Raw genomic sequence first — 72,089 nt, 5'->3', positions numbered from 1 at the left:
TGACTCTCTAAACTGTAAAAATCTGATATGTTAATTGATACATTTCTGAACAGCAGCACCACCCCTACTAGCCTTTGTTTTTAAAATGCAAAACTGGGCTCCCTTTGACTCACTCTACTTTATTACAGTAACCCAGTGAGGCACCTGTTAAGGTGAGATGATAAAGCTAATTTTTGTTTTGCAGTCAACCCTCACATAGTTGTACATAACTGAAATCTTTGTTTTTCTGAACCAAGAAGCAACATACATTGTATCTGGTGTGTGGTATGTGAGAAATGAAATGGAACATTGTTTTCCTTTGCTGCAATAAGGTAGACACACAGTGCTTTGAATGCTTTGTGCATACTAATTTAGCAGAATTTTCTCTATTAAAAAAAGAAATAGTCTGTAAAATTCCTGCTCTTCTTCTGTGCCTTAAAATAACACATTTAACTGTACTTTCAGTATATGCTTATATGAGCACTAGTGTTTTTCATATATGTCATCAGTTCCAGCAGCTCTCCAATTTGATCATATGCTTCACAGGTAGCTCTTCCCATTATCAGTCTAGATAATTTACCAATCACCTTTGTACCCATAGTAAAACTAATGCTGTTACAGATCCAAACCTCCAAACCAAAGCCTTTTACTTAATGACACCATATTTCATTTATTTATATACAGTTTAAGTTAAAGATACTTGAGGGAACAAAAGTGGCAGGCCAAAACCCACAGAACATTGGTTGTAATGTAAAGCATCTCCTCACTGACACAATAAGCTAACTTCTAAATGCAAATTAATCAAGGACTATACTAAAAAAAAGTTGTTCTAGTGGTATATTAATTTTGACCACAAGGCAACCAAATAAATAACTCGAAGTAAGCCACATACCTAGATGTCTCAATTGCACTTATCATGGCCACATTTTTTTTATCTAAACAGAATGTGTCCCCATGACATTGTTCCCCCCATGGAGCACATTGTTTTAGTTTGGGTTGCCATCTGGCCTGGCTGGTAAAAATTGTGTTTGATGCCAATGTTATTAATACGGTACAAATTTTTTTTCCCCCACAAAAGGTGACAACTGTAGTGTCAGTACTTATTATAATTCACCGCTACCAGTTGTCCAATATGGTAGACTTTATTAAGTTCTCTACTATGATTCATAGTGCATTCCATTGACTTGTCCTTTAAATGGCCTTATTGTCTCTATTGGTGCTTATCTGCTTTGTTGTGTTTTCTATGTACATGTGTTTCTAAGCTTTTTCTTTATTTGACCTACTTACTTGTGGGCAAAACAATAGGTTTTTATTCTTATCTGGAAATAGAAACAGCTGCGATATTTTTAACTCTATGTAAAAAAGGTATTGTGTTCACTTTCCTTACGTAGGTGAAAACCAAGTAACATGGGCAAGATTCTCATGCTTTTCAACATTTTATTACAGTGTGCAAACTACCCAGAAAAGAAAAGGGTTTCCTCAGCATTGTTACACTGGAGCCTTGAGAAGAGGTCATGCGGCCTAGATAAACAGGGACAGTAGCATTGTAAAGCCAGGCACACAAAAAGTATTGTACGGTATTAGTTTGCCTGGTAACTGAAGACAATAGAGCCCTGGTGGTCTTGTGTGTCATTTGAAAACGTACAACCCGAAGGCTTGAATTACACTACAGCATACACGCATACACGTTTAATAATAAAGAGATTAGAGGCCCAAATGCAAATCTAGTATATTTGAAACAATTTCATAGGAAGGTACAGTGTATGTGTATAATAATAATAATATATTATAATATATTATATTATAATATAGATAGATAGATAGATAGATAGATAGATAGATAGATAGATAGATAGATAGATATACCATGGTTGTAGGATGGATGTAGGATTTATCTTGTGTTTTTCATTTTACATCAATCATGTTGTATTCTCATGTGTATCCCAGAACATTTTCTCTATGCAAATTTGCATGGATGAGAGGTAGCTTCAATGTAATGTAACACATATAATACTCTTGTGTTTATATACAATATACTTGGTGCAGCTGTTGGTGGTTGCATCTGACAGTAGCTTCTGGAGGCTACAAATTAGACAGCCCTCATATAGAGTGTTACTGATTTAATCCTGATTATATACACTTCCTATAGTTACAGTTCCTTTCCATGTAATAGATAAACCTGTCTGGTCCAGTGGAGTTTCTGTACGCTCTTTCCACAGGCCACTACAAAGAGTGTGGCCTATGGTGTGTGTGTGGCCCCCTGCCAACACAGCTCTGTTTAGAAAATATGGTTTTGCTGTTTGCTAGATTACCGTACCTTCAGTTCACAAAACTACAATGTGAACAATAATCATATGCAATAAAAAAGTACACACATATTTTACAAAATGCTACAATGCATTTTCAAAAGAATAATCAACTTACATACTTACAGAGCAGGGGATTTTTTCTATATTAGGGTTGTGTGGTCTGGAGCCATCCAAATGTGTTAAACTACAACTTTCAGAATTCTTCTGACACTGCTGCCCTTGACCCACTGCAAGTGGTCTATCCATTTCTGTTCAGTGTGTATTTCCATCTTTGCCTCTGTAGTATGCCAATGGAACAATGTAGTCTTTCTCACAAAGTGAGCTATGCACACACTTTATTTGCTGAGGGCCTAGGAGGGCTTGACCAATTTGCTATACCAAGCAGAACTGACCAACCGTCTCTGTTACCTGCTCCTTCCTGTGAGCAGAATGGCAATTCCCATGTTATGAGTATATCTGCTAATTAGAGCTGAGCCGCTGGTTTAAAACCAGAATATCAGCTCTTACAAGGTCTAGAGTTTAGATATATTTTGCTGGAGGAAGTTTATTGCCTCTTGGAATGTGCTACCTGTTATCAGTTACATCATTAACAGCAGCAATACTATAAATCTTGAGTAAGAATTGGCTGCCTTTATTTTCTTTACATTTTTACTATGATTAGTTAAAGGAGAAAAAGGTTCTTTTTTTTAACATTACTGTACATTCTCAGTACTTTTATCCTTGCTTTGAACAAATGACCTAGTCAAAATAAAAAGCACAGGGTCGGGCTAGAGGTTGTGTTGGAATGCAGGAAAGAAAACTACTATGCTAATAGGTATAAAAATGTCCAAAAGCAGGCCAGACAAGGCCCTAAAAATAGAGGGAGAGAAGATAAAGATCCACTAGCATTGGTCATAATCTATTCTTTCATATGCCCAAGGATCCACCGCACAATGTTACAATCAATGTACTATGATATAAGCACATGAGGTAGTATATAGAGCATTTTTTTTTAGGTTGTCCTGGGCAATTCAAATATATACACGTTGTTAAAAGGGATTTATGCTACTGGAATGAAATGTATAATATACAGCAATACTAAAATAAGAACTGTCTCATACCAAAGATTCAAGGGTGGATGTAGAAGAGGAAACCTACCGTGAAGGAGCAGTGCCACCTAATGTTGCAGCTCCCAAAGAACCAATTAAAAAGTAAGCAGAATAGGAAATTGTGATAAGTTTGGGTACTTGGTTTTTTTCTTTGACTTTTTTGAGGGTGGGGACTAGTCTTTTGTTCACAGTGCTGAATAAGAAGCACTTGTGGGGTTAATAATGAAACAAAATTCTTAAAATAATTGTTCTGTATAAAAATAAAAACTGAGTAAATACCGTAGATAGGGTGTGCAAACTAAAACATGTTTTCTGTACAGTTAGTTAGCTAAAAATGTAATGTATAAAGGCTGGAGTGACTGGATGTGTAAAATAACCTCCAGAATATTAGTTATTTGCAGCTCTCTTGGTTTGCACTGATTGGTTACCAGGCAGTAACCAATCAGTGACTTGAGGGGGGGGGCACATGGGTCATAACTGTTTGCTTTTGAATGTGAGCTGAATGCTGAGAATCAATTGCAAACTCACTGAACAGTTATGTACCATGTGGCCCCCCTTAAATTCGCTGACTAACTCAGAGTTATAGAGCTGAAAAGCACAAAGTTGTGTTCTGGCTATTATGTTAGACATCCAGTCACTCCAGCCTTTATACATTACATTTATGGCAAACTACCTATATTAGAAACATTTATTTTTTTGCACAGCCTATCTATTTGCACTGAACTGTTCCTAAGCACTTACCGTATGCTGATTTTGTAAAAAGACCACTATGCTTCGGGATGGGGGCTTATTTTTTGAGTGTCTAAGACAAATACTGATTTTAAAAGAACTTAAAGAGTGGCACTTTGTTTCTTTTTTTATACTTTGGTTTACATTCTTAATAACTGAGGCTAACAAGTGTTTTAAGAATTTTTGTACCCCTTTTGAGGTTCAGCGTTTGGTCATGGCCCTCTTTGACGCCTAATATAATGACAGACATAACAGTCTGATATTTTTTTCCCATAAATATCTGGGGGAGAAAATACTGTAAGGGAGTTATGTAATAAAAGGCACTAAGTTTGCCCAGGAGCAGTAACCTATAAGCAGCCAATCAGCAGGAAGCATTTACTGGTCACCTGTTTAAAAGCAAACATCTCATTGGCTGCTATGGGTTACTGCTACTGGGCAAACTTAGTGACTTTTATTACTTATAGGGGTAAGTGTTTACACCAACTGTTACCATAATTAATGTTTTATTAAGGCCTCCAGGAGTTAGTAGAAGAGAAGATTCCCCTCAGCTCTCACCCTAACTGGCTTTAATCTGGACCTCTACCCACTGCTCTGAGGCACAGTGTGGGAATCAAAGCTTTCGCAATAGAGTAAATCCAGTCCTTATAGCATTTATTATAACACACTTTTGAATACTAAATATTCTTTAAGCAATAAATAAACTAATAAACTATATCAAAAATACAGAATCCCCTATTTAGTTAACAAGAATCCCATTGAACATTTACTTTGTATATACTGCTTATTTAAATCAGCAAATAAAAAGTAGAAAATTATCATCAGTCGTGACTGATGTAGTGACTGGCTTTATTTATGAAGGGAGTACACCTTCCATTTTTCGACTGGGTGTAATTTCCTGTTCAAACAATATGAAGCCACATGTAACAGATTATGACATGTAAATAAAATATACCTGTAACAAACTAAATCATAATAAATGTTTATTCTAATACAAGCTTACTTTTAAAGGTTACTTTTAATAGTTTTTTGCTTTCTTGTTTTGACTCTTTTCAGCTTTTAAATGGGGGTTCACTGACCCCATTTAAAAAAAACAAATTCTTCGTAAAGCTACAAATGTATTGTTATTGCTACTTTGTATTACTCATCATTCTATTCTGGCCCTCTCCTATTCATATTCCAGTATCTTATTCAAATCAATGTAGGATTGCTAGGATAATTTGGACCAAAGCCACCAAATTGCTAAAAAAAAAGAATTAGCCATTCTATAACATAATAAAAGTTAACTTGAAGATTAGCCATCCCTTTAGGTATGGAAATCTAAATAACAGGTCCTATACCTGTACTATGTAGCCATAACAATACATTTGTATGGGCCCCTTAGCCCCTTAGCACTCTGCACTTTTGTCTGTGGAATTGGTTAAATGAGCCCACTTATCCTTTAAATTATGTTGCACTCATACATTAATGTTTTAAGGAATAAACTGTCCCCTTGACACGATATTATTAACTGTACTAAAATGGGCATTTATATAGGTAATACAATACAATGAGTTGACACCCAACAGGCAAACTAGTAAATTCTGCTGGTTGATTGGTTACTGAAGGTTACTAGAATTAGTGCAAACTTTGTGACTTCTATTACAATCCTCATTAGTGAGACTGTAAATGTAAACTATACGTCATCAATAAAAGTCTAAACACATGTTTTTTTCACTCAGCACTAGCGATGTTTAAATCTGTCCCGTTTTTTACATCACCGAAAATTGTCGAAACAGCAAAATATTTTTGAAAAGTTTGTGGGCGACAAAATTTATTTTTAGACAAATTTCATGACAAATTTTTTTAGTGTGACAACATTTTTCACCCATTAGGGTCAATGGCCCTCATTTTCAAGGCGAAAATTAGTGAAAAATGTTGCTCATCGCTACTTAGCACCTTTCTTCACCATAGTTATCTTAATCTTAAGAAAAATAAAGTGTACTTATATATTTTTCTAGCCTACAGCATGTTCTGTATGCCACATAGATGGTTAATGCTGTAGTGCAGTTTTGCAAGCAGAAGGTTCACATTCAGCAAACCGAAATAACCTAGCTGAAAAAACTGAATCATATACTTGCTTTATGATTGAGATTCTATCTAGCTTGGCCCTACGCTGAGTTTCTTTTACCCCACAACATAAAATAATAAAATGCAGTGAAATAATGGTACAAATTATAGGAAGTATTAATTACAACACAAACAGTACGGAAACACTTCACATTGGTTTGCATCCCACTCTGTCATCTGGTTTACAGCATTTAGCACTTTTCACCTATTATAACCCCACTAAAGGGTTATTTACTTAGCACACCACAGTGCACAAATAATACAGTGTTTTTGCAAGAATTCCATTATTGTGGTCACCAGGGGTAATTGTTCTGACAAGATGATGCTAAACAAGTTTGGTGTAAGCATTGTATGTGTACATTTGGCAAAATTGCACTGGGGCGAAACCCTGGAGCTATCTGGTTCCAAGTTGGTGATAAGTCCAGGTAGCTCCATGTGTACAAGTATTCAGAATACACTGTACAGGTATGGGATCTGTTATATGGAATCCCATTATCCAGAAAGCTCCAAATTATGGAAAGGCCATCTCCCATAGACTCCATTTTATCCAAATAATCCAAATGTTTCCATTTTTTTACTTTCTCTCTTTAAAAATAAAAAAAATACTTTGTACTTTATCCAAACTAAGATATGATTAATTCTTATTGGAAGCAAAACCAGCCTATTGGGTTTATTTAATGTTTAAATGATTTTCTAGTAGACTTAAGGTATGAAGATCCAAATTACAGAAAGATCCGTTATCCGGAAAGCACCAGGTCCCAAGCATTCTGAATAACCCATACCTGTATATCAGTTGCTCTATTTGTGTTTACAAAGGGAAATACATTAGTTAGCGCACACTGATCTGTTCTCAACGCTCTCAGTCCTCATAATTTAAAAATTTTACTGCTTTGGAATGTTTTTCCTACCCTCATTGATAACACTCCTACTTTAACTTGATATATTTTTCTATTCATGGGATCTCTAATGGGATCAATGACACAAATTTCAAATCCATTTTCATCTGAAAAACTGCACACATCTCTCACAAACGTTAGTATATGTGAAGCGATGATTAAAACCCCTACCCTACTCTTATCCATTAGTTAGTCAGGGTTAAAACATGGTTGTTACAAGAAATTTATCTAGTGAATTATTAATGACAGGATTGGTTTTTATAAAAGGTTGATGCCACATTAACTAGAGCATACATATATTTTATGGTTCCATGCAATAATGTTGTTCCCTTTCCTTTATCTTGTATATTCTTTCCCATAATATCTCCTTCCTTTTTTCTCTCCAGTTTACTTTTCTACATTTTAATTCACATTTATTAATAGAGTGCTTGATTCTTTAGTATTTTTGGGGTCATGTTCTGGAGTATGCTCCGGCACATTGTCTTGCACATCTGGTTAGCACCTGTTTCTAGTTTTAAAACAGAGCAACATAATATATGACCTGTTGAATAATATTATCAAATTGACTTGTACATATTAATACGCATTTCCCTCTTCCCTCTGTTTGCCTTGAGCCACCATTTAGTGTGGTCCACACACCAAATCTTTCCTTTTGATATGTGTTAGTGTAAAGGCTCTATTTTATGTTTGTCCAAATAACATAGTACCATTCTCATTGCCCCCTTATCAAGTAAAAAATATTTAGCTGTGTGGTTGTGTGGTGAGCACAACTTTCCACTTACTGGGCAGTAGTCGGATCCTTGTAGTTCCCATCATTTGCTTTAACATCAACTTTTGTCATGTGGTTAGAATAAAAATCATGTTGGTGTTTTAAGCAGTTAAACCGTATTCCCTATATAATTAAGTATGTACAGAATACAGGATTTTTGGCAGGATTCAGATTCAGGCAAATTCATTGAGTTCAGCTACAGGTGCTGTTACCTACAGCAACAAATAAGATGTTTGTGTTTATTCAGACGAGTCCATTCTGCCTGCTGATTGGTTGCTATAAGTGACTAAACTTCTACAGAATATTGCACATTTTATTGCATAGCACCTTGCAAGTCATGTGACTTTAAACAGCTGAAAGTATATTTAAATGTGAACACCACTTTCCTGTTTTTCTGTAGAAGAGCAGTTATAACAAGGAACTGGTGACTTCTAAAGCCTTATCTATTCCCTCTCTTTTCTCCTTTATGTTTACCTTTTTTTTGCATAAAGATTTGTACGTAAAACCTGTACACTAAGCAAAATAGCTATATGGGTATCACAACATAATGCAAATTTGCAAGCAAAAACAGAGTCTGAGAGCTAATTTTCTTCTTTCTTTTGAATCATATTGGTAAATTTGCTGGTGGAACACTGCCACCTACTGTACAGTCAGTGACATTAGGTATGCATTCTAATTTTAAAGGGGATGTTAAAATAACAAATAAAAAAACAAACAAATACAAAAAGTATTGTAGAAGTGATATCTATATTGGCTAACAATAAAAAAAATACATTGCAAGCTTTCGGAGCACCAAGGCCCCTTCAACAGGCAAAATACAAATGAAAGCTAGAAAGGCACAGCATATATACTGTAAGATCAGTGAAAGGTATTCATGGGCAAAAAATTAGGAAGTTACAGATAGATAGCGATCAATTGTAGAGATAATACAATGAATTAGGGTGGGTTGTAAATAGTCCAGAAGTCTGGATTCAGTCAGGTCACATAGTGTGACATGAAACCTGGCCCTGTCTTAATGTGTTTAATAACTCCATACATTTGAATTCATAAATCTTCCTTTCCCGTTCAGTTTTAAAGTTCCCTTTTAGAATTAATACCTGCATGTCCTGAAGACTGTGATTTTGATTGAAGAAATGTTGCCCCACTGGTGTATCACATGATTTGGTGTTAATTTTATGTCTGTGATGGTTCATCCTTGTGCGCAATTTTTGTCCTGTTTCACCAATGTATATGCCTCCTGTATAGCACCTAGTACATATAATCATGTATACCACATTGGATGAAGCACACCAATAGTGGTCCAGAATGGTGTAGACTTTTTGTGTATTTGGAATAGCAACTTGATCTTTGCACAGGATGTATTTGCAGATTTCACATCTGTTGCTGTTGCAGGGAAATGTAACTGCTTTATTTGTTTTAGGAAGAGCACTTCTGACAATCATTTTCCTCAGGTTAGATGGTTGTCTATAAAACAAGAGAGGTAGTTCCGGGAATATTTGTTTTAGTCGGGTATCTGTATGGAGCATGGATTGCAGGTCTCTGGCTATTTTTCTAATAATGTTCAGTTGTGGGTTGTAGGTAACTACAATAGGTACCCTGTTGTTTTCTGTCTTTTCTTTGTAATCCAAGAGTATTTGAGTTGCTCTGTGGATTTGATCATCAATAACCTGCGGATGGTATCCCTGATTAACAGTTTTCCGTAAGGAATGGAGATGGAAAAGGGGGATGTTCACCTTTGAGTTAAATTTTAGTATGATGTATAGTATAGAGTGATATTCTAAGACAATTTGTTTTTAATTTTTTGTGGTTTTTGAGTTATTTAGCTTTTTATTCAGCAGCTCTCCAGTTTGCAGTTTCACCAATCTGGTTGATAGAGTTCAAATTACCCTAGCAACCATGCATTGATTAGAACAAGAGACTGGAATGTGAATAGCAGAAGGCCTGAATAGAAAGATGAGTAATAAAAATAAAAAATCTCAATAACAATATTTGTGGGCTTACAGAGCATTTATTTTTCTAGATGGGGTCAATGACCCCCATTTGAAAGATGGCAAGAGTAAAAAGAAGAAGGCAAATAATTCAAAAATGATAAAAAATAAATAATGAAGAACAACTGAAATGTTGCTTAGAACTGGCCATTCTAAAACATACTAGAAGTTAACTTAAAGGTGAACCACCACTTTAACGATCACTAGCAGCCAACAGAAATATTATAGAATACATAAGTATCTAATAATTAGACTACAATAAATCCTAAAAGTATGTACCCCAGCCTAAATAAAATAGACAATATATGACACCGCTAAATTGTGCCTTGGGACTATGCTCACTCCTGTTTAGTGATATAATTAAATGCACAAAGGTCCCATTGGAATTTAATACAATGTTACTGGGTATGTACCCTTGTCATTAATATTAGCCACAGAGTTGTGTTTTCTTTCACGTATCGTATCTGCTTGGTTTGTGTGATTATTCCTTCAGTGATATTGTGCCTTTGTCAAAAAACATAAAATCGAATTGCTAACAGGTACAACTATTATACAGTATTGGGCAGTAACACATTGTGACTAAAAGCCCCAAAGTGATACAGTTTATGGTGGTGAGTGTAGAATAAGCAAAACCTACAGCTTTTAGACTTTCAAGTTTCAACTGAGTCACTGAGTGCTTGTAATCTACAGATAAAATATTTAGTGTTTGTTTCCAAGAAGCTCTGTCTTCCCTAGGTTTAAAACAACCACACATCTTTTCTCTCCCTCCTGTTTGTTCCATCTTAATCCCTGCAATCAAGTCATTTTCTCTCTGCTCCAAAGCCAAGCCCCCTTTGTACATTGCAGTCTCACCCCTGGCCTTCCCTCAAATCCAGGCCTCATTGCACTTCTGTTCCCTCCTGTCCTACCCTGGTATGGATTCCACCAATCTGCTGCACTTCTGTTTCCTCTCACTTTCGTGTTCCCCCTACAATTACCCCTACCCTTCTGTCAATTCCTTCTTTGCTGCCACTTACCCCTCATTTCCCTCCAACCTGTCTACCATCTTCTAATAAGTATTTTCTACATGCCTATTGCTTTGTCCCGCTGCTCAAATTGACTACAAAGTCTGCAGGCTAATGTAGCAGGATCTAAAAATCACAAAATTCAGGATCTGAAAATTGCGAAATTCACTGTTCCCAAGTCCTGCTTTTTGTAGACCCTTTGGCATTTTGCTTTTCCGTCATATTTTGCCTCCAATTCATTTTTACTACTTTCTAAGACAGAACCTTGTACTTGATGTTAACTAAGTTAAAATCCATTTTGACAGGAAAAAAAACAAACCAATTAATTTTTTTAACGTTTAAATGTTTTTAATAGCCTTAAGACAATAGTGCGTCCTTAAAACTTAAATTCCCAAGCATTGTGTATAATAATTCTCAAACCTGTGTTATCTGTAGCAATGTACAGAGAACTGCATCCAGACTGACACAAGAGGGCGCCAGCATGTCAATAGAAAAGTAAATGAGCTGCTCCACTGGCAAAATAACGATGAAAAAACTAGTGAGAGAATAAATAAAGCAATATCAATGTATGTATGATATAATCACTTTTCAATGCAACAGCAAAATTGACAGTTCGATAGGTACAATGATATTACAACTTCCAAATTATGCCCCTTAGAAATGGCTTGTTCTGGTCTGGTAATTCACTCGCTCCAGCCCCTGCATTCAAAGTCATACTTTCTCCCAACTGTCAGGCTGGTTGTAAGGACCAACCAGCAGATGGCCATAGTTGTTAAATTTCATTATATTGTATGTATGCATAACTTTACTTATAAAGAACATGTAGGAAACACAGCACTACTCAATTTTACGATATAGACAGAATTATAATAAATAATAGTAAATAAACAAGTATAAATATACAGTGATTAACTGCCATATCTGCCATATTGTAAAAGACACATTAGGAAGGAATCCTTGCCTTTGGTTGGGCTTTTTGGGGCAAACCCCCGAATTTTTCAAGATTTATTATCGCCCAATGTTGCAGAAAGTCCAAATCTGAAAATCCTCCATCTCCTGTTGAAGTCTGTATAAGTCAATGGGAGGTGTCCCTATCCCAATTTGCAGATTTGCAATGCGTTTAACCTGATAATCCGATAAATTTGTGGGTTTCGGGCAAAAACCCCAAAAAATTTAGCGATTCATGAAAAAAGTCCGGAAAAATTGCATGATTTGGGTTTTTGCTCAAATTGTATAGGATTTTTTCCTAATATGATTTATTCGAGTTATTATACTAATAAATAAGGCATAATTGGGCATGGGAGCTTGGTTGTGCTTTTTCTATTTTAATTTTGAGATACATTTGGATTATAGTAAATAACCCCCCTAAGTATTAGAAGTGAAAAACTGTAAAAAAAAAATTATAATTATAAAATTTTTTACATTACATGAATTTTATTCAAATCCAAATCTGGACAAAGAAGGCTGGCCTCTGAGATCAGTGGGCCGGTGGGTGATGTCAGGGTTGGTCCATGATGTTTGTGGACAGGTTGGTGACATTTGGGGGCGTGCAGAACCGTTCAGGAGGTTATGAACCAGATAACCCTTCAAGAAGTGGGCTGTGCTGTCTCAAAATCAGACAGGTGGCAACTCTATACAGATTACTAGACAGTTGTCTTATTATTAGTAATAATTAGGAGTGCTCTACCTTCATTAAAACCGATGTCGGTTCCAGGTGCTAAACTGGGAGACCCTCGTCTGCTTTTTGGGTCAGCTGCGATATCCAAGGAAAGAAATCCAGTAGCACACTGTAATTGTTGCAAAATCCATGGTGAATTTATTTAGTGCATATATGAACAGACAAGGGCAACGTTTCAGGTTTCACGTTTCACTGGACCCTTTATCAAGCCCGAAACGTGAGTCCTGAAACGTTGCCCTTGTCTGTTCATATATGGGCTAAATAAATTCACCACGGATTTTGCAACAATTACAGTTGTCTTATTATTGACATTAGCATGGAAAGACAGGGGCATAATTGGAGAGTGTCTGCAACAGATCAGGTCTATTGTCAGGTCTATTGTCATGCATGCAAGGGGCTTTGTTTTTTTTCCATTAGGTCCCCCTGTTACTTGATGGCAGGTTCGATCAACCATGTGGCCCAGGTGACCAGTGGACTAATAATTGGGGCCCCTTGGGGGGAAGGGCCATGCTAACATAGTATGGGGCCCTATAATTACTGATGTCACCCCCCTTTTTTTTGGAAAGAAATGGCAATAGACAGCTTCACATTCTAGGAGTTCACCAGGATCTCTACAGAAGGGGATCTTACTGGGCAATAGTCCAGATCTGGAGGAGCAACTTTAGTATCGGAGCAACAAACTGGGAGATTATTATGATGTACAACCATAATAACTCTGTCATCAGAAAAGGCTACAGACAAGCTAGAGAGAATAATGCACTGATGGAAAAAAAACAGGAATTTGACTACATACAGTTGTCAGTGGGAATTTATTTTAAGCATATTCATTTCCAAGCACAGTATCCTAATATGTGATGCATCCATTTGCCTGATTGATATCAGACGTAAGAACACAACAGACATATAACAGCCTAATAAACAACACCTTTTCTATGAATTTAACCCTTTCTGCATCCCAGAAGTGCATTTGTTATTACAGATAGTAACAATTCTGGTAACTTTAGGATTGTACAAATGTAGCATTGCATATGCTTTGCTGTTTCTGCCCACTGCTCTGTTCTCTAACACTGGGAATGGAAAAAGTTTGCAAAAGAAAAAAAAATCCAATGCATTATATTAGCATTATAACAGCAATACTGGGGGGGGGGTTATACATATGTTAGGCACCCCCCATTGATTATAGTCTCTGTTACCTGATATCCGAGGCTGGTGCTCCTGTTTGCTAAACACAACACTGGACCAGGTTCTTTCTATGGAAGTATATTAGTCAAGCCTAAAGAGTCACACTATATTAATCTTTGTTACATATGAATCTCTTAACAGTGTTTTTTCAACAAATATCTCAACAAATATTGAGGGCCCTTGATATCAGGTTCTCAGATGGGCCCTTGGTGTCCCAGTGCAACAGTTTTTACTTGAATAGGATACATTTTACATCTGGGACATGTTACGAACAAAAGGTTTTGCGCATCAATGTTATTAAAAAATAGAATTTAATATTATTATTATCTGAAGTTCCAATTTTCAACATTGGACAAGTGCCATTTTTGCTGCGACACAACACTGCCAAAATCCGTTTTAAGTGCTCGTCAACATATCAAGAGAGAAAATGGACTTTAAATATCTTGAAATGTATTAAAATCTCTCTAAAAACATTAAATTCAATATTAAAACAGTCAGTATTTGAAGAAAGCAAACATAAAAAAACAACAGAATTGTTAAGAGTTCCTCCAAAAGTTATACCAGACTTTCCAATAATATGATAGAAACAACTACCTGTAGTTTAAAAAACAAAAATTACAAATGGATGGGATAGAGAAAAGATTAGCCTATGGCCTTTGTCTCCTATCAAGATCTATTTCCCTATGGACAAAATAGACATGTGCAGCACCAACAAACCATTGGCAGCTTATTGTTTCTTAGGCTGTGTGAGTAAAAGAATATGCACATTTCAGTGTTTTTTTTTTACAGGCACTGAGCTTTATTTCTTGTTTTGACCTTGTCTAAGGTTAGCAAGAGAATGCAGCTTTAAGTGAGATTTTAGTGAGTATTAAGCATCCTATTTTTCAGTCTCTCTAAACTCTCTGTCTGTAAAACTAATATCCTTTGTCTCGTGTAGCATTTCTTATTTCATTCCCACTGGGCCCTATTTCCTGTTTTCTTGCAAGCTTTACAGAATCATACTTTTTCTCAGACAGTTCTTCTTTGTCCCTCTCACATTTTGACAGGTCCAAGATTGCTCTAAATGCAGAAAGAGGTTTTTAAAAATAAAAATCCACTTTTATTTCCATTTGGAAAGAATGTAAGTGTATTTTACTTAAGTATTTCTTTGTACATTTGGAAGGAAGTCACTCTCTGTGCTTTGTTAGAAGAGGCTCATTGCAAACACTTCATTATGCAATAACACAAGAATTTGGCTATGCACAGGGACCGCATTTAATTTTTCACTTCTTGATCAAATTCATTCCACATAAGTTCATAAAGCAGTGATCCAGCTGCCGTGTCTGTTTCTACATTTTCATATATTTCAGAGTGGCGGAATGTAAAGAGGGAGTGGATAAGGAGGTTTGTGGACAGACAACCAAGACAGTGGCAAGTTAAGACAGGTGAGTCAGTAACATTACAGAAAATAATTACAGCAGGAGATGCAAAAAAAGGGAATATTAAAAAATGTAGGCAGAAATCTCTGACATCTAGACCCCAGTGACCCACGTGTGACTGAAATTCTGGTGCCACAAATCTGGACCTGGTCAGACTACAGCTGGCCATACACTATAAATTCCACCTAAGGAGGGCAATATCAGGCCTAATCCCATTGTTGGCCCTCGGGCCAAACAATCAAATTACAAAAAATGGTGGGTATAGGGTCTGTAGAAAGGGGTACCACATTTTCTATTTATCATTATACAATGGCACATACTAATAAAAAAGTATATTATTATGAAAATGGTTTATTTACATGAAGCAGCGTTTTACACATGAGCTGTTTTATTCAATATATTTTTTATAGAGACCTATATTGTTTGAGGGGTATACAGGCCTGGATTTGTAGGGCGGCAAATTCCTATAGGGAGCACCGGGGAAGTACAGCTCCCCAGTGCTCTGGTGTACTAGAGCGCTGTGGGAGGCAGGCGATAGGAAAGTGGGGCCTGCCACTCAAATTTGGCCCTGGGGTATAATTTTCCTTTAAATATGCCCCTGTATGGCCACCTTATAAGATTATAAAGACAACAAATAAGGAAGCATGTGGGCAACATGTTGGCACAATAGTTAACATTGCTGCATTGCAGTGATGGGATCCTGGATAACATTCCAACCAGGGCACTAATTCCCTGTGTCATCTTCTCTAGGAAATCCAGTTTCCTCCTGCACTTTGAGAGAATTCTGCATCATTGTGCTGATACTCTCCTTGACCAATGGGTTTTGTAACATACCTATAGATATATGGCTAAGTTTCAGCTGGATATCAGACAAGCATTTCATCTGGAGGTATCAGTTCCTTAGTAAGTAAATTGTCTTGTTTGAGGGAGTCAGTAGAAACAAAGCCTCTCCTACGCCTCTCACAGGAAAACCCAACAAATTCTTGTAATGGAACATGGGACAGTTTTCCACAGTAAAAAAACAGCAAAATTAGTTGGGCAAAATATAAACAGTACCTCATAAAAAACATTCAGTTGTCAGATAATTCTAGGTGATTTGATCTTCCCAACAAATGTTTTGTGGGACTTTAACTAAAATTCAAGATCCTTACAAGAGAAGCTTTTTATTTTTTAAGCAAGCCAGTATATTTCCAGTGGTAGTACTGTAATAACATTTTCATTCATTTCATAAGTTTACAGAAACTGTCTGTATGGGCCAAATTTTATGTTTCACTGAAACCTGTGGTTTCAAACAAAAGCTCATCAAGACAGCAGTGATAGCAAGGGGTGGACAAGAGACAGGACACAACTTAGACAAAAACAATGAGCTGCAGTTATTATGAAAACATTTACTAATGGATCTACTAATCATGTTTCTCTTGGCTGGCAGAGAATCACTTCATTTTAGTTAACAGGCACTACTGCCCTGTCTACTGTCTTTCAACAGTTATTTGTGTGTGTGTGAGTGTGTGTGTGTGTGCAAGATAAATGTGAGGACACAAGGGCACAACAGGAATAATGAAATAATCTAGTCCATGCTGTTCACAACAGTTCAGAATTGCCCTCAGTTAGGACCTCTAAGAGTTGCTTAAGTAAATATGCTAAATTAAGGGATCCATACTGAGTTTATAAAAGAAGTATCAGTCTAGAGAACATGGTGTTGCACATGAAAGCATTATCTGAGCTTCTGAACTTAAAATGGAATATTATGTTTTTCTTAAAAAAAATATTTTTATTTGATGTTTTTTTGGGCCTCTTAGCCAGCCAGTCTTAGCCAGTTTTATTAATGGATACTTTGAAAGTAAATAAAAGTGTCACTTTATTTTTATGTATTGCGGAATAAATAATGTCATGTATCTTTTCTTACTTAAAAGATAACGTAAATGCTACTGGTGACAGAACAATAACCATGGCTTTATCCCCAGTCAGACTTGTATTATTTTCCCCTACGGTGGTAGGGTACTGTGCTATGGAAACCAGAAAGCTCTGAATTATGGGAATGCCAATAAGTATTTCATTTTCCTTTGTACTTAATCCTAACTAAGATCTAATTAATCAGTATTTATGTAAAAACATTCCTGAGGGGTTGTTCACCTTGAAGTTAACTTTTAGGGGCAGATTTATCAAGGGTCAAAGTGAAAATTAGAATTTTGAATTTGAATTTCAAATATAAAAATGTTAATTTTTGGGTTTATTTTAGTGTAATTTGACTAGGGAACAGTTTAAATTCTATTCGTGTTTTTAAAAAAAATTCTAATTCTAATTTTGAACTTTTTTACTTTTGTACTGACCCTTTAAGAATTTGAATTCGACTATTTGCCACCTTAAACCTGCCAAATTGCTATTGTAGCATATGGGGGACGTCCTGGAATAAATTTGGAGTTGTTTGGAGACATCCTGAAAATCAAGTTTTTTTGGTGAAATTTAAAAAATGTGTTTTTTTTGGTGAAAAATTTAGATTAGTCGTTTTTCATGGGAGTTTTTACAAGCTCCCATGAACTCAAATTTGACCCTTGATAAATCTGCCCCTAAGTATGATGTACAGATTGATATACTGAGACAATTTGCAACCGGTTTTCATGTCTTATTATTTGTGGTTTTTGAGCTATGTAGCTTTTTATTCAAAGTTTGCAATCTCAGCAATCTGGTTTCTAGGATCCAAATTACCCTAGCAACCATGCATTGATTTGCATAGGAGACTGGAATATGAATAGGAGAGGACCTGAATAGAAAGTTGAGCAATCAAAAATAACAGTATTTATCAAGGGTTGAATTTCAAAGCAATGGGAGTTTTTTTGAACTCCCATAACTTCGAAATTTGAATACAAAAAGACCAACCGAAATTTATTAAATAATTCAAAGTTTTTTTTCTGCGGGTAAATAAGCTGTATTCGAATAGTTTGAATCGATGTAACATCGTATTCGAATGAATTTGTTTCGAAACCAAATAGGTTCTATTTGAAATTCAAATTTTTTTACTTCGAATTTTCATTTCCACCCTTGATAGTAAATTAGTATGCATGTTATTAAGTCAGTGTGTGTGTATATAAATAGTCTCCAAGGTAAAAATTAAACACCGGATACAAGACTGAAGGCCTATAATGAAAACAATACACAATAGATAAAAAAAAAGAACAATATACAGGTATGGGATCCATTACCAAGAATCCCATTAGCCAGAAAGCTCTGAATTACAGAAAGGTTGTTTCCCATGGAATCCATTCTATCCAAATAAATAATTCATATTTTTAAAAAAAATTATTTCCTTTTTCCCTGTAATAATAAAACAGTACCTTGCACTTGATCCCAACTAAGATATAATTGATCCTTATTGGAAGCAAAACCAGCTTATTGGCTTTATTTAATGTTTACATGATCTTCTAGTAGATTTAAGGTATAAAGATCCAAATTACAGAAAGATCGAAAATCTAGAAACCCTCAGGCCCCAAGCATTCCGGATAACAGGTCCCATACCTGTATTATTTTATACTGTAGAACAAGAGCACAGCAGTAGATTAATATTAAGCCACAGAATAAGAACTGAAACTGTTAGAAACTAGCCAAAGCTAAGATAAACTTGACGAGTAGAAAATCATATCATATGTTCCACCCATGCTGCATAGGGTCATGTGTCATCCAGAGTTCATTATATTGCAAGCTACAGCTGTATTTAAATAGAAGCTCCTTTAAAATAAAAGCAAAATAAACAGCAATTAAAACCTCTCAGCACGGAGAATCAGATTTTGCCAGCTGAATTACTAGAGTAAAAAAAAATGGAAAAAAGTGGGCAAAAATTGAATCCTGGCTGTTTTGTATATTGTGCTTAGTCGTTACCTTTTATGTTTCCCAAATGTATTTATATCTGGAATGTTAGCATATGGAGCTTGTGAGCTGCATGGGAATAATTACTGGTGTGCAAGAACACATGGTTATATGAATTAGGGTTAACTATAGCTTAACAGCCAACATCAAATGATAATGACATGTACAGTAACCTATATCCCACAAAATGCTCTCCAGAAGAAGAATAAGGACAAGTAAAATCAATATCGTTTTATCAAAATACATTTACCTGATGACTGACAGTGCTTCTTATTAACAGATTCCTCCCTGTGGGAGCAAGCTCATTAGAAACAATTTACGGTGCTATAAGACATTATTATAGACCTTCTTCCACTCTACACAGCCACCTTGGACACTAGGCACATACTCTTCTCATTCACTATAGGAAGGCAAAACAAATAAACCTTCCTAATAATGCAATCAAACATCTAAATCCACAAGCTGTTCATGTCTGAGGATAATGCTGTAGAAACATCCGGTTCCTTTAGGATAATATATGATTGATAAACTGGGTTTGTTAGGGCAGCACAATGGTGTAGTATTTACTCTTGCTGCCTTGCAGAAAAAGGGTCCTAGGTTCGTCGGCAGCAGTCAGGGCCAGAAAAATACCGTCCTATAAAAAGACTTTCACAAAAGTTACCCATTGTTCCTAAATTATACTGACAGTAACATATGCAAAATATTGTTGCTTTTTAAAGTCCTATTTATTTTATGGAACTGGGAATTGTTCCTCTCTGTGAATATGACATAAACATCACTTAACACTACATGCATATATACTATATAAGTCCAGCACTTGTTGCCCAATTAAAGACAAATACTGCTAGTAAATGAGGTGAAACATCTGGGATGCATGTAGCATGTGTTGAGAAAGAGAGATCCTAGGATAGGCAAACCACATAGGACTACCAATGATTGTCCCTGGACAGTGTAATTGTCCTGAGATAGAGCACACACATCCTGTATTACATAGATGGAGATTGGGATTAAATATACCATAAAGGACATCTATGTAAAAATAACTATGTCTCTGTCTGATGGGAACATTTTGAGTAATTTACCAAGCGTTAAGTGCTCCAGGGCTCAAACAGATGGAAGTTTGTTCGACTTTGTACTCTTATGATTTAGACGCTCTAATTTCATCTACATGGTTCTCAATTTTCCCTTAATCTAGTGGCATCTGTCCCTGGGTGGGGTTTGGTCTTATTATTATTATTAATAAACCTAAATTCACTAAAAATAAGCTGTTTTAAAAATGTGAAAGCTAGTCCCGTTCAAGTGTCTTCTCATTGCTATGAAATGTTTGTTTCCAACTACTGAATGTAACAATTATGAAAAAAGATGACTGATGGCCTCCTGTCTATGCAGAATTACAAAATAAAAACTCTGTTAGTGGTATAATTAAATGAGTTTAGCCCACCACTTATATGAAGAAATGTTTTCATTGGTAATATTACACTTTCTATCTTTTGTTCATTGCAAACAAGAAAGAAATGATGAGATCATCCAGCCAGAAAATGAACATTGCCAGATGGAGAAAATAGTGATAATGGGATTATACATCTTTAATAAAAATAAACAGGCAAGTAATTTTATAGGTGTTATAGGTAGAGTTATGATCATGATGGTGGTCTGCAAAATGTTTAGAATCTTTGTACAAATGAGTGAGTGAACAGGCTTATCTTTATGGAATATGAAATGTTAACTTGACTAGATTTGAAAACACCAGGCATAAATACATATTTATTAAAGCTTTCTTTAACCCACACTATACAGAACATTGACTTGAAAGTAAAATTTACAAACTTATGGGTGCAGTAACCCAGAGCAACAAGGAATTAGCTTTGATGAAAAAGAATAAACCTTAACCATACAATCTAAATATATCCATATATATCTATATATCTATCAAATATATATACTGTATATATATATGTGTATATATATATATATATATATATATATATATATATGTATATATATATATATATATATATATATATATATATATATATATATATATATACACAGTATATAGTGAATAAAGTACCCCCTCTTGTAAAATATAAGGATATTATAAGTTACCGAGGAGTTTCATGACCATATAAAAACACGAGGCCGAAGGCCGAGTGTTTTTATACAGGTCATGGAACTCCGAGGTAACTTCTAATATCCTCATATTTTACAACTGGGGGTACTTTATTTATTATAATACACAAATTTTAGTATGTCATGTGACAGAAATGACATCACTACTCACCGTTTATAACTGATGACATCACTACTCACCGTTTATAAGGATATAATTTACAGGATATTCATGGCTTTTGTGTATTATATATACTGTATGTACACCTCTATATGCAGTTTGTACATTTTCTCTTCATGTGGGAGCGACTGTCCATTTAGAAACAAAATACATGTGGAGTTTTATTTTATCATTTTGTAATTGATTTTGATGTATATGTACACTGTGATATTGAAATAAAATTCATAGAAAATGAAGAACTGATTGCTCACAGGCAAAGACTAATCCCTGAACTTTTTTAATTATATGAGCAATAAAAAAAAATGTGGGTAATGATTGTGGCTCCATTACAATAATGGAAATAATTTGGTTATAAAAAAACTCATAATAACCAAATGTGCTTAAGCAATTCTTTTATTCAGTGTATACAATAAAGGAGTCAGAGGTGCAGATGGCTCAGCTCAAATGTAAGTAGGAAGTTTGACAGTTGGATTGCAGTGTATGTGATTTATTTGGATTTTGCAAAATGAACAAATTACCGCTTTCTAAACTAAGGTCTGTTGGTTGTTGTGTGCACATGGATAGGAACTGGCTAAAGGATTGTGTATAGATGGTGGTTGTTAATGTACATTCTCTGCTCGGAGTAGGGTCCTTAGTGTGGTGCCTCAGCGCTCTGTATTGGGTCCACTTTTATTTAAATTGTTCATTAATGACTTAGGGAAAGGTATTGTATAAGAGTTTGCATAGACACAAAAAGTTAAATCCATCCAGGATGTGACATCCTTGCAGCAGGATCTTGCAAACTGCCAATCCGGGCAGCTAAGTGGCAGTTGAGATTCAGTGTTGCTAAATGTAAGATTATGCACCTGGTATGTAAAAATATGCAAGCCACCTATACCCTAAATTGGACTATTTTAGGCTAATCCATGATTAAGACATGAGGGTTAGGTATGGATAATACACTTGGCTGTAGTAAAGAATGCAAAAAAGGGTCTGAGCTGTATTAAAAGGCACTGGTAATAACTGAAATGTGCAGTGTAGTTTTGCTTTCCAGTCTGTATATAGCTCTACTGTATATGCAGCACTGCATACTTTTTACATATTTTTTACATAACAGTAAAAGTATAAATGGGAGGGGGGGAACTGCAATAAATAAAAATAAACAAATAAAGATGAATGGTCAGAGACACAGGGGAAAGGAGTTTACAATCTAAGACATGGTTTAATTGTATTTTGTGTGTTTTCTAAATGAAGAATAAGGCCCTGCCACAACATAATAATACTAAGTTGTGTTATTGGACCTTTGAGGAGATAAAAAAAGATAAGGCATTTGGGGTGACAAAAAAACTGATGGAAGATTTAAGATTTGCTTGGATAGCTGAAACTGATAAGAACTAAGAGAAATAGAATGTTGGCCAGAGCTCTTGACTGTAATGTTTAGTATATATTATTCCAGCTTACATCTTCATTCATTTAATATTCTGTTTAATTATTGCATGATAAATGAAAAGTATAAACAAAAGATTGTGAATTTAGCAAATATTATGGTTTAGCCAGGATAGAACACATTTTCCCACCCATTTTAAGAATTTTGTTTAAAAATATGACTCTATAATTTCAATCTGAAAAGGTATTAGCATGAATAAACACAGCAGAAAGGTATTTGCTTGACTTTTACATGATGTCTTAAGTGCAATCCAGGCAGATAAGGATGATTCAGTGTTCTAGGTATGCATGTCTCATATTTCCCATAACATTCAAAAAGCTTGGAAATTAAAAAAAATACAAACATGCAATTAAAGTAAATGTGTTGTTGTCCTTGACACACATTATGGAAGCGCCCTACAGGCACAGACAAAAAAAAATGGGACTCTGACTACTGTAAGTGCAGGTGAGGTAATACAAAATACTGAATGTGGGTAAGTTGACAAAACACAACAAGCATAATAGATAAAAAAATTATCTAAACTGACAAACATTTTGATAAATTTGCCCTAAATTACAGTATTAGTAGCACACCATATCAACATTTAGGGGCTGATTTATCAAAATCCGTGTTTGTGAAAAAAAACCCCAACAAAACTTTTGCATGCCAGTGAGAATCTCATTGTTCAATTCATTTTCAATAAGGTTGAAAATCTCGAATGTTATAATAAACTGGGAAAATAAATAAAGTTGTCAGAGAACATACCCATTGACTTCTATACAACCTTGCCAACTTTTATTTTCCCAGCTTTTTTTCTGGTGACTTTTCGTGTTTTTATTCCTTAATAAATGTCAACTATTCAAGGTTACAAAGAATATTCTCGAGTATATTCGTACAGTGTTTTTTCACAGTTTTTTTCTCGAATCGCGGAAAAAAATTAAAACATGATTTTTGATAAATCAACCCCTTAATGCGAACATAACTTAATCTATCCAAAATGGCATTATTCACTGCATAGTTGCCCAGTTCAGCATTCACCAGGTTTGTCTGTGATTTTCCCTAGTACACTACCCAGCCATGTTCTCTGTTCTTTTAATGCTGTTCCATGTTCCTCATTTCTAGCAATCCTGCTAATTCTTTTGACCTTCAGCTGACTCTACCTCAGTCTCTTCATTTTCCTCCTGGCTATGTTGTTCTGTGAATAACCCCAGAGCTGCTTCTCATTATAAAACCCTACAGCTAATTGCTTTGATTCATGGCCTGTCTTGCAGTCTCTCGTTTGTCTATTTTAAGGGAACTGCTGTTGCTAGCCTAGCCCAGTTCTGGCCCATATATCTATATAGCATATATATAGCATTTTAGCCACAGCCATGCCAGTATAATTACTGTGGAAAATTGAAAATCTGAATATTAACCCAAGACGTGCTAGTATAATTTGTACAGAAAATGGATAATCAGCATATTAACCCAAGATATGTCACTATAAGTACTACAGAAAATGGATAATCTGAGTATTAACCCGAGATGTGGCAGTATAATGCTACAGAAAATGGATAATATGCACATTAATTTGAGATATGTCAGTATAATTGCTACAGAAAATGGATAATCCTCACATTAACCAAAACAGTATAATTACTATAAAAAATGGGTAATCTGCAGATTAACCTGAGATATCTCAGCATAACTCACTGTCAACCAATTCCATGTCATGAGGGAAATAATGATCCAGGCAGTGTTGGACTGGGACACCAGGGGCCCACCCAAAAACCTTAGACCAGGGGCCCACCAAAGAACCAATGATCAGGAGCCCATTTTCAGTACTATTATTATTATTCTTCTCCTCAATCAACCTCTATTCTCCTAGTCTCTATTCTTTACATACTAAAATCTATTATTCCATCTATTTAGCCTCTTTGTTCTCAAAGAAATAGGGAATGGCCATGAAATTGGCCAAATGATTAGCAGCACAAGGGCCCACAGACACCTGGGCCCACCGGGAGTTTTCCTGGTATCCTGGTGGGCCAGTCCGACACTGGATCCAGTCCTGTTGTTTTAGGCCTGAATTGCTCTTCATACTAAATGATAACATGAAATAAGGCCTTAAAAAGACCTGGAGTGGAAAATTATCTCCCTCATTACATGGGGTTGGATGACAGCTCTGCTATCTACTACAAATAATGCATAATCTGCATATTAACCCTATACATTCCAAAACAATTACTACAGCAAATGGATCATCAGCATATTAATCACAGAAGTGTCAATATAATTGCTGTAGAAATGGCTAATGAGCAATCTATGAACTCCAAATATCCCAGTAAAGGTGGCCATAGACACAAAGATCCTATATCGAGGATTCGTACCATTTTCGGACCATTTGTGGAGAGTCCCGACATTTTTCGTCCAGTGGAGATCGGTCATTTGGTCGATCGGACAGGTTTGATTTTGTCCCGACCGATCCCGCTGTAGCCCATCGTAATCTGATCATTCGGCTTTATGGCTGAACTTCAGATTACCCCCGATATAGCCATGCCTGTTAGTTACATATCGGGAAAGATTGGCTCGTTTGGCGATGTCGCCAAACGAGCAGATCTTTATATCTATGGCCACCTTAAGGGTTAGTTCACACGAGGAGATTCGGGGAGATTTTGTCGCCTGGCTACTAATCGCCTTGTTTTCTGAGTGACGATCTCCCCGAACTGCCTAAGCGTGTTTTCCCATAGGCTATGATGAAAAGTCCCTGGAAGTCCAGCAAATGTATTAATGTATTCAAGGGCATCTGTAAATAGGGGAAAGAGGTGCACTTAGCCCTTTCCCAGAATTTTGCATACCTTCATAATATTGCTTTAATGTCCCATGTTGCACTGCTTGTACTTGGTTCTTCTCAGCTCCCTGCTTTGTGAGAAAAATTATAGGATGGCTGTGTGTTCCATTGTGGAATGCACAGCCATTTTGGATTTTTTTTACAAAAGCCAGGAAGAGGGAGAGAGACGAGCAGCGTGAGAGCAGCAGGAAAGAAAAACTTCTTTTGTGTTGTATTCTGCCTGTGCAAGTGTAGGCGAGTTAATGCTTTCAATCTATCCATTTCTTTATACATCTTAGGGTTAGTTCACACAAGGAGATTCGGGGAGATTTTGTCGCCTGGCAACTAATCGCCTTGTCTTCTGAGCGACAATCTCCCTGAACTGCCTCAGCGTGTTTTCCCATAGGCTATAATGAAAAGTTGCCTGCGCCAAGGCAACTTCAGGTGACTATGGAAAACACATTGCCGCGTGTGCTTAGCGCAGGCGACTTTTCATTATAGCCTATGATGTAGACAGTAATATAGACAATGTGCAATTGCTCTTCAGTCTATCTGGTTGCTAGGATCCAATTTACCCTTACAACCAGGCAGTAGTTTGAATATGAAACTATAAGATAAATAGGAAAGGGCCAGAAAAGAAAGATGAGTAATAAAATAAATAAGGGTGAACTACTCCTTTAAGAAAATAGACCACAGCCGAGTTAGAGTCCCCATCCCATATTAAACTTCAGCTCCTAATAAATCCCTAGTAGACCCAAAAAATAATAATAATATCTCACCAGCTTTATATGTGTACAACATAAAGTGAGCAAAATACAAGGATTTTTCATACAGCAACACTGATCGCTACAGCTGAGTGTTTTGCTTGTATTTTAAAAATCAAGTGTGGCTCTTATGATGTGGTATAATATGAGGAAAGGGTGATCATACTTTTCCTCTCCATAAACCACACACTTTGGCTAAGACTATCGTTGTAACTTTTCTGTGAGTAGTTCCAACATAAAGTATAAGAAAATAAGCCAATCCAAGAATGAAGTCTTAACGCTAGTAATATCTGTTTGATGATATATTTTAATACTGAAGAATTCCTTTTCTTAAAAATATATTAAAATTACGCGTATAGCTTGATGCCACATCTCATTTCCATAGTACATAGAACATCTTTGCAGCTTACAGTCCATACAAACTTGCACAAAGGTACCATACTACATTAGTGTGCATACCAAAGCTTATTGTGGGGCAGTCACTTAAAGGACAACTAAACCCCACATGAACAAAAGCCTCCTCCATGCTCCCTCCACGCTGAGTCTATTCACACATACACAAAATGGCTTTGCACCTGTTTATTTTACACTTTGTAACAGCGCTTGCAGGCGCATGCGCTATTAGAACTAGTCCAATATTAGCTTCAATTGTACATATGCCTGCAAGCTTAATGCCAGAGAACTGATCCAAAGAATATCAGGACTCCACTGCTCTTCTCTGCATCTATATGTCAAGTTCACAAATTGGGATGTTTTTCTATGTAATAGACTCAGCAGGGAGGGCAGTGGATGGGGGTGTTTGTTAGTGGGGTTGGGGTTTAATTCAAACTAAAAGTTTAACTAAAGAAGTAGGGTAAAAATATTTTGATCTGTGTCTCCAAAGATGCCCCAGTAGCTCCCCATTTTCTTTTCTGCTGATTCACTGCATATGCTCTGTGCTGCTGTCACTTACTGAGCTTAGGGACCAACTAACAATATACTGTATATACAGAATAGAAATGTCACAATATATGGCTGATTAATAATTAATACAGATAAATACTACATGGCAGCACAGAAAGCAGTGCAACTAGCATCAAAATTTAATAATATTTAATAATAATAATAATTTAGAGATATACGTTATAGGCTACACAACAAAGAGCTGCTTCAGAAGGTGAAAAAATTACACGTTATACTTCAAAATTAGAAAACGGTCACACATAGAAAATAGAAGGAAATTGGAAAAAGTTGTTATTTCTGGAGATCTTTCTGAAAACTAGTTGTTTAAAAGGTGAACCACCCCTTTAAAAACCAAACGTGGTATTACAAGATAGGAAGTCTACAAGGCATAAAGTAATATGTAAATGGTTTGAAGGTGAATTGTAGTAGGTTTGTAGGTGCTACTTAATAGGGTTCATGAGCTACAAGGTGTAAAAAAACAGGTGCAAAAAGGTGCCTTTTGTTTTGTGTGTGTGTAAATGTTTGTTCTCCCTGTGTCTGTCCCGGTTTTACTTTCTTGCAGGCCCGGACTGGCAATCTGTGGGTTCTGGCAAGTGCCAGAGGGGCTGCTATAAGGTGTCATAGAAAGTCACTATTTAGTGGGCTGGTGGGGGCTGTTTGGGCCTCTGTGTACCTGAAATGCCAGGGCCTATTTTAGTTCTCAGTCCGGACCTGCTTTCTTGTATAGTGAAGGCAGCAATTAAAACCCTAAAAACCTAGAACACCTTATAAAAGACAACAATCACAGTTCAACAAATATTATTTTGAAAGTATGTTAAGCAATACATTAGAAAACAAGGCCATTCTGAGGTAGTCATCCATCTATTTGGCTGGAGCAACCTAGCACATTCTGTTATTGCCATTAGGAATTCTTTCTTAAGCTGCAGTCCTGTTTTTGTCCTTTACTTTATTTCAGTTCTCGGCAATGCTTTATTTGAAATTTATCCCCTGCATGGAAACAGGATATCTCAGCAAACTGCTCTCCCAGTGGAGTCTCTTTTCTACAGTATTATCCTGAAATCTCTGAAATTGCATGGGCTCATTTGCTCCTTCTCCAACTGCCAGCGTTGTCCAGTGTGATTGATAAGGAATCAGGATACAGGAAGCACATTAAACTGCATTCAGTTGGAGTCAGGGCTAGCACATCTGGAAATCATTGACTGCGTGGGCATGAGTGTAACAGTACAGACTAGATTCAATAATGTCTCCTGTCGCAGATGGCCTGATAGAGAAAACAGCAAGGGAAAGTGTTTGTGTGTTTTTATGACCACAGATATGTGCTTTCTGCAACAACCCTTTTTATATAAATGCCAAATGCATTGGAAGGTTCCTGCACAGTTTGAAGTTGCTTACCTTGAGAATAACATAATTAGCACTGAAATGGCTTAATATCGCCAAAATGAATTATATTGGTGCTACAATCAAAGTATGAATTTAATCTTATGCATTTTAAACTTGTAATCACTATGGTTATGCTTAAAGGAATAGGAGAGGTATACTGTAACAAAGCAATGTAATAAAACAAGAGTGATTCGGTTAAATCTGAAGCTGTTTTATGTAATAGATTTTTTGTGCTCAATTTTTAAGAATTGAATTTAGATTCGCAAAGGTCCCTTCTCTGCTTTCTTAAAGGGGTTGAGTCAACCTTAAGTAGGATGTAGAGAGTGATATTCTGGTTTTCATTTGTTATTATTTGTGGTTTTTGAGTTATATAGCTTTATATTCAACAACTCTCCAGATTGCAATCTGGTTGCTAGGGTTCAAATTGCCCTAGAACCATGCACTGATTTAAATTAGATTCGTTAATAAATTTTGACTGCTTGATTACAGTCGTTTTGTGTCTGCTTGGAGGAGGTAAGTCCACTACTGCCTCCTTTGATTACCAAGTTTTTGTTTTTTAACTCGTTTATATCCTTTTATTCTTTTGGGGCCTCTGTTCTTTTTATACAATGATTTAAATTAGAGATTGGAATATAAATAGGGCCTGAATAGGAAGACAAGTAAGGAAAAGTAGCAATAATAATGTAGCTTTAGAGATAATTTGTTTTTTTTGATGGGGTAGACGACCCCCTCCCCATTTGAAAGCTGGAAAAAGGCAAATAATTAAAAAAAAAACATAAAAAATATATAGTTAAGACCAACTTAAAAGTTGTGTAGAACTGGCCATTCTATAACATATTAAAAGTTGGATGTCCATTGAATGTCTGTTGAATGGCACAGTCTAATAGAAATGGAGCAAGCTAGAGTAGTGTATGCAACTTCAAAGAAGTGACACCTTGGCTGTCATGGAAAAACGCAGGACTTCTCTTTCTCAGAAAAAAACAGTACTTGACGAAACGCATCAGATGTATATATAATGCAGGACCATGGCTACAAAAACATCTGTAGGAACATGTCTATACAATTATACACGTTAAGGGAATGATGGATGCCTCCATGGTATTCAGTTTCATCTAGGGTATCATCTATTTAGCGTCCAGCTTACTGAATTTTTTTTTTTGTATTTTGCTTGCCTTAAATATATATATACTGTATCCTATGTCTTCTTACAATAAGACTTTTTTAATAATTATCATAAGGAAAAATTTTTTTATGTGGACCAGCTATGAAAAGTGCCTGAATGCCCTGCAATCCCCTGCATCTTCCACTGGATCTAGGCAAAATTGTAAAATGGATTATTATTTTTTATACTGTAACCTACATTTTGTCTTCACACAGTTTTAGCAACATTAGCTCACCCAGAAGGTGCCTTACAGTCAGTAGTTTATGACTTTTATATAGTCTTTGATGACAACTGTACCAGTACAATACCTGAATTTTTATTAGAAGGTTCACCAGTTAAATTCCAGGTTAGTAGCTGATCAGTCACAATTAACAATAACAGTTACTGAGGTTGGTTCAGTCCTGACTAACCCTCTGATTAAGATTGTGTTGTTGCCACCCCCAAAGAGCAACAGTAAAAACTAATGATGAAAATAGTAACTTTGTTGGGGATCTGATATTGTATCCATGATATGATAATATGTATGTAGAAAAGACATCAATACATCACTAACATCACTGGCAATTTCCCAATCTAGAAACATGTATTTTAAAGGAGAACAAAATCCTAAATATGAATAGGGCTAAAAATGCCATATTTTATGAATTTATTGCACCAGCCTAAAGTTTCAGCATTTCAATAGCAGCAATGATCCAGGACTACAAACTTGTTACAGGGGGCCATCTTGGAAAGTGTCTGTGACATTCTCAGTGGGCTCTGAGCAGCTGTTGAGAAGCTAAGCTTAGGGGTTGTCACAAATTATCAAGCAGAAAATGAGGTTGGCCTGTAATATAAGTTGATGCTACAGGTAGTTGCACTGGTTTCTGTGCTGCCATTTAGTAATTATCTGTATTAATTATTAGTCAGCCTTATCGGGTGACATTTCTATTCTATGTGTACTGTATACTGTGAGTGGGCCCCTAAGCTCAGTAAGTGACAGAAGCACAGAGCATGTGTAGTGAATCAGCAGAAAAGAAGATGGGGAGCTACCGGGGCATCTTTGGAAACACAGATCTTTACTGGTAAAGGGCTGTGGTTGCCTTGGGTTGGTACAGAAGCACAAAACATAATGTACAACATTTCTAGCTACTTCTTTAGTTAAGCTTTACTTCTCCTTTAACATGTCATCAAAGTTAATATTTGTGTGGATGAAATTTGTATTGTTTTTACATTCCAAACATTCTCCCTAACCCACACTCAAATATAACTGAATGCCTGGGGTGTTCATATGAGAATATTTATCAAACAGATACATATTTACAATATGTAATAAATTAGTTAGTGCTGGGGGACTATGTTCTCCCCTTATGATAATTAAAACATGTCTAGTTGTTTTATGTTATGTTTTTTGTTCTGAATCATTTGTGCCATAAATATATCACTTTTCCAGTTGACCATTCTTTCCTTTTATAGTTAAAATAAAGCAAAAGGAAAGTTGCAGCCAGTGCATGTAGAAGAAAGCATAATACTTGTAGCAGAATTCACAATTTTTAATGCAGCAAACAGCCAAATCCTGGAATGTGGCCCGTGGTATGCCATCATGGAAAGCTTGATAAGCATATTGGTGCATTTACATTCTGTTTTTATCTCCCAAACAAAACAGGGAATCAACATGTCATAAATAATATCCTGTTACTTGCAACACGAATCACATCTGGGCTGAACATTTCCAAAGGTTTGCTGGTATGGTGCAAAATGTACTTACAGTTGTGTCTAACTGAGCCTTGTTTTCATGCCATTCCGGTATATGCACTGGGAGAAAAGTTTAGCCATATTTATTTGGAAAAAAACTTGTTATGTGTGCCGTAGGCCTTACCTTATTTTAGGAGGTCAGTGTATTCATTGTCTTAAATAATATTAGGTTCAGCAACTAATAATGAGGCTAAACTCATATACGTGACTAATGGGCTATCTAGGTAGGAAAACATTGAAAAGCAGGCATGGCAATTACCCAAGAATGTTCATATGAATGGCTTTAATGTTATATGTAATCTTATCAAATGGTAGGACTACAGAAGCTGCATTATTGTCATCGCTTGGGACATTGGTTTGTGAGGTAGGGATTAATTGCCTCCATATAGGGCAATGCTGCAGCTACACAACATCAAAATCTTCAGCGTTCAGCAAATAGACAGATCTTGAATTACTGTATATTAAATCAGAGATTGCTCTATTTTTTTGCCTATGCTACAATATAGTTATCATAGGGTTGGGTTAGTTGGGTTTGGCCAAGCTGCCTTTGCCTTAGCATCTATGTTTTTAGTAACGTTTATAATGTATATGGGGTCAGAATATAGAAACCCATGATCCAGAAAGCACCTAAATACAGAAATGCCATTTCTCATAGTGCCCTATTTAAACCATAATTGTCTAATGTTTTACTAATTTGCTTTTCAACATCTTGATGAAAATGAAGCTACCATACATTACCGTTGGTAGTAAAACAATTTTTAGCACTTAAATGTTTTTGTAGTTTAAGGCATGGAGCTCCAAATTACAGACCTTTTTGTTTAATTTTATTGTTTTTTTTTTATATACACATCTGACCCTTGCTGTGCTATAGAACCTTATCTGTTATAGATACAGATCCACATTTTTTCTTTGCTGTTTATTTAATTGCTTCTAAAAACAACATCAACTTCAGCTAAACTTTTGCTGGAGTGCACATGATTCTGTGTATATGATCAAGATAGGCAGCTTGTATGCAGCACACAAAGGAGGCAAAGAGGCTTTTTACCATTAGTGTCAATACGCTTCCCACTAGTAACTTAAAGAGCCAAAGGTCCTTTTTTAAGGAGACCAAAAGATAGAATTAATGAGGGGTATCGTGTTGTTGGGCATCCCCCTGTGTTTCTAGCCACTTACTTCCTATCCTGGGTGTGCTCTTTTTTTTCAAAAAATGCACCAGCCTGGGGGCTTTTCCTGTGAGCCTCATACCACCACATGTTTTGGTCTCCCAGACATCCCTTGTACCCTCCTGGGCAAGTCAATGCACAGTACATACTTCTTCCCAGAGTTCTGTGTTGTGCATACTATCGATGGGCGAATTTATTCGGCAGGCGCGAATTATGCGTGATTCGCCGCCAGTGAATAAATTCGCGAAACGCCCGCGAAAAAAAGGCCATCGGCGTCAAAAAAACTGGCGCCGGCGAATTTGCGAATTTTCCCGCAAAGCGAAACGGTGCAAATTTGCCCATCACTAGTGCATACATCCAGCTTCAATAGGCATAAGGAGTGCCTGGATCATTCTACCTTTTATTCTCCTTTAACAGGAAGTTCTGCATTTCTAGTGAAGTGGAGCATGAAAGTGCTCTTTAACTAACAAGCTCCCCTCCCCACTGCCTGGATCTTATTGGGAGAATCCGTAACAGGAGAGGTTTGTCAGCATGAGGGTTGTCAGCCCACAGTGCTTCTTCGTAGATGTGTTCCTGTCAATAAAAGGAACAAACCACTAACCTATAAATATAAGGCTATTGTTAAAATTATTATGTATTCAAAAAAAATGTATTTAGTACTAGCTTAACAAAAGTGAATACTGCTAAAAAAAAATCTGGATCATTAATGTCCCCTTTAAATTTAAAAATGCAGACATTGTAAAAAAAAAATATGATTATGTGCGTAGAAGAATAACATTGCACAATTTAGGTTTGGCCCCTGCCATTTACAGACATTTCTACATACCCAACTCTACAAACTTTCCGAGCAATTTTAGTAATTACCTAATAACTGAAATCACTACATTTCTACTAAGTCATTTAATACAGTCAAGCAGTTGTTTTTGGAACTGATATCTTGATTGCATGGGCTTCCTCAGGAAGTCATTTCTGATGAAGGGTAGCAATTGTCGTAATTCTGGTCGGCTGTTCCAAAAAGACTGGCAATTTAATCCTATCTAAACAAGTGTTATTAATATTTTGACCATTATAATACATATTATTACAATGATCGTAAAATGAATTATAGTGAGTATTGTGAACCAGCTGCATACAATTTCATTGCAATGGCAATATACTAACATTTTAATACATTTCTAATACAATTTCACATTTTTCTACGTAATTAATATATTACTACACTGTAGATTTTTATCTATTCATATACGTTTTTTCAAAGACCTTCTTTTGTTGAAAATTACTTTTCCAGTAAGAAAATTATATTACCTAATTTGAGGATTAGTACAAACTTAAAAAAACTACTTTTGTTACATTTCCCCAAGCGGGTAAAAACGAACATATGATTCGGGTATTAGTCAATAAAATTATAGGAGAAAATGTAATAGACAGCACTATCAAAAAATGAACACGGTTAAGTTTGCAAATATTTTTGCACCTGTTTTGCAACTATTCTTTAAATTATGAGGGCAATAAATAGGTATAAACGTTACATATCTTTTCATTGCAAAGTATTTTTCCCAAATAATCTTGTTTTTACATTCTTCTTATGTTAGAACCAGAAATCCAATATACTGCAGCACACTGCAATTTGTATAATAATCAAAAGTTTACTTTATTGGCTCAAATGTGAGCAGACATGCCAAGGCTTGAGAAAGGGTCCAGCGAGGCCCGAAACGTTGCCACATGTCTGCTCACATTTGAGCCAATAAAGTACACTTTTGATTATTATACAAATTACAGTGTGCTGCAGTATATTGGATTTCTGCAATTGATTTTCTGACCAGTGGCAGGTTGGATCAAATACTGCTAGAAGCAACTGATCCGAAAGGATACATCGCATGAGGTAGAGCACTCCATCTTTGTGTGGAATTACTTATGTTAGAACCAGGCTTGGACTGGGACAGGAAAAATCCCAGTGGGCCCTGACCAGACTCAATCCCATGGCCACTTGAGCGACTCCCTGAACTCCCTGGCTGCCCTAAGAAATAAGTAGGTACAAACTGGAGGGGGGAAGGGATTTGCATCTGGGTTGAGCGGCCATGGGGGTGGCAGGGGGCCCGGGGGCTGTTAGTGGGCCCCTGATGTGGCAGCTCCGGTGGGTCCAAACACCCCAGTCTGACACTGTTTAGAACCAAAGTTTTCAAAGATCAACGCTAAATGAAGTTCAGGGGAAAAAGTAGAATGAAAAGGGAAAAAATGGGAATTTTATAATGTAGCATTTACTTGTAGTTCCACAACCTCAAATATTCCCGAGTATACCTTTACTGCAGTTACCCTTTAAAAGTCACCATGTTTGGTCACTCTTATACAACAAACTAGTTAGAACCAATCTGTCAAGACTAGACATTAAAACGGCCCTTCTTTTATGCTGGTGCTAAATCAAATGTCCTCTCTAAAACACATTCTAACTGCTAGTAAACTGAAAATGCATGCTTGTTTTTTATTCCATACCCTAATCTCTTTCTGACTGTGTGACATATACAGATATATGACATGTACAGTATATGTTTATGTGGGTAGAGGATGTTTTTTTTTAAAGCACAATCATTTAAACTTCTGATCAACCACAATGGCCCCCTGTTTCTTAATCCTGCGTCTCCAGCTGTTGAAGAATGCAGCTATCATCATGTCTTGACCCTTGGTCATATGATGGAGGATGCTGGGATTTGTAGCCTAGCAAGATATGGGGACCCAAGGTTAGGAAATAGTGAACTCTAGGTAAAAGGGGAAGGCACTCAACGCTTTCAAACTTTGAAACCAACTGATTTCAATTAGATTGTACAATTATTGAGTAGAGCACTCTTTACCTCCTGAATCAGACCATAAATATATGGAATCTGTATGATCAATGTATACACCCAGCTATTGTATAGTGCTGCAGAATATGGCTCATAGATATGTGTTAATAATATGAATAATAAAAAGCCAAAGATTGAACTGGATTCCTAACAACGGGTCTTATACGGGATGTTTAAAATAACAGGTATAATCAACAATATGCCCTATTCACAAATCAATTTAAGTAAAGGTATGACAATCTGTTTTTCTTTTTAGTCTAAAAGGAGCATTTAAGTTAAACTCTGTGTTGGTGACGTTACAGTGGTGCTGAGTCACTTAAGTGCATTTATGAGATGACAGAACAACACATCTACTTTTAAAAGTATAGTTCACCTTAACAAAATTTGCTGCTACTGCATTGAAATGTACTGAATAAAACTGTAACAGTTACTATATAACTTGTCAAGACGAGCTAGCCCTTTAAAAATCTCCCACTCCTTGTGAGAGTGATATATACCACACACAAAGTCTTATGGTTTAGCCAGAAATGCAAAGGGCTACTGAACATAACACAATATAAATGTTACTCATGGAGCACAGTATGTGTATGATTTATGTATCTCATAGTAAAAGGCAGACTTCTTACCACACACAGCAGATCATCTGCTTCATGTCAAAATATTAAAATATTTACTTTATGTTCCATCATACACCATAAGCAGCGGCCTCCTTTTATTTATAATTGCGATCACAATGTTAATCCCCAGAACAATCCTGGAATGCATGGTCATTGGGTGAACATTTATCCAAGTGCCTCGCGCTCACTGGCTTCTGCTCCTGTGTTGTAAAATGGAAGGCTCCAAACAAACATTTCCAGCAAATGTAATCATTGAGATAAATATATAATTTAACCCTTTTTACTTCCTGTATTGGTCAGTATCTGTAAGTTTTTTGCATGTTTGATGTTTAAACCCTTCCATTGTACAGGGATGCAGAACGGATTGGTGTTTTATAACTAATTATTAATAATAATTTTGGCCAGATATTGGTCAGAGCCAGGGCCCCATACACTGGCAGATAAGCTGCTGATTCAGTCTGAAGAGTAAGATAATGGTTTTAGTTTTTTCTCAGACATTTTTTTCTGAAAAGGAGCACAGGGCCATGGACAATGTAATTTAATTTGCATAAGGAATTAGCATTTCCTTGTGCTTTAATGGAGTATTCACAAAATAAGCTTTTCTCATCAAATTCAGTCTGGACGAGTGTTTAGAAACTTCTTTCTCTGAATTTTCTTTCCTTTTGGTTTGGGTTGTTTATTTCTTCCAAGATTCCCATAAAGGTATCCAGTCCTAATAAAAATCTTAACTGTGAAACAATACTGTTACATTCTACTGTTCTTAGATATTTTTTTATTTTAGATCCAGTGACATGAAACAGTGTTTATTTTTGGGTGTCTTTGGAAAATTACATGTCCTTTTTCAAGGCGTCAATGTATTAGTAGCCAAAATAAATGCTTGTATTACAACAAGACTTTAGCTTTCTACATTTACGTTTTTCTGTTTATCCTTGGACTACTTGCTGCCACTGCTTATCTAACAATCTCTTAACCCTTGTCCTCAGAACTACAGACCAGACATAGCTTTCTGAAAACAATCATTGGCTGCTACTTACTGCTAATAGTTTTCTCTTTTAAAAATTTCCAGGTCTTCAAAATAATATCCATGAATACCATCTCATCTTCCATTGATCATTTAATGTTTATTATGTCTGTTCCTTTTTAGAAACATATTAACACTAAAATGATTTTCAAAACAGTAGCTTGTGTGCAAAGCTAAAAAAAAAACAAACAACAAGAAAAAGCTAAAACAAAAAATGGGCCATATAGATTTATTCATAATAATATTATCATTACATACTTAAATTGGGTTAAAAAAAGACCAAAGTCCTTCTATACCCTCCATACAAACCCCTGTGAACATATATACACATACTTATACTGACTTATCTATATACTCACATATATAAACTATACATACCAATATATATATATATACAGGTATATACTGACTTTAGATCATAATATAACAATACTATACTTGTTAATAGAAGCTACCATCATAACATCATCCGACAGGGCATTCCACAGCCTCACTGTCCTCACATAGGCTGCCTCAACATTTCTACGTTCCTCTAGTCTTCTATTTTTTCTTAAGGACTGGAGCCCAAAACTGAATTGCATACACAAGGCTAGGCCATACCAGGGACCTATAAAGAGGCAAAATTATGTTTTTATCCCTCACGGTAATGGCAGGACTTTATTTGCCACTGAATGACACTAAATAGAACCCCAAATCCTTCTTAATTAAGGATGCCCCCAGCACACTATAATTTAGTGTATAACTCACATTTATGTTATTTCTACCAAAGTGCATAACATTGCATTTATCAACATTGAACCTCATTTGCCAGTTTCCTGTCCAGTTTTGTTAAAGTGTCATCTTCTATTTTTATGGCACCAACATATTTACAGCAGTCCCTGCCTAGTAATGCTTACAATCTAAATTCCCTATCACACACTAAGGACTGTTCTCATCAGGATCCAATTATGTTGCCTGTTTGTGTGGGAGGAAACCATGAGACATAAGCAGACACTATACAGACCATGTACTGACGTCTGTATTGAACTCAGAACCCCTGTGTAGCAATGTAGCAGTGCTAAGCACTGAGCCACCATGCCAGCCATATATTTCTAGAAAGAATGCATTGAAATTAGTCTTGGCATATTTCACAAACATGTAAATTCTAGTGAAAAGAATAAGTATGGATTACTGTAGGAGAAACCAGAAGCAAGCAAACATATCTCTATTAATTACTTATAAGATGATATTGAGAGACTGATATTGCAAATAGTCCCTTGCATTTCAAGTACACTGAGGCCCAACAGCCCCACAGGCCCAAATGAATAGTGTCTCTCTATGGTTTCAACTAATTGGGGACATAGACATAAATATCTCGATTTTTTTCTGATTTCTCGCCACTGGATGTTGGCATGTAAGCAAGTGTAACCCTTTCATGGCACTCTCCCTTAGAATAGGATCACACTTCCTTAGAGCTGGTGTGCTCACTGGCAAACCTGGAAACTCCACAAAAGTTTGGGAGAGACTGGGAAACTGGGATCTTACAGCGCTATGCCTCCAACTAATGAGCACTGAGGGATACACCTAATAGCACTGCTGGGTCAAGTTCAACTAGGTAATACCATTAATTGATCAAAAGGCACCATTCACCTGTCACTGCCTTGCGTCTGCACCCTCTGCTGGTGAGTACTTACTAACCTCCAAAGTGTGCCCCAATTTCAAGGCAGATGTCTACTCTGCCTACCCCAAGTTCTGCCCTTGCCTTATGGGGTCCCACAAGGAAATAAGTACACAGAGATTTGTATTTATAATAAACATTATGTAAAGTAATAAATGCATGAAATACAATTAACACCTCTGCAATGGCAGCATGTGGGGGTTTGTCTGTATGTCTCACTAGCAGATAAAACACTCTGAGTTGACTAACTAACACCATATTTTAAATATAACAGTCCCACAGTAGAGGGGATAAAGGCACAGTTCAGTTCCATGAACTTTGCCCCTTCCCAAGAACTCTTTACCCTAGGTAGCGCTACCTTTACTTTATCTATCCTTAAAGAACTTAGTTGCTCCCGCATAGCAGACACATACACAGCACTTGTAACTTCTCCAATGGCTTTTGGTGGTTCACTCACCAGGGGGTTCAATGGGGCAGTCATACTGGGTTTCACTGACAGTACTGCAGTGCTGATACTCTCCACAGTGGCACCACTCACCTGCTTGACCCCCAGTAGCTTGGAATGAAAGAGGATGGGGTCATTCTGTGCAATTGGTACTCGAGGCCTCACCTCCTGGCCTAGTTCTGCATGGATATATGCAGAATTCTCTCTGCTCTCTTGGACAGTGTTTCTCACTCTGACTGGGAGATACAGCAGAAGGTACTTTAATACCACTCTGTGAACTCTTTTTGGACCTCTCTCTTTCCCAGATGTACTCTAGGGCTCCAAGCAAACTCCAGGCACTTGCCCTGCATCCAAATCAATCAAGTTGCTCCCCTGCCTTTAACTGGGCTGGATGATATCAAAGGCAGAGGAAACTAAGGCACAGGAACTGGTTGGCCTGAAAGAGATGCAGACAGAACTGGAAGAATAATTTTCTAATACCCTACACAAGTTGCAACTTTACTGTCTAGTACTTTATACATCTGGCCAGTAGATGTCACTATGTGCTAAACCTATATTGTGTAATCCAGGTACTTTCTATATTGGAGTAGAAGTGTTAAAGTTGAAGTTTCCTGCTAGTTGTTGTAATGGCAGCAGAAAAATGTACAACATTGAGCTAGAGATGCACCAATTGCAATATTTCTACATTTGGCCGATCTCCAAATCTTTCACTGAGGATTCAGAAAAATCCTGAACTGAATCTGAACCCTGTTTTGCATATGCATATTAGGATAAGGTGGAGTTGAAAATAACTGTGCCCATAAAAAAAAATTCCAATTTCCCTGTTTGTATGAAGAAAAGTTATACAGTATGGTTTTAGGGATTCTGTTTGGCCAAGCACTTGAATTCGGGCAAATGGGAATCCTGCTGAAAAAAGCAGAATCCTGGCCAAACCCTGGATTCGGTGGAGCAGTCTAGGTTTCTAAGAAATGTAGGAACATTCCATAAAAATAAAGGATTCCAGACATGGTCTGATCTAGTACTGCAATCTGCTGCTGAGATGAAGCTTTTAGTGACCTTTAACCTTAGTTTCCAGTGACCTTAAATGTTTGGATAACCCTTCCTACCTTGTCTCCTGCAGGCTTAAAGCGTGTCAGAACGAAATGCTCAAATTGATTTTTTTACCTGTCAGAATCTATTTATTGGAAAAATATGTTGAGTGAATTTAATTAATGTGTCACACATTTTCCACAAGATCATCTTTTACTCTAAACCCATGAAAATAAGTTTATTCTTAAAGTAACAGCTTGCTTTTTTAACCTTGCTTCTGCTGGGCCACAGTATCAATTCTGTTTTTACATGCAATAGATATGTTAGCTGGAAAGCACTCTTCCCTTTAAACATAATTGAATGCATATAGATCCATTTCATCACACTGATTTATTTGCCTTTCTGTGAATTTGGATACTTCACAGTGTTTTCTACTTGAACACGGACATACCATAAGCATAGTGGCCTAGTGGGTGTTGGGATTTCTGTGTAAAAACAGAAAACAATAGGAAGGATCACGTTCACAGAAAGCAAGATAAATCATTATTATGTGCAAAAAAAAATGACATAGGTGTTTTACTATCATTGATAGTAAAACCATGGGGCAGATTTACTAAAGGGCGAATTTTCGCCAGCGACCGCTTTGCACACTTCTCCACTTTGCCAGGCGCAAATTCATTACCACTAAGCTAATACACTAAAATGCGAAGTTGCATCCTGGGCGCCGAACAATGGCGACTTTTCACTAGCGATACTTCTTTAGTGTGAGCATTTCATAGCGAAGATTCGCTATCATTCGTTATGACTAGCGAAAAGTCGCTAGTGATCTTATGCTTAGGTCAATTTGAATAGGGCAGGTACATGGAAGTTGTATGGGCGTCTTTATTAGAGATGTTGGTGCAAATGCTTGAAGTAGCCAATTTTTAAATGTCCAAAGAACCTTAATAAAGACAAAAGAGATCAGATAATGCCCTAGACATGAGCCCACTGTCAAATGAATGTTTCATGGCCCTCAAATGTCTGGAGAAAAGGTTCAAGTTATGACTTTTGCAGGCAATCCCACTTAAAAAAAGGAAAGGTCGACAGCGTTTTTTCAACTTTAATGCATTTTCGGATATGATGTAAGTGACATAAGATTTAGGAAGATCTAGTTTCATTTTAGCAGTTCCCCTGGTCTGAGGTGGAGAAGTCCACTCTGGCTAAAGAGGTAACTTAAAGTAAAAACCACACTTGTGTCAGATGTGTCTGATTAAAATAACATTGTTTTGTGTTAGGAGTACAATCTGATTATTATTATAGATATGGTAGAATAACGTTTTTTAGAAAAAAAGCCAGTGGCGGGGGAGGATCTAGCCCTCAGACTGAAACCAAGGTTCAGGAGACGCTTATTACAAGTAACGGTACTATGCAGAGGTACAAACCTTTTTATACTTTGACCGGAGGTAAACAAGTTAGGGACCACGTTTACCTTGACGTGTTATGGTGGCTTATCAACTTTATTATCATAACTTTGTAACTAAAAACCCTTGTGTTTGTAAACACATGCACTTGCATTTATACTGAATTACTTATGAGACATGGGACCAGGGAATGTGCATTGATTAATTGGCCAAATCAGTAGCACTTCCATTATACTTAAATATATTTTAACTTAGCCTTTGAGTGATCCCACAACCCCCTTTTTGTATATGGTAGAATAACTGCCTACACTTGCAATATCATTCCTAAAAATTAATTTACATAAATGTCCTCACATACATTAGTATATCAAGAGATATCCCTGCACTTACCTTCCTGTTAGTAATAGATCCCCATGGCTCCTGCATGGCATGGATGCTTTGGTCTGCTGTTGTAATATTGGAACCATGATGTTGTCAGTGACTAGCAACTATACAGCAAGAGCAGTTGCCTAAATGAGGATTAAAGGATAAAAAATAATGCAATGAAAAATTTATGTTTTTCTTAGCAATGTATAAAAATAGGGGTGTGGAAGCACTCTAAAGGCTAAGTAATAGTATATTTAAGTATAAAGGAAGTGCTAGTTTTAATGCACATTCCCTGGGCCCCTGTCTCAAAAGTAAGTTTACAAAACAGGGGTTTTTAGTTACAAAGTTATGATCATAAAGTTGAAAAGCCACCATACCACGTCAAGGTAAACCCCACCTGGCGGTCCCTAACTTGTTTGCCTTTCGGCCATAGTATAAAAAGTCTTACTGCATAGTAGCATTCAGTGTAATCAGTGTCTGTTGAACCTTGGTTTCAGTGAAAAGGATCTATTCCACACCCCTATTTTTATACATTGTATTGTTGCCAGAAGCTGTGGCTGAGCTTCATGTGGTTTTTAATAGCACCCCATACCCCCCCTTAAACTAATGGGGCCCTATACTTTTAAAAATGGGCGTTGGTTGGACAATGCCTCTCCCTTAAAAGCCGCATACTGGCGGGGGAGGATAGATCCTTTTCACTGAAACCAAGGTTCAACAGCCACTGATTACACTGAATGCTACTATGCAGTAAGACTTTTTATACTATGGCCGAAAGGCAAACAAGTTAGGGACCGCCATGTGGGGTTTACCTTGGTATGGTGGCTTTTCAACTTTATGATCATAACTTTGTAACTAAAAACCCCTGTTTTGTAAACTTACTTTTGAGACAGGGGCCCAGGGAATGTGCATTAAAACTAGCACTTCCTTTATACTTAAATATACTATTACTTAGCCTTTAGAGTGCTTCCACACCCCTATTTTTATACATTGTTTTTCTTAGCACTTTTGCTATGTCTATTCATCATTCATTTATTTATTTTTAATTTCAAGATATTAAAGGATACCTGTACTGTTAATATGAATTAATTTTGCTCTAACTTCTCCACCTACTTGTCATTTTTCAACCAGTCTGATTCACCAAGTAGTCCAGAAGAAAGAAAGAGGGCTGGTCTGATGTTCTTCTAGTTCAAAAAAACCTTTCTCAAATCTTTCCTAACCAGAAGAACACCAAACCAGCCCTCTTTCTTGTAATTAATGTCTAGTAGATTGAACGCCAACACAAGCGGTAAATATGACTATGGGTGATATTTAAAACTCCTAAGTAGCTTTTTTTGGCTATAAATAAAAGATAATATTTAGTTGTTTTTTTCCACTAAAATTCATGTTTTCAAGGGTATTTTTCAGTCAAAACTCAAATTTTTGAGTTAAAAAAAAACTTGAAAAATTCAAGTTTAAAAAAAACAAAAAACATTTGACGTTTTTTCGGTGGGTTTCGCTCAAAACTCTCGCAATTCAAGTTTTTTGTCTCGGAAAACTATATCAAGGACTTGAGTTTTTTTACATTCAAGCTTTTTCTTAAATTAGAAAACATTCGAGTCCTTTCAAGTTCATTCGAGGTCTAAAAAAGCTCACATAACTCTAAAATTCGACCTTTGATAAATAACCCCTTAAACTTTACGGTCTTATTGTGTAAGCAAGACTCCAACAACTGAGAAATACTGAGTAGCTTACATTGCTTGCATAATTATAGTAAATTATTATTGTAAAAAATGATTTATGCTATTATGATTAAAGGATGGCCAAGTAGTAAAATCTGATATTTATAAAATAAAACTACGTTCTTTTCTGTTCATTCCTATCTAGGTTTAATGGTGCATGGGATGCCTTTGGCATCACATTTTTAAATAGAAAAATGAGGCAGCAAAGCATCCAAGATTGGTTCTTATAGACGTGCATTAAAATTGCCTGTACCCAGTCCTGCTGCAGCATGTCCCCACCCCACCCTTCAATAAATTAAGCAGACAAAGGGTAGCAGGCATGTTTTCCAGGTCAGTGTCAAACAGCACAGCAGAATGGTTGAGGTGCCCAGCAACTGAAGGCAATTATACATCATAGTTTATACAAGGAAGACAGCAGAATGCTGTGGTTAATAGCTGAAAAGATTCTAGCTCTTGAGATCAAAAGACTTTGAGCAACTGCTTGTTCAGCCAAAATGAAAGACATCTTACAGATTTGTGCAACTACCCTTGACAACAACTCATTATAAAAACATGGTCAGATGGACAAGATTTCAGATGATATCATTAGCAGGAAATAAATCCTTCTGGCAGGCTTGAATAAAGAGTAAAATGTTGATTTTAAAATATATTTTTAGGAAATGTTTCATCTATAGTTATTTTAAGCTAAGAGGTATGTGGTATACTTTCAAAAGTATACTTTAAAGTCTCAGATGAACATTATCCACTTGTATCGTTATCCTTACAATCCTTGCACAAATATATAAATACTCACATACCCAGGACTATATAGATAGAGGAGGCTTAATTAAAGCATCTGGCACACGCGTTATGTCATTTTTCCCATTATATATATACCAGATACATTAGTAAACGCTGATTCCTTCATGTCTTGGTTTTTGTGGGTACCAACCAGACTACAACAAAATGAATCCTCCAAGATAGTGACAAATTGAACCCCGGCCCGGGGTTATACCAGTGAGCACCACAGAGCAAACCTCTTCTGGCTTCTTCTTCCTGGGGCAAACGCATGCGCAGATATACGAAATAGTTTTAGTTAAAGTTCAGCTATTCGTTATACTGCGCATGCGCAGCCGATCAAAGAAAGCAGAAGACGGAAGAGGAACAATCCGTGGTGCTAGCTGGTATAACCCCCCGGCTGGTACAGTTTTCTGCTGATAGGAGCACCGGCCCGGGTTTTCAGGTAAGTATATACATTCACTTGGGGGTGCCCAACATTTGGCACCCCCAAGTGACAAAGCCTTTCCTTCTCCTTTAAAGGGATCAATCCATGCAATGGAGCTCTGGAATTAAAGGTTTCGTTCACCTTTAAAGGAGAATTCAACCCGTAATTAAAACCCCTCCCCCCTACCCTGGGTAGACCCCCCTTCCTCCTCTCTCCAGCCTACCTGCCCCCCAGGCAAATTCCCCTAATTCTTTACTCATTCCTCCGTGCAGATTCTGGCCTCAGAGTTCACAGCAGTCATCTTGTTTCTTCTGTCTTTTTCAGAAGTTTCGGCACATGCGCAGTTGGGAGTAAATTTCCGGTCCCGAACCACTGCACATGCGCTGAAAGTCACGAAAATGCCGTAAAGACACGAAGATTACCGGAGAAGAAGAAGATGGCTGCCGTGAACTCCGAGACCAGAATCTGTATGGAGGGGTGAGTAAATAATTAGGGACATTTGCCAGGGGGGCAGGTAGGTTGGGGGGAGGAGGGAGGGGGGTATACCCAGGGTAGGGTTTTATTTTATTTTGTGTTCAATTCTCCTTTAAGTTCACTTTTAGTATGTTATAGAATGGCCAATTGCAGATTATCTCAGAATATCACACTCTAAATCATAAAAAAGTAGTGCCATTTGCACATGAATGGATGCAACAACTTTTGCGTTTTTTATCAAAATGATTTTCAGCAGTCATTGACGTGGTGATAAAAAACTAAGAAAAAGCTTTGTATTGTTGGAAAAAAAACAGCAGTTTTGTGTGTAAATTTTGCAGTGCGCACAATGAACTTTCTTTATAAATGAGCTCTAATAACACTGCAATTAAGTACTCCTTTCCAAATCTCTTTTGTAATAAGTGGTAACTAACATTTAAACATTTAACAGAAATTTTGGTTTGTATTCCCTCTTGTAAATTATAAGGATATTATAAGTTACAGAGGAGTTTCATGACCATATAAAAACACGAGTGTTTTTATACAGGTCATGGAACTCCGAGGTAACTTCTAATATCCTCATATTTTACAACTGGGGGTACTTTATTTATTATAGTACACAAGTTTCAGTGAGTCATGTGACTGAAATGACATCAGAACTCACCGTTTATAACTGATGACATCAGAACTCACCATTTATAAGGATATAATTTACAGGATATTCATGGCTTTTGTCTTATAAGGATATAATTTACACGGTATTCATGGATCATGGATATATAACTATAACCTAGTATGTAAGTGAGGAGTATACCAAGCCTTGGCCGTATGTTCCTCATTTCATAAAGGCCTACAAACATCTAATCTTATGTAAATTGGAGATAAAGATCATACTGGTGCTGTACCTTGAACATGTCTATACAATAAGTCTTTAAAGGTGAAATAATTATGCAAGTAGGCAATCACTAAAACGTGTCCAAGGCAAAGAAAAGTAAAAGTGAAGTTTATTACAGAAATATGTCCTCCTGTCCCAGAACTTTAGCATATGGAGTGGATTATCCAGTAGAGGAGTATGCACTCATGAAAACCAAGCCAAGAAAAACTGGAGGAAAAATGTGTTTATTACTACAGTGAGCCTTATGTGGTTTGTGCTTACTATACCATGTTCCTGCAGGATCCAGTAAGTGGACATTTTAACCATTTATATAATATTAAGGAAACATTTTTTAAACAATTGTAATGGGTAAAGTGTTTCATTTGCACGTTGACGGGACTTTGCAAAAGGTGAACACCCCCATTAGAGTGGTTGTTCACCTGTAAGTTTACTTTTAGTATGACATAGAGAGTGATATTCTGAGACCATTTGCAACTTACTTTCATTTGTGGTTTTTGAGTTATAGTTGCTTAGAATTAGCCATTCTATAACATACTAAAAGTTAACTTAAAAGTGAACCACCCCTTTAATAGTCAGTTCCTACAAATGTCAGTATGTATGTATATATAAATCTATCTAGTGCTACTAGGATTCCAGCCCTGTACAATTTTGCAATGCAAAAAAGGACACACACGGAGGATAAACATTATAATAAATAATACACGAATAAGCATAAATATACAGAAATTATGTAAGAGACACAAAATTAATGAGGAATCATTGGTTAAACAAACAGACTAGAGTATTGCACAAACAAAACAATGTAGCTTGTAGGACATATGGACTGATGATGATAGGCTGCATCCACAAAAACATTCTCTATTGAGAGCTGATTGTAGGCAACAGACAGACATGTAAAGGAAGCACATAGATCATGCACACAGAGCCTGGTGCTACCATGTAACACTGACAGCAGAAACAGAAAACACATTGTTGAGAGATGTATAAAATGTAGACTGTGACCATCAAAAATTGGTGAATATTATTATAAAAAAGAAAATATATATGGAACAAACCATTAAGTTTTTTGTATCAATGAGAATAAAATATCTGTACCCCTGGTGGAGCAATCACCAAGTCATTTACATTTGCAGTCAACCTATATAATACTGGACTTTAAGGGGCAAATTCCCTAAGCGGCTTCACAGCCATCGCAAATTTGCTAGGACAACGCCAATTCCCTAAATTGCGAAGTTGCGTCCAGGGCGATGAACGCTGGCGAATTTTCGCTAGCATTACTTTGGCAACCAAAGTGAAGATGCGCTAGCGTTGCCTAATTTGCATACAGTGGGCAATGATAAAGTTACATGGATGTATATGTTTCAGCAAATACATTATATTACACAAGTCCAGGGAACCTTAAAGGAGAAGGAAAGCTAAATCTTAAATAAAGTTTTATCACAAGTCTGGTTGACTAATTACTTGCAGAACGGAGTTAATGCTGTCTCCCTGGTGTCTAGTAGCAGGAATGTACAAAATATATTTGTATTAAAATTTACTGTCATACACCACTCATGATGGTGATTTAGTTAAAGGCATAGTTCACCTTTTCATCAACTTTTGATATATTATAGAATATCATTGCAGTTCATTTTCATTTCTTATTGTTTTTTAATTATTTGACTTCCTCTTCTCGTTTTTTTCAACTGTTCCCAGCAGCCAAAAAACCTTTACTATTTATCTTCCAGTTTCTCAATCATGCTTGTGGAGAGCTGCTGAGCAAAAAGCTAAATAATGCACAAACCACTAAAAATAATGCAAACTGGGTCAGAATATTACTGTATACCTCAAATAAAAAGTTTAACATTGACCTACCTGTTGAATGAGTATAGTTAGTCTAACCATAATTAAGATAATATAAAACTGGTACTAGGATTTCCAAACAAAATAAACTTCACTGTGAAAGGAAATCTAGGTATCCATATAGCCATAAATTGATGTCAAATCTCTGCATGAAATGACTATAAGATCAGTAAAATCTACTATATTAGTGTTTATTTCCTGCTGAGACTGTTTGTCTTCAGGTGGCCATTCACAGCCTGATTTGTATGACATTAAGGTTCCTATATATGTCAATTCAACTTGCTTTACTTTTTGACCTGCAACATTCTTCCTCAGAAATCCAACATAACTGCATCCACGACTGAAATATTAATGCTGGTTAATAAATTAAGAAAAAGGTCAAATTTTAATAGTATTAGAGCTTTTTGAAACCAGGATTAAAACCATTTTCTCTAAAAATACGATGAAACTTAAAAAATTAAAAGATCCAAATAGAAAAAGTACAAATGGAAAAAAAATGTGAATGTAATAGAAATACGAAAACCACTAAACATTCAAGTTTTTTGGGCAATTAATAGTGAAACAAAATCTGAAAACCTTTAAAAATCTGAATGGCTAAAAAAAATCAGCTTTTATTGACTTCTATGGGACCTCAACAATTTTACTTGACCAAGTTTGTATTTTTGAGTTTTTTGTTAACAAATAAAAGAAGACAAGGGCAGATACTTACACCTCCATCAATTACTTGTGATTCAATTGGCTCAAACGTTCAACCACCAGCATGCAAAGGGAGCCTTCAACTGGACAAGGCAGGTGTTAGCATCATGCATAATAAGTAGATGTATGCAGAATCAGGTAAATTTCTGTATAGTGTTTTGATAAATTAAATTCTGCAAGAAGATTAGCACTTAGCATTTATAAATGAGCAACAATGTCTGATAGAAGCATTGATCTTCTTGTATGACATGTCCCCTAAAAGAGTAATGAGAGGAAGCTACAGTATATGCACTCCCATATTTTAGCAATGATTCATATATTTATACTAAGAAGGGACATCAGCAGTTTGGATTTTGTCTCATGACATACAAAGAACAATTTTATGAGACCATTTGGAACAACTGGCCAAGCTGCCTTCCAAGAAGTCATCTGATGCACAGATGGTTGGGAAATGTCCTAAACTGAGCATCGGTATTGTTGTCTGTACATCTATATTTAGCTGTTGCATGTTGTACCTTGTTGCAGGGACTGATTGGTGCAGGCTTCCATACCAACATTATACTATATGCCCAAATCTCACTAGACTTTAGAGCTTTAGGACTCAAGTAAATTTGTACATTTCTTCATTTGGGGAATCTCTCTAAATTCTCATTCTGTGTTAAAAGGGTTGTTTACCTTTAAAGGAGAACTAAAGCTTAACTACAGAAGTAGCTAGGAATGTTGTCCATTATGTTTTGGGCTTCTGTACCAGCCCAATGCAACCTCAGCCCTTTAGCAGTAAAGATCTGTGTCTCAAAAAATGCCCCAGTAGCTCACCATCTTCTTTTCTGCTGTCTTCTTTTTTTGCTGTCACTTACTGAGCTTTGGGACCCACTCACAATATACAGTACACATAGAATACAAATGTCACAATTTAAGGGTGATCAGTAATTACTACAGATAATTACTACATGGCAGCACAGAAACCAGTGCAACTAGCATCAGAATTTAATAATCAGCCCTGTAGCATCAGCTTATATTACAGACCAACCTCATTGCTTGATAATTTGTGACAACCCCTAAGCTTAGCTTCTCAACAGCTGCTCAGAGTCCACTGAGCATGTGAGTGTCACAGACACTTTCCAAGATGGTGACCCTCTGTGACAACTTTGAAGTCCTGGATCATTGCTGCTATTGAGAAGCAGAAACTTTAGGCTGGTGCAATAAGTTCACTATATAAAATATGGCATTTTTAGCCACATCCATTTTTAGGGTTTTGCTCTCTTTTAAATAAACTTTGAGTATGATTCAGAGAGTGAAAGTGAGGCAATCTGCAATTGGTTTTCATTTTTTACTTGTGTTTTCTAAAGTTATTTAGCTTTTTATTCAGCAGCTCTCCAGTTTGCAGTTTCTGCAATCTGGTTGCTAGGGTCCAAATTCCCCTAGCAGCCATGAATTCATTTGAATAAGAGACTGGAATATAAATAGGAGAGGGCCTGAATCAAAAGATGAGCAATAAAAATTAGCAATAACAATACATTTGTAGTTTTACAGTGTATTTGTTTTTAGATGGGGTCAGAAAGCTGGGAATAGTCAGAAGAAAAGGCAAATAATGAATATATAACTTCAAATTAACTTAAAGGCTAAACACCCCTTTAAAATTGTATGTTAAAATGGTTGTTATGAAAATGTAGTAAGGTTCCCAAACATGTTCATGTTCAAGATTAGCATCCACGTTTTACACATTATACTCTTCAGGATTCAGCAGTGTGTACAGTGTACTCTTAACCAGAGTGTGAAAATGATTTTATGTTACAAAATGGATAACAAAGAAAGCTGCTCAATGTGTTTGTTTTGTGATTAGTTCTCTAAGACTTTCTTCACCGCAGGAATTTTAGCATAATGCTCTATACAGCGCTGCACACTTTCAACAATATTCTTACCTTTCACCACAGGATTTAAGGTTCTTTCATATAACTGTCATGTACAGGATAATTTCCGGAACTATTTTCTTTAATCACCATAATCTGGATATTTCTGCAAACCACCGACAAGCACAGTTTATGTCCTAATATTCGAGAAAAACACTGCAGGGCTCATTGAAGGACATAGGTGTAAAGTGCAGTAACCCACATCAGCCAGTCCAACTTTTGCTTTTGTTGTTGAGACTACACTAGAGTAACTTAAGCCATTCATTGATTGGATGCTCTTTGTTATTGTACTGGAACAAATTTCACCTATGTCAGTAAATGAGCCTTAGAAAGTTACTACAAGCAGACCCCTTCCTAGAATCTCAACACGGTGGGGTGCAAAGTGATTGGTGAAGAAGAAATTGCAAATACATTCCAAATAGTAATAATAAACTTTAACCCTTTCTAGGTGCTTTTAACAAGTTTCATGTAATGTTTGCCTTTTAACCCGCTTGCATTTAAGCACACCTGGAAACCTTCCACAGTTATGTGCTATGGCTTGAAAATAACGCCTGTCTTCCTACATGTCACGCTGTCACCTACTTACCAGTCTGATCCTCTCTCTTTGTAATCATGCATATACCGTTGTTGGAACCATAACTCATGGAAGGCATGATATAATGTTTGTGCATGTGGGTTTATTTAGTTTTTTCACTGTAAATAATCCTGGGCAACATTAGGTACACATCTTCCATGGTTGCATTCCTTATTCAATGTCTGCAGTGAAGAAAATGTCTGACTTGTACTAAGTTGTCTAATTAAATTAAACAGAGCTGCTGTTTCCTGGATAAAGGTTTTTCAGCTTAACCCAATGAAGAGTAATTACCATTACCAAGTAGAGCTGCAAAACAAGCAGAATACATCACCAGGAGCCATAGGGAAAACATTACCACATTGCTGCTGGAAAAAATAACATCAGCCACTTGGATTACATGAAATTCTTAATTATCATGCCATAAGCCCTTAGCAATTTTTATTTGGAAAATCTGCTTTATATTCTATTTAGCCATGGAATGGTAAAAAAAGTCACAGCTTATAAATGTATTATTATTATAATTTATATAGTACAGTCATCTAAAACAGCCCCCTACAGAGTAAAGGCATAGCCATTGCCATATATTAAACTAAGGGCAAAACATGATTGCAACACCAAGGCAGGGAGAAACAGAAGAAATAAGGATCTTGTCTCCAGAGCTTAAAATTAGGTATATATAATATATCATTCCTATAGGTTTACATTGGAAAGTCTGGTTACTGTGGTGTTAGGCTATATGCCTGCACGAGGATATGTATTTTTAATAATCATTTTAAGGTTTTAATCTTTGGGAGTGTCAAAAGCCAAGAATCAGGGTGTGGAATATATAGGAAAACTATAAAAAAAATACATCAAGTCCAGTTGATTTGAATTATTACTCTAGATAGTAATGTATATGATTATTATCCTAGAATAGCCACATTTCTGCATTTATGCATATACTTTATCTGTATTTTCACTTGTGCAGAGCAGAAGAGCGGAGGTGGGGATGGGCATACTATGGAACATCCCAAATGAGCTAGCACTAATTTTATAAAATATATGCCCTTGGGGATCTTTTTGTGACATGCCAGTTTAACCATGGTACACCGTGATTCTCCAAATGGCTATTGGGTATAATTAAAAGAGGTTCAGGTAGAAGGAATGGCTCAGTGGTTAAATGATTAAAATCGCCTGTGGGGTACAAAGAAAGCTTTGTGCAACTAGTCACCCTTTGCTTCAGAGACCACATTATGCATTCCATGTGCATGAAAGAGTCTATGGGGCACATTTACTTAGCTCGAGTGAAGGATTAGAATAAAAAATACTTTGAATTTCGAAGTATTTTTATGGCTACTTCGACCATCGAATTGGGTACTTTGACCTTCGACTACAACTTTGAATTTGAATCGAACGATTCGAACTAAAAATGGTTTGACTATTCGACCATTCGATAGTCGAAGTACTGTCTCTTTAAAAAAAACTTTGACCACCTACTTCGGCCACCTAAAACCTACCGAGCATCAATGTTAGCCTATGGGGAAGGTCCCCATAGGCTTTCTAGCCAATCTGGGATCGAAGGAAAAACGTTAGATCGATGGATTAAAATCCTTCGAATCCTTCGAAGGATTTAATCGTTCGATCGAGCGATTTTTCTTTGCTCGCTCGATCGAACGAATTGCGCTACATCCTTCGACTTCAATATTCGAAGTCAAAGGATTTAACTTCGAGGGTCGAATATCGAGGGTTAATGTCACGGCCGGCACCCGATACAAGAACAAGTGCCAAGCACCCTGGTCTCGGCTCGGCTTCACCAGTAGTGTGACCACCGTTGGGCTTCGGGAGGAGCCCTCAGCTTACTTGGGTGCTACCTGGACTTAACGAGAGGTGCAAGGCGAGATGTTCTGGCTGGCAAAGGGGCACGGCTGTTAGCAGAGTCTTTTGGGCCGAAGGTCACGGTACAAATGGGGCAGGCAAGAGAATCGTCAGACAGGCAAGGTCGAGGCAGGCAGATATCAAGAATCGTCAGGCAGGCTAGGGTCAAACCGGGTTGTCAATCAAGGAGTTAAGCAGGAAGAGTTGTCGTAGGCAGGCGAGGGTCAGGATACAGAATGCAGAATAGTCAGGAACAGGCTGGGTCAAACACGGGTAATCAAACAGACTAGATACAGAACAGATCAGACGCACAAGGCTCAGGAACCACTAGAAACAAGTTCTATCACGGGCCCTGGCTGGGAGTATGAATGGGCCTTAAATACCTTCAAATTTCGCGCCAAAACGTGCGCCAATGCGCGCTGGCGTAATCATGCCAGCACGCCTGTACCTTTATGAGGCGCGCAGGCGCGCCACGCGCGCCCTAGAAATCAAGATGGCGCTGGATCCGGCGCCACGGAACCACCTACGGGCGACACCGCCGCACAGGTAATATTATTACAGTTAATTAACCCTCGATATTCAACCATTAGTAAATGTTTTTTTTATGCAAAATAAGAATTAATGATAAAGGAATACATAGATATATTTGGGAAGCCCCTCAGCATTCAAGTGATTTTTTCCACTAATAGTTATTCTATGTCTGGGGTTTTACTATTGTCTCTCTAGGAGAAAAGGGCTAATACTGGTTGATACCTACTCATTGGTATATTTGCAGACCAAAATCAACCCCTGTGTACATTATTGGTCAATACTGCCCCCCCATAAAATTTTATGTCATATAAATTAAGTACCACTAAATTTATAGACCCTTGGGGGCATTTCTTTAGTAGTACTTGCATATTCCTATTGATTTTAAGACCTACTGATTTTAAGACCATTATAAGACCATATCAGTGTCACTATAAAAGCATATCAGCAATGGCTGCAGTTTCACTGCTTAGGTTATTAAGTCCTAGTAGCTCATAGCAACCAATCAGTAGTTAGCCTTTACCTGTCTCCTGCTTGTAGATTACTTCTATGGGTTTCTGGGCCGAAACAAACCTTGTGAATGTTATTCCATTGTTTCCTAAGTCTTTTTCATTTAGAGCTGCGAGTTCTGAATATGATCCAATATTTGTCCTTTGTTTGGTCTTAGTGCCTAGGCAGCTATCTTGTTTTATAAATCTCTCTTGCGGTATGTGTATACACAATAAAGTGTTACTCCTTTTTTGCCTGTGTGGTATTTTGTATTTTCCATTGCATTCATCCATGCCACAGACATAAACGGCAGAAGAACACAATTATTATTTTAAATAATAATTTAATATTATTTAAAATCCCAGGAAAAGAAATTCTGACTTTTCAGTAGTATATCTTCATACAGTATATATACAGGCGGTGTTTGCTGAAATCTTGTTCTACAGTATGTGTTTTTCGGCATTACAAAAAAAGGAAAACCAATCCATGGATTGTTCAGGAGGTTCCTGTTTTAGGTTAATTGAATATTTTACTGCTGTACTTAATCCTTTCAGTCAACACCAAGTTACATTGAATTAGTTTACAACAAACCACAAATTACAAATATATGCTTCACATAATAAAATCTTTCCTTCAAAGGATTGTTGGTTTTCTGCACGTGTATTTGTGTGTTTTACTTAATCTTTTTATAAGCCTTTTGTTTAGATTATTCACAGTGCAGCATTCTACTTATTTTACACTCTTCTTTTCTTTTGTTCCTGATTATATCAACAATCTAAAAGTTCATAAATTGCAGCACGAGAAAAATGATTTAACGGCCAACACAGATCTATGTTCAACATAATCCATATAGGCTGGGCTTGTGTTGAAATGTGATCCGTTTGTGATTTTAATGTTTTACTATGTATAAATTTATTTAGAGCATCTGTTTTAACAAACACTGCTTCCTGGTATAAATTATTTTTAACTTTAGATCCACACACCTTTCACTTAATAGTGGGAGGCGATTACTTGTAGTCCTTGGATAAAACATCTGGACTAAATAATCTCTCTCTCCCATTTTAAGAGTCATGGAAAAGAGGATTAGTGTAAAAATAGAGCCTGGTCCATATGTTTTGTTTACAAAACCAATAGGATGTAGACTGTGTTTTATTTAAGGACTAGTGACACCAACATTTTGTTTTTTAATTTGACAGGACATACTATTTATTTATACCGTACATATGTAAATGTTATTGTGAGTGGTGACACAGGGATATGGTTATTTTTATTGCAGTATGTTTACTATCAGTTCTACTGCTCAGCCGTCATTTAACTGCTGCCTAAACAAAGGCAAATATTTTTGTCTTATGGCAAGTGATACTTTTATTGCAGTTCTAAGAAGAGCTGGAAATATACATCCCAATACAACTTATGCTTTAGCTGTGGATCCCAATAGCATCCAATTTGAATGTACTGATTTTAAAGAATCTCGTCTTTTCTACAAAAATGTATACCACACCAGCGGATCAACATCAGTACCTATCAACTCACAAACAGCAACAGTATGAGACAGATTAAAATTACCTAGCATGTCAATAAACCCAAAGGAAAGTACTATTACTTCTTTCCGTTCAATTGGACTGCTACATTTATAATTGTAGTTCGTAACTCATTTCAAAATGTTTATTTACATTTGTGATATGTTTGTAGTCACTGACATGTCCCGGCATATCCTTAATAATATCTTTCTTGTTCAAGAAACTTAACGTATAATTCTTCACTAAGTAATGCACATTTCAAAAGTAAAAGTAGTAACCTCCGCTGTATGCTGGCAAATGCACGGAGTTTGTCAGGTAAAATGGGAGACCGAGAATTAATTGCATGCTCTAAAAATTATGATATAATTGGTATCACTGAGACCTGGTGGGATGAAACATGTGACTGGATTGTGAATTTAAATGGTTACACCCTTTTTAGGAGAGACAGAGGGATTAAAAAGGGTGGAGGAGTGTGTTTGTATGTAAAGCCTGAATTAAAGCCATGCGCTAAAGAAATCACAATAGCTGGCACTGGTGAGGGTGTAGAATCACTCTGGGTAGAGATTTTGACTGGGCAAAAGGTAACAAAAAGAATTATCATTGGTGTATGCTATAAACCACCTCGTATAAGTGTCGAGTATGAAGCCCAGCTACTCTTGCAGATACAAGCGGCTTCACAGCTGGGTCAAGTTGTTGCTATGGGTGACTTCAATTATCCAGACATTGACTGGGGTAATGGGGTTGCTAAGACAGAAAAAGCTAGTAGGTTTGTAAATATGCTGAATGACAACTTTTTATTCCAGCTCGTTCAAGAACCTACTAGGAATAACTCTCTTTTGGACCTTGTAATAACTAACAATACTGAACTCATCTCTAACATTTGTGTGGGTGAGCATTTAGGGAATAGTGATCATAACATGGTCTCCTTTGAGATTATGTTGCAGAAGCAATTCTATAAGGGAGTAACTAAAACACTAAATTTCAGACGTGCAAACTTTGACAGTATAAGGGCATCTCTGCAACATATTAAGTGGGAAATGCTTTTCACAGGGTTAAACACAGAACAAAAATGGGAAGTCTTTAAAATGCTGCTTAATAAATATACTTGTCAGTATATTCCACTTGTAAGCAAGGAACGTCGTTGCAAAGCAAAACCTTTTTGGTTCAATAGAAGCGTTGGTGTTGAGGTGGGTAAGAAAAGACGTGCTTTTAAGGCTTTCAAGTTAGCTGGGACAGCCGAAACATTTATAAGGTATAAGGAGGCCAATAAATCATGCAAGGAAGCTATAAGGCAAGCTAAAATTGCTATAGAAAAGGATATTGCAGCAAGCAGTAAAAAAAATCCATGATGAAATTCAAAAGAGACTTGAACATGTTAAGATTAACAAAGGTCCAGGGCCAGATGGTATTCATCCCAGGGTAATTAGCGAGCTTAGCTCTGTGATTGCCAAACCTCTTTACTTAATTTTTCAGGATTCATTGAGATCTGGCATAGTGCCGAGAGACTGGCGAATTGCTAATGTGGTGCCTCTATTCAAAAAAGGATCCCGTTCTCAGCCTCAAAACTATAGGCCAGTTAGTCTGACGTCAGTGGTAGGAAAGCTTTTCGAAGGGTTAATAAAGGATAAGATACTGGACTTCATAGCAAATCATAATACTATGAGTTTGTGCCAGCATGGTTTTATGCGTAATAGATCTTGCCAGACTAACTTAATTTCTTTTTACGAGAATGTAAGTAGAGACCTCGATTCTGGGATGGCAGTGGATGTGATTTACTTAGACTTTGCTAAAGCATTTGATACAGTGCCACACAAAAGGTTACTGGTTAAATTAAGGAATGTTGGCCTGGAACATAGTATTTGTACCTGGATAGAGAACTGGCTAAAAGATAGACTACAAAGAGTGGTGGTAAATGGAACATTTTCTAATTGGACCAGTGTTGTTAGTGGAGTACCGCAGGGCTCTGTACTAGGTCCCTTGCTTTTCAACTTGTTTATTAATGACCTGGAGGTGGGCATTGAAAGTACTGTTTCTATTTTTGCAGATGATACTAAATTGTGCAGAACTATAGGTTCCAGGCAGGATGCTGCCACTTTGCAAAGTTATTTGTCTAAACTGGAAAACTGGGCAGCAAACTGGAAAATGAGGTTCAATGTTGATAAATGCAAGGTTATGCACTTTGGCAAAAATAATATAAATGCAAGTTATACACTAAATGGCAATGTGTTGGGAGTTTCCTTAAATGAAAAGGATCTAGGGGTCTTTGTAGATAACACGTTGTCTAATTCTGGGCAGTGTCATTCTGTGGCTACTAAAGCAAATATAGTTTTGTCTTGCATAAAAAAGGGCATTAACTCAAGGGATGGAAACATAATTATGCCTCTTTATAGGTCCCTGGTAAGGCCTCATCTGGAGTATGCAGTTCAGTTTTGGACTCCAGTCCTTAAGAGGGATATAAATGAGCTGGAGAGAGTGCAGAGACGTGCAACTAAATTGGTTAGAGGGACGGAAGACTTAAATTATGAGGGTAGATTGTCAAGGTTGGGGTTGTTTTCTCTGGAAAAAAGGTGCTTGCGAGGGGACATGATTACACTTTACAAGTACATTAGAGGACATTATAGACAAATAACAGGGGACCTTTTTACCCATAAAGAGGATCACCGTACCAGAGGCCACCCCTTTAGACTAGAAGAAAAGAACTTTCATTTGAAGCAACGTAGAGGGTTCTTCACAGTCAGGACAGTGAGGTTGTGGAATGCACTGCCGGGTGATGTTGTGATGGCTGATTCAGTTAATGCCTTTAAGAATGGCTTGGATGATTTTTTGGACAGACATAATATCAAAGGCTATTGTGATACTAAACTCTATAGTTAGTATAGGTATGGGTATATAGAATTTTAATTAAAAGTAGGGAGGGGTATGTGTATGGATGCTGGGTTTTCATTTGGAGGGGTTGAACTTGATGGACTTTGTCTTTTTTCAACCCAATTTAACTATGTAACTTAGCTGAGCATTATAAGGTTAATATGTTTTGTTTTACTTTAGTTTTCTTACTTAGCTCTAATAACAGCTTAGATGTATTCTCCATCATCAAATGGATAATTATCATTCTTCTAGGACACCTAACTCTCTAAGCTGTATAAGTTTGTGTATAGTCCTTCAATGGACCAATGTTATATCTTGCTTGTTTTTGTAAACCCCAATAAAAATTTTAAAAACACTTAAAAAAATATTACTTCTTACCACAGTTTTCCGGGTAGTGAGACTGGTAAGCGTCCATATTGCTCTGACAACAGGTACATGCACTGTTGTTCACATATTAAAGAAAATCCCAATAATTCCAGCAAATGGAATATTCTGCCACTTGCTCATTTGATGTAATTATGATTTGATATTTTAGTAATTTAGAAATTTTTAGTGAATCGGATCAGGGAAAAACTCCATAAATGGAGAGAAAACCCCGAATGGTATGATTGTTTCAGACTATTTTCCCTAATTGCTCGATTGTTTCTGGGTTGTTTCTTCAAATTGGGGTAGGGACATCTCCAATTGACTTGTACATGACCTCAACAGGTCTGACATGGCGGGTTTTCAGATTTGGGCTTTTTGCAGCACCGGGGTATAATAAATCTTGAAAAGTTCCATGAAAAATTGGAGCTTTTGCCCCAAAAATCCCGACCAGGAAAATTTGAGGTTTAGTAAATAACCCCCACAATCTGTAAGTTAGAAATTGGCATTTTATAATTTTATCTAAACAACAGAAAAAGAATAAAAACACCATACAAAAATTCTTAGGTCCTGTCAAATTCATTATGTCCTGTCAATTGCACCCATTTTTACACTCTAAATTTGACCCAAAATACTAAAAGGGCCCTAGGATTTATCTAAATGTAGATAAAGGTAAGTTTATGCACATAGATTCAACAATAAACTCAACTGATTAAAACTGGTAAATATACAGAATAGATACATTCAGCAAAGCACCTTCACACATTACTTATAAAAGTGTCATGTACTATGGCTCACCTCTGTGCAAAATAGATGTTAATAGAGCAGAAAATGAAACTTGATGAATGCTAATATTTTAATATTAGTATGCTTATCTATGTGAATCTATATAGCTAGCTATATGATATTAGTTATTTTTTTCACATATTAATATTAGTGCATTCTTTCTTACTGACTTTTTTTCTCCACACTTCATAATTTATTTTCTGCATATGCTGGCAAATGTCAAAGCCCAGCTGTTATAATACTAGTAACATTTATTTCTTTGAGAAGGAAAATCAATTCATTTTCTTGGCCTTTGAGCTGGGAAAAAATAAGCCAAGTCCACAGTTAAAGAACTTAAAATATATTATTGTTGCTTAGAAACTTTAAAAACAAAACAATCAAAATGTGACGGGATAAAGCAAGTTAATCCATCTCTAATTTGTAACAATTTATTTGCTAGCCAGTCTGCGAAATTTTTCAAATGAAAAAGAAAAAAAATGCTGGTGTGACTTTTGTGCAATATACCGTATTCATTATGTAATGTTTGTTGGACAATAAGAAATGTAATCAAAATAAGAATACAAATGGTCATATTGTCGTTGGCTTAGCACTTCATAAAATGCATTAATAATTAATTTAACTTAGTTAAAACTAATATTAATCTTACTAATATTTGATGACTTGCCCATTGCCCAAAGAAATTAAAAACTGGATCCTACCAAGCAACAGACATACAAGAATTTAGCAAAATCTTCTGCAAAGTACTGCAAACTGGAAAGTCCTGTAATTCTGACTTTCTCTGCTCTGGTTTTATTTCACCTAAATATTGGTTAATAACACTAGTTGGATGCCATATACTATATACTCTTCAAAAAGAATGATTTTCTTATTGCATTTGGTGGCTAACTAATAAACTTTGTTAGAAAGTTAAATCCTAAGATCTATTCATTGTTTGACTGGTGCAATTGCTTAGCCAAATTGCATTTAATAAGGAATTACAACTTGGCTGAACATTTCAGTATTTATTTAGTATTCACTTTTTGAAAGAATCATGACATCGATCATCGGATTGTCTTTGTGATAAAAGCCGAAGTCCGTCTAGATATCTGGATGAGCATCTGTATTCACATTATCTTATTTCACGTTGCAAAGCATAAATATTGCTAGTTAGACAGTTTTTCTCTTAAATGGAAGTGTAGGGAAACCTAAGTTTATGCATTTCTTAGCCTCCCCTTGTAACTTTAACTTCTTGTGAGGTTCTTTCAATAACGCTTCCAGTAAGTTATGGAAAATAAAATCACAGAATGAGTCTGCTAGCTAAGAATCTGGCAATAATTCAAGCATTTCCTTTTGCTGTTTACTACAAGATGTAGGTCTTACCAAATGTCTACTGTCCAAGTGTCAAACAGCAGAACAGATAAATCTGATGTTTTTGGTTTGTATACATAACAGAATTTTTTCTAAGGCTAGATATGCAAGGGTGTTCCATCTAAATCACTCATGGATTCCAATGCCAAGCTCTGACACAGACGAAAAATTGAATACACGAATAATTAACATGAACATTAAAATGATTAGCAAATATCTTACAAATGACAAAGTTCTTAAAAGTTCCTTGTAACTTATTTGGGATATTAAACAGTAGAGAAGTAAGATCTTCATGTTGCTCTTAAAGGGGTTGTTCACCTTTGGGACAACTTTTAGTATAATGAAAAGACTGATATTCTAAAACAAATTACAATTGGTTTTCATTCTTTACTATTTGTGCTTTTTTAGTTATTTCGCTTCTTATTCAGCAGCTTCCAATTTATAATTTATGCAATCTGGTTGCCAGAGTCCAACTTGCCCTAGCAACCATGTATTGATTTGAATAAGAGACTGGAATAGGAGAGGGACTGAATAGAAAGACGAGTAATAAACAGTAGCAATAACAATACATTTGTAGCCTTACTGGGCGTTTGTTTCTTAGATGGAGAAGTGACCCCTATTTGAAAGCTGGAAAGAGTCAGAGACTTTAAGAAAAAATGAAGGCCAAATGAAAAGTTACTTAGAATAAGCTATTCTATTACATACTAAAAGTTAACTTACCCATTTAAATAACTTTAACCACACTAAATTAACCATCTACCTAGCAGATGAAGTATATTGATCTGCCTCTCTCAGAAACAGCCCTTAGGGATTAATACAATGAGCTCTAATACATCTTCTAGGCAAAAGGAGCCCCCCTATAAGATCTATTGGATCATTTATCTGACACCCAACTTCTGACTGAAGATATAATGAGGAGAAACAGATGCTGAGAGAGGAATAGTGAAGATAAACTTGATTATTTCAGAAATGGTACACAATTTTTAATCGATTGTATTTGCAACATTTCTATATATAAATTTTCATTTTCGCGATAGTTTCCCTTTAACAATTAATTTATAATTAGTTTGGCCACTAGGTGGCGCCAAAGAGTTAATAGATGTAATAACAGTGTAGCAGCCTGTAGAGGAAGCTAGTGAGTACAAGTACTTTCATAAGAGTTGAGGAAAAGTCCCATGAGAGTGGAGACATGAATGTTATAAAAGAGGGAGGTTCTGCAGGAAATAGAGAGATGGGTCATGGGAAGAGTGGCAGGCAAGAAGTCACTGAAGCAGTGGAGGCAGGTACTGAATTTAGCTAGTGAAAGGCCTAGCGTCTGAAATAGCACACAATAGAAGTGTGAGGTGAGATAGGATAGTTAGCATGGGAAGCTGCAGGCCCAATAAGAAGTAAGTAGGTATAGTGGCCCAGTGGGTACCTGCCAGTCAGGGTTGGAGTGGATAGTTGAGGCACTGAGGAGAAAACTGGTGAGAAGTGTTGGAGTCTCACTGGAACGCACCTGGCAAGACTGGTGTCTGAGCAAGGCCCTGGAAATGGGGAAGTGTTGACTGGACCCCTAGTAGGACACCGGAGGCTGTACTTGAGATATGCTATGTACTGTGAATTAATGTCCTGTAGAAGAGCTCCTGCCTGTGAAGCGGGACCAACATTAATAAACACATCTAAGTTTTATTGCAACTCCTAATACCCGGTGTCTTTACTGTGGGTAGCGTCCAGGAAGTACTGTGCTGTACTGAGTACTGATTAGAGAGTACATCGGCATGTTAATCCTGTCATCTCCCAAAGAATCTTCCCTATGATCCCATTGTTGGCCAAAATGCCCAATTTGGCCCAAAACATTGCTGCTTAGTCATTGTTCCTATGTCTTTCTCCCTATCACAAAAATATAAAATAAATCCAAAAATATAATGTATGTCATTTTACATTTAGATCCCACTCATTTCCCAACCCCTGTTCAACCCCCCCCCCCCCCGCCACTAACAGTATAAGTTAGGAGTTTCCAAAATATTGCACTGCTTCCCAGCCATGAGCTCATGACAGCTGTGATTGCTAGCATGAAAAGTGAAGTCAGTGGAATTAGTGTGCGAAGGGAGAGTTTTCTCTGCAAATGAATGAAAAAACAAATTACTCAAATTAAAATGTAAGCCCATAAAATAGTAATGCTGTTATAATGAATACAAACAAGAAATATAAAAATAGGTTTAAGTTATGCCTGACCAATGCACACTAGTTAATATATTTCACGCAGAGCTTTTAAAAACACACATGCATAGCTGAAACCTATATTTATATTTCTTGTTTGTATTCAGGTATGGGACCATGTACAGTTATGGGACCTGTTATCTAGAATGCGCGGGACCTGGGGTTTTCCGGATAATGGATCTTTCCGTAATTTGGACCTTCATACCTTAAGGGCTATTCCACACGGGGAGATAGCGACGCGTTTGCGGACGCGGCGACAAAGCGCCGCGACAGTCGCCGCGACCGGCGCAGGCGACAGTTTTGTATGGGCGCCTATGTAAAAACGTCTGTGCTAACCACACGAGGCGATGCGCTTTTCAACAGTCGCCTGAAAATGCCTCGCCAGGCTTTTTCAGGCGACTGTTGAAAAGCGCATTGCCTCGTGTGGTTAGCACAGGCGTTTTTACATAGGCGCCCATACAAAACTGTCGCCTGCGCCGGTCGCGGCGACTGTCGCGGCGCTTTGTCGCCGCGCCTGCAAACGCGTCGCTATCTCCCCGTGTGGACTAGCCCTAAGTCTACTAGTAAAACATGTAAACATTATGGGGGGTATTTACTAAAACCCATTTTTTATTAAAACAAAGTCAACTTAACTCCCCATCCACGAATTTAACTTATTTATCAAAAACTTAGCTAAAAAAAAAAGTCAGTATGGGAAAAGTCTTGACAAAATCATGCGACAATTTAAATTTATCTACTTTTTTGAATTTGACACTCAAATTGTAGGATTTGTCTCCCAAAACCCCAGACTTTTTCAGATTACTGTACGAAAAACAGCGCAGATCAACTTCTCAACCCTTTTTAATAGCAAGGATAAAATCCTAGAAAATGATGTCTGTACAAGGTGAGTCGTTATCATATGTCTCCTGTTCATTTTACATATTGTGATCAAATCTGTGACATGGCATGTGACTGCATCATGAGATACTTATTCAAAATATGTCCTCCAGATGGAAAGCCAAGTAGAAAGAAACACGTGAATCATTTTAATCTGTTACCCAAAGTATGACCACTGTGTTTCTGGTGAATTTACAAGAAGTTTGGCACTTTACATTGAGGGGTTATTTACTAAAATCCAAATGTATCTCATTATTTTAATTAAAAAATCTTGACCAAACTCCCATGCCCGATTTTGCCTTATTTATTACAAAAATAATTTAATAAATCGGATTGGGAAAAAAACAGATAAAATCGAGCGAAAACCTGAATCGTATAATTTTTTATAGGGCTAAACCCAAATGCAAATCACGATATCTTCAAATCTCCCAATGACTTATACATGATCTCAACAGGTCTGACATGGGACACAAATTTCTGAGGCCAGCGCACACAACAAATTGTGGTGCGCACAAAGATTTTTGTGTGAAACATTGAGGGAAGATTGCTTAGGAGTGGTGAAAATACAATAATTGTAAATATATTCTTCCGCTTTCGCCTTCCTCTGAGTGAAATTCTATTTCCTTTTGCATTATTTACTGATTTTAGCCTTAGTTTTGCTTTCATGAAGGCTCACAATTGTGATGCAGCACAGCTGGCAGATATATGAGCTTGATGCAGCTGCCTAGCAGGCCCTTTCTTTTCCCCAGGTTTTTCCTTAAGCCAAATGTGTTTAATTGGCTGTTCCAATGGCAGGGTGTTTGGTGGAAGAAAGTATATTGGATTTCCAGTTACTTTCTTCTTGTTCCTGAAAGAAAAAAAAAACATCAGATACTGATGTATTTTAAGTGTTCTTTATGAAATACAATGAAAAAGTTATACATAAATCAGCACATGTAAAATGGATGTTACTCATTCCTCCCTGCAACTTTTAATCTGTCAAGAAAGTAAAGCTGTTCATGGAAAAGGGTTCATTATGCGTGAGTGGAGCTGTTGATACTTGGCCCACATATAATGAACACATTCTGATTATCTGCTGTCTCAGTTTTGAAATGTCATTTCCTGGCAGAGGGAAATTACTAAATGCAAGCTAATCCTCAGATGGCTGGCTCCTACCAACACTTGTGAAAACCACAATGACTTGGGAGACTATTTATCCTAATGGTGAACATGGAAAACATAAAGAAGCTTGTCTTGAGCCTTTTCAGCCTGTTTCTTTAAAAAACAGAAACTGTGTATTTGTGCTTCTCCCAAGTGATATAAATACTTTTTAATTAATGGTAGCACTGAATTCTTGACATTCTTGACATAGATGTCCCTAGGTTGTGAAGTTAATGACTGTAAAAATTGGTTTTGAAGGTTAGTACAGATCAGGCACTTCAGCATACATGGTGTGCTTTCTACCTTGCAAAGTGTTGGAAGGGTGTGACTTCCCCTGTTCTAGAGACTGTGAACTTTAACAGATTGGTTAATGCACCCCTAGATCAAACTAATGGCAGTCTATCTACAAATCCTGCCTACTCACATAAGCCAATCTGGTACAGGTATAGAATCGGTTATTCAGAATTCTTGGGACCTGGGTTATCTATGTAAGGGTAAGTTTGGATCTTCATACCTTAATTCTACTAAAAAAATAATTTAAACATTAATTCAACCCAATAGGATTGTTTTGTATTCAAAAAGTCCATACAGTATATCCATAAACAGGTATGGGATCCATTATCCGGAAACCCATCATCCAGAAAGCTCAAAATGATGGAAATGCCATCTGCCATAGACTCTGTGGTATCCAAATAATTAAAATTTTTATTTTTCTCTGTAATAATAAAAAAGTACTTTGTAACTGATCCAAACTAAGATATAATTAATCCTTATTGGAAGGAAAATCAGCCTATTGGGTTTATTTAACGATTACATGATTTTCTAGTAGACTTAAGATATAAAGATCCAAATTACAGAGAGATACATTATACAGAGAACCCCAGGTCCTAAGAATTCTGGATACACAAATATAAATAAATGGAGGGCACTCCAATATTTCAATCAAAGAACACTTACATTTAGGTTAGAGATGCACCGAATCCAGGATTCAGTTTGGGATTCAGGGTTTTTTAGCAGGATTTGGATTCAGCGGAATCCTTCTGCACGGCTGAACCGAATCCGAATTTGCATATGCAAATTGCGTGACTTTTTGTAACAAAACAAGGAAGTAAAAATGTTTTCCCCTTCCCACCCCTAATTTGCATATGCAAATCAGGATTAGGAAACAGTTCGGTATTCAGACAAATCTTTCGCGAAGGATTCGGGGGTTTGGCCGAATCCAAAATAGTGGATTCGGTGCATCCCTAATTTAGGTAGAGATTAAATAAGCCCCAAAATGCCCCCATACAAGGCAGTAAAAAACATTAAATTTTCCTTGCGCATAAAACTCACAGACAAGGTGGTATTTAAAAGTTAATTATATTTGCACAGTAATACACCATTACATCACATAAAGAAAACAATTTAACAATTTATATTGCAATTCAGTGAGCATAGCAGAGATGTAAACACATACCACCTTATTGCATTCAGTAGAAACCTTGCTAAAGGAAGAGGATGTACTGGCCACAGAATGAGAATTATCCCAACATTTAGGCAATAAGCCTTTTTCAAGGGGAATTCTGGTGTTTCTAGTAAAGTGAGCCCTATAAATACGCTAAACAATTCAATACTGGATCATTCCGATTTAGCTTGCTTCGCTCCAGTTCATCCAGTGTGAACAGCGAAATGACGTAGCAACCTACTTCAACCTGGAACGCAAGCGCACAAAAGCAAATAAGGCAGTCTCCTAGCAACACAGCATACTCACATTACTCAAAATCCTTTCCTAGCGAGTATCACCAAAATAGTCTTGTATATTTACAGAGATACATTAAGCAATTACATTCAATCAATTACAGGTAATGTATTGGAGCTTATATTGTTTGCAAAACTATTTACTTATAACAAAATTATAGGGACTATTATACATCTGCAATATATGAGCATATCTAAACATAGTTTAGCGTCATACAGTATATTACAAAAGTGACTATGCCTACTCCAAGTGACATCACTATGGAGTAAAAATATAATCCATCAATCTACAGAAAAAGTGTCAGCACCTAATGCAACTTTGTACAAAGCAAAAGATCCCAAGCATTCTGGATAACAGGTCCCATACCTGTATAATATACGGTATATACTAAATAGTAATCCAGGGTGCTTTAAATAACGGTTTACTGAGGAGTTAAATTTTCTTTTAGTGCAGGGTGTGGATTTTGTTCACTGTGAAAGGATTAAGACTGCAATTGGCAAAATCTTCCTAGCTCATAAGTCATAACTGAGTTTATGCTTTTTATAATGCTGCAGTTATAACTTTACACTGGTAAAACAGTAATATAACATATTATTGGGCTTGTGTCTAATGTTTGCTTGTTACAAAGTCAAATTTTTCAGTATTTTTGTAGGGATGTGTCCATTTTCTGCTGCTGTAAACAGTGTTTGCATTTATTATGTATGGATCATTATTCATTTGCTCTCTAGGGATTGTGCCTTTGCCAGTTGAAGAATGTTGTAACTATGCTGCCCTATCCAGCCAAACCAAAACCACAAATATTCCTTCTTGGTTGAGAAATGAAATCTTTTAGGATAATGGCAGCCAGCTGAAAACTATGTTACCAATCTAAAAATGGTAAAGTCTGACACAGTAAAACAAGTATTTAATCATAAAATGTTTTTTTATCAGACTTTTTAAAGCTGAAAACATTCTGCTACAGGTTTCAAATCCACAATGCAAATCCACTTCTTTGGTAAATTCACAGCATGAAATTATTAATAAATAAAAGTCCTTTTTATACAAATACAGGTATGGTATCCATTATCCAGAAAGCTCCAAATTACAAAAGGGCCATCTCCCATTAAATCCATTTAATCCAAATAATCCATTTTTTTTTTTAAATTATTACCTTTTTCTCTGTAATAAAAAAACAGTACCTTGCACTTGATCCAAACAGATATAATTAATCCTTATTGGAAGCTAAACCAGCCTATTTAATGTTTACATGATTTTCTAGTCGACTTAAGGTATGAAGATCCAAATTACGGAAAGATCCGTTATCCAGAAAACCCCAGGTTCCAAGCATTCTGGATTACAGGCCCCATACATGTACTTTAATATTATGTCCAGTGCATATGTTCTTCTTCAAACTACTTCTTCTGGTTTATCTCATATAAACTCAATAGAAGTTGATGGGAGAATTTGGAATTTAATCATTGAGATGAGTATTTCATGCACAAATCTGTGGCTTCAGGAGAGGTTGTGCCCATGCACGTGGCATTAACAAAAAAAATTCAGAGGTCCCCCTGAAAGTACACTTTAAAAGTTGACAGCTCTGTACAGGGCCATCCACAAATAGGTGCAAAGGGGGCAGTACCCTCCCCCTGGAATTTTGTATACCTCACAGCCCGCAGGCCCAGTTTAAATAGGTTATTTATCAAGGTCCGAATTTATCTCAATATCGGCTTCTACAAACTCTGATCAGGATTATTTATCATTACATTTTCCCAAAAATTACCTTTGCGGGAAAAACTCCGATTTTCTAAATTTTTTTGTGAATTTTCCCCCAAATCTCTGAATTTTCACCAGAAAGCTCTGAAAACATTGTGAAATCGCCCGAAACCCCCAACACAACCAAAAATCAATGGGACTGTTGACTTTTATGCAACCTCGACAGGCTTGAGATGCCGTGTTTTTATATTAGGGCTTTTTAGCTTCGGGGTATAATAAATTCCAAAAAATTTGTGATTTTTTTTAAAAGTCTATTATAACACAAAACATCACAAATTTTTCGGATTTCGGGGGAATTTTGGGTATTTGGAGCTTAGTAAATACCCCCTAAATGTCCTACATTGCCCTGTTTGTTCTTGGTTCTGCTCAGCTCACTGCTTCATGAGAAAAAAATCCAAGATGGTCATGTGTTCCAATGTGGAATGCACCGCCATCTTGGATTTTTTAAAAGAGCCAGGCAGAGGGAGGGAAAGAGAGAGAGAGAGAGAGAGAGAGAGAGAGAGAGAGCAGTGTTGAAGCAGCATGAGAACAACTGTGTATTCTGTCTGTGCAAGTGTAGGTGGGACAATGCTTTCAATCTATCCACTTCTGCATTCATCTTACTGCAATGTATGAAGTTAATATAGTGTCAAAAATAAGAAAAAAGGGGACTTAACCTCCAGGACTCTATCAATGAGTAAAGAATGTCATATCCAAACAATTTAAAAAGGCAATATTTATTCACAACCATGCCCCAAATGTTGATTAAAAACAAATATAAACACGAGGTGCAGCATATGGGAGGAGGGATCCCTCTTTTTAAATCATTTGACCCCACCACCCACTTTGTGTAAAGCGGGTTGGAAGAACAAATGGTATGTGTAATAGCTGCAGCTTAGGACAGACTCCTGGGTCTGTAAAGATGGTTACTTTTAAGTAATTAGGCACACATCTATGCCACTAGTTATGTCCAGTAATTGTGAGTTCCGCTATCTGGCAAAGATTGCCCTCAGTGGTTGTACCAGCTCCACACAGGCTTGGCAGGGAGGACTCACAGGGAAATCAGCCAGTATCACAGCAATTGGAGTAATCACATGGATAAGATATTGGAATATTATCATTGTTCCTTCAAATGCAAGATACAAGTGAATTAAAGACAAATATTGTTTCAGCACTGGTGAGATCAAAATAATTAACTACATTAAATAATAGAACTACATTTGAGAAGATACAATTTACACTGTTTCAGCATGTTTCCAAGACGTTGGAATATTAAGATGCTATATGGGGTAATGTAAGTAAATGCTTCTTTTCTGGTAATCATATCAACTAATCAGTAAGTGGTCATGATCTATTTGGTTGATATGGGTTACTAGATGTGGGCAAACTTCAGTCTTTTTAATATTTTACCATTTCATTCGCCAAATTCAGCTTGAGGAAAACCCTTACATTGTAAGGGAAATCTGAATCTGAATAATAAGATACATTTTTCGCATTGAATTAAATGAATTTTGATGTGTTATTAGAGCTTTTAACACTTCACTGTGCTGTTAATATCAACCCTCTAGTGTGAAAAGATCACAGGGAAATAATGTATATTAGTAATGATCTACAGTATGGGGCTTATTAATCAAGTTTGTGAGATCTGTGATTTGTTTTCTACCTTGAATAAACTCACAACCCGAATGTTTGCTTATTTATGAAAAAAGCAAATGTAAAAAACTCAAATCAATGCAATCGGGGGGAAAAACTCGAATACTTGAATTGATTGAGTTATCAACAGAAAAAAACTTGAATACCTCGAGCTGATTTTCAGAGTTTTAGAGCACAAACCACCAAAAAAAACCTCTGAAAATCATGAAAGCTAAAAACAGCTTCCAATGGTTAAAGGGACCTCTGCCATTGACTTCTATATGACCTCGACAAGTTTTAGCTGGAGTATTTTTGGGTTCAAGCTTTTTGCAGCTTCAGGGCATAATAAATCTTAAAATTTAAGTTTTTACTGAAACTACCCACAAAAATTCGAACTTATGTTAAATAACCCCCTATGTGTAATTCACCAAATATGGGATGATATGGGATCTATTGTCCTGAAACTTGTTATCCAGAAAGGTCCAAATTACAGGAAGTCTATCTCCCATAGACACTATTTTGTCCAAAAAAATCTACATTTTTAAAAATGGTTTCCTTTTTCACTGTAATAATAAACCAGTACCTTGTACTTGATCCCGACTAAGATATTATTGATCTTTCTGGAAGCTAAACCTGGAAGCTAAACCAGCCTATTGGGTTTATTTAAAGTTTACATGATTTTCTAGTAAACGTAAGGTATAAAGGTCAAATTAACAAAAAGATACGTTATGCAGCAAACCCCAGGTTCTGAGCATTCTGAATAACAGGTCCCATATCTGTAAATAGTTAAATGACTTTGAAGACCAACTGCATTACATATATAATTAATGCTGGAATTTATGGCCCCCACTAATGAGCTACCATGCCCCCCAATACATACATATGGGAAGTTACGAGAGTAATGGCACACCTGATTTATTTGCAAGTGCTAGGGCAGAAAAGCATATTGCAGTACATTATGAAATGATTGCTATGTCAGTGTATTACAACCTGCCAACTAAAATAAACCCCCCTTGAGATCATCCCAGACGCAGGAACATTTGTTAAATAAATTATATTTCAAATTAAGTAAAAAAGATTCTGAGCAATGTGGAGTTACTCACCATCATAAAGATGTATGTTTTTTTTTTTGGCTCTTTTAAGCCTTCCTCTATACTGAATTACATATTCTGTCCTCAGGTACCCTATTAAACAATACACATTTTTAAACTGTGACATTCTGGAACAAAACTACTTATCAGAACAAGCTGCAAAAGAGATGTAAAGAGAATGTCTGGCTCAACGTCAATAATTAGCTATAAATATCAACATTGTGTATCATAAAGAAAATATGGAAACAAGCAAAGATCTATAAAGGCATGTATTCTAATATTCCCCTTATGTGTTGCAGCACAAGTTCCAAATACTTGACTTGAAATACATTATTCATTGGATCTCATTTACTAACTATGGGAAAAGTATAATAATCCCAGCTGGATATTGCTTTTAATTATGCTACCTGCAATAAACTGATCAAAGATAATTGATTAGTAAATAAGATTGTGCGTTTTTAGTCATGCTTAGTAATGTAAGTAGATAAAAATATGGGAAGATTCCCTAAAATGTCACTGTTGATGTACTGTCAGGTATATTTCTACATTCTGTTTATATATATATATATATATATATATATATATATATATATAT

Source organism: Xenopus laevis, chromosome 1L, assembly GCF_017654675.1.
Source record: "Xenopus laevis strain J_2021 chromosome 1L, Xenopus_laevis_v10.1, whole genome shotgun sequence".
NCBI lineage: Eukaryota > Metazoa > Chordata > Amphibia > Anura > Pipidae > Xenopus > Xenopus laevis.
This window is presented reverse-complemented; position numbering follows the sequence as displayed.